Source organism: Sipha flava, unplaced genomic scaffold (genome assembly GCF_003268045.1).
Source record: "Sipha flava isolate LNK unplaced genomic scaffold, YSA_version1 47_pilon_pilon, whole genome shotgun sequence".
In the NCBI taxonomy this organism is placed as follows: Eukaryota; Metazoa; Arthropoda; class Insecta; order Hemiptera; family Aphididae; genus Sipha; species Sipha flava.
This window is the reverse complement of record NW_020273276.1, coordinates 28,419-100,507: the sequence shown is the minus strand read 5'-3', so window position 1 is coordinate 100,507 and position 72,089 is coordinate 28,419. Positions and strand designations below refer to the sequence as shown.

Sequence of the window (72,089 nt, the reverse complement as noted above, 5' to 3'; positions counted from 1 at the left end):
GCTTCTACGAGCTGACCGAAAACCATGAAACGGCTAATAAGTTGATATCGTTGTATGGAGATGTCGACAACGTAGAGCTGTTGACTGGAATGTTGACGGAAAAGAAAAGTGACAATGTAGTTCCCACGTTCACGGTCATGATCAATAGTTTTATAGTTAATTCGATCATCACAAATCCTCTGGGTAGTAAAGAATTATGGAATGCAGATACGTTCGGGGGGGAATACGGTTTTGACTTAGTAAAATCTGCCAACATTAAAACATTAATTTGTAACAACCTGATCGATAAATGCGACAGTAATTTTACTGTCGATATTTATGCAAAATAGGTTTCAACATTTTTTAAGTATTTTGTATAGGTCTTATTATTTTTTTGACATATACAAATTAATTTATAATTGCAAATTCATTGATCTTCATTCAGTTATGTATTTAAGCTTAGTCCAAATAGCCATTTTTTTTAAATACAATACCTAACGTATTTTAATATTAGAATATACTGAGTAATCGGAGTAGTCCAGCATGTTTTACAGATGGAAATATATCCGTATATAAATATTAATCAGTGTTATTGATGACTGTGTATGAGACTCTTGATAGATAATAGAAATATGATCATATTAATTTAACGCAAGAATTAAAAAAAAATATAATTAGATTATACGATCGTGGCATACAAAGAACAAAACGTTATAAGTTACAACCATTGAACCAAAAAACGGCTGGTAAGGTATCATACCGATATTGGATATTTTACCGTTTACGTATTGTAATAGAAAATACATACATTTAAATAAACGAGGACACTGATACTAATGTGCTAATTTTCGTTAAAATTATAGGTTTACAAGTTGAAAAGTAAACCAGAATAAAACAAATGTGATGAGTCTGATGAAGTAAAAATTATCTAAAAGTATTTTATTACAGAAGGTTGCATAAGTTGTACGATATCATTCAACTAGAATAGTAACATCTGATATGACTAATTTACATGGATTAACTCGTTTAAAATTAGAACAGTAACTTATATATTATAAAAAACATTGTAGAAAAATAGAGGTAACCATGTAATAAATATAATAAACATTATTAATATTTTTTTCAGATTCAGCAAAACTATTTTTGAATTATAGTTATGAACACTATGAATAAATTGAATAATATGATTGAAATTAAAACAAGCAAACACGTCCATTACCCTTCCCCCCATTTAGAAATGTGTGATTTTTTTCATGTTTATAATTAGTATGTAATTTTCATGAATTTGTACGACTATTTTCAGAATTTGTACGGAGTTCGTTCACCGAGAAAAATTCGTTTTTCGTGGGAGGGACTGGAATAACGTTATTCGTACAAATTCATACAAATTACATACTAATTATTCGCAAAATAAATTTTTGTAAAACGTGTATTTTTATTGGTGGGAAGGGCTGAAATAACGTATGTTAAATATTTCAAAAGTGAATAAATCAAATAATTTGTTTATTTCGACTGGAATGATTATTTTTTGAATTTAATGAAAAACGCTTGGTATCATATGAAGCTGAAATGGCCATCATTTGAAAAATTACACAAATGTAAAATAAAATCATAGATACACACAACCACACGATTTATTAAAATAAAAACAATACATGACGATATCCACGTATTGTATTATCACTTCATGTGCGCTGCTCGACTCTAAACGTATGGTATGTTAACAGTAATACTACGTACATGGTGTATCATTTGTTTTTCTATTTTCTCTGCCTACCACGTATACATCCGATTATTTTTTAACTTCCTGACGCTAACATGCTGTGTTTGTTCGGCCCTAACCGCCGCCACCATGTGTTCCCAGTACACGCGTTTGCTTAAGGTCCATTAGAATTCAAACCGAGACGATCGCGTTATGTTATAGCTAATGTATGGCGAGAGCACCGCGTGTACGCGCCGCCAGTGGCGTATCAAGGATATGGCGAGCTGTGCCTACGCCAGGGGCGCGAAATGCAAAGGGGTAAAAATTGTGCAAAAGTCTTATTTTTATCCTACAGTAAAATCGAAAATTTTCATTTATACATTTTGAAATACGTAGATGTTGTCTATTTGTACACACTAAATGTGAATTTAATGATGAAATTATGAAAATAGCACAAGGGCATTTAAATTAAAAATTTTCATATAAAGAAATTATCGATGAATTTGCCAGTCATAAAGCGATAAAAGCAAATTTTCAAAATTTAAAATTAACACTGTAATAATAACTTATATATATTAATTGTATTCTTAAAAAAAGTATTGTAACATCAAATTTAAATTGGTTAAAAAGCATTTTTTTTCTATGTTTTCCAGGGGTGCTGTAAGTCTTCCTACGCCACTACGCACCACGATGATGACACGTCCGCCAAACCAGTCAGAAACGTCCGCCAAACCAGTCAGAAACGTTGATGAAATCCGTATATTATTGCGTTACTATTTCGTTACCATTACCATCGAGCTCTACAGGGATAATGTTGATCGTATTATTTCTACGAGATCGTTTTTTCCCCCGTCCAATCTCAAAATTGTATGGCTTACGTGCGCTAAATAAAAACTTTTTTATATTAAAAATGTTGATGTTTTTATACTAAGTTTGGTTTGTATGGTCAACAGCTTAATGTAGGCAAATGGTTATGGTCCCAACGTGTCCACATTTTCGTTTTCTATTTCCATTTCCATCCAAAGAATCCGGTGTATCTTTATAAAATAGTTTATCCATACCGCTGTAGATTAAATTTTCTTAATTGAATTACAGAAATCAACTAATATACTAATTAATTCAATACTTATATATAAAACTGGGATAAAATGTTTCGGAAAGTATAAATTATTGTCAACACAGATTAACTAACTTTGAATTATTCATAACAATAAGATTTAAAAATAATGCTTGATTCAACGTAAAAAGAAAGCACAAACGTTACTTTGAATTATTATTACTTGCAATTTTTTTATGTTGTATATACTTTTATTGTTTATTAATAATCTTAAATTATGTTTAATAATATGATGTAATATATTTAATTATTTTAATGTTTATTAATTGATTTTGTTAATTTTTTATAATTTTTCCGTTATAACGTTGTAAACGTTTTGAATACCTGATCATGTATGTTTTCAGTACGTTGTAGATTTTTCCTAAAACGCCTAACATAAATATAATTAAATATAATGAATGTAGTTTCTCATACTATTACTATTATTTTTTCTTTTTATACTTAAATATAAGTTTTAATATTTAAAAAATCATTATTTTTTTTATAATTCGTTCAAAATATATATTGATATCTCGATCAAATGACGTTTGTAAAAATAAGGAACATTTGGAGTGACTCGTCCAAATCAATTAAGCCTGTAATAATTCAATAAATTATAATATATTAGATTTATATAATAAGGACTACAAGGGTTGATAAATTAATACCCTGGAATCACAGTGGTTATTTTTGTTAAGTATTATTCTTAATTTTATTACGATATTATTAAACTTAAAATATTAAAATTATTAATGAATGATAATTATAAATAATTATAACTAAATTGCACGTATAAATATCACGGCAATAAAATACTTACTATTTAGGCGTATTTAAAATATTTTTTTTTTAGATAATTACAAAAATATTTTATTTTAAGAGAAATATTTAAAAATATTTAAAGACACTAAATAACTTGATTATATTTGTAGTTATTTAATATATATATATATAAATATTAAAGAAAAAGATACCACGATGGCAGCAACGGTTGGATTTCATTTCAATTACCCTTAGATCCTTAGTTGATTATTTATATAGTGGAATAATTCTAGGAAGGTAAAGAAGGTATTTTATCTTTCGGGATTTCATTAATGGGGATATAGAGTTATAGCTTTTTAAATTATTAGAATGTAAATATTTAACAAATGAATAAACATGTTATTAATAATATACTTTATTCTACAATTTAAAAAGTTATTTATAACGTTTTTAACAGAATTTTTTTTTTTATACTAATTCAATATAAATTATAAACATATTAAAACAAAATAGATTATTAATAAATATAGTCCTATCAAAAACGTAATACACATAACATTAATAAAATTTTAGTAGTCTATAATTTTATAAAGTACATATCCTGTGTTTTTAATATTCATTTGGTTAGTGGCCAACATATTTGAGAACATTAAATTCTAAATTTTATTGATTAATAATACGTTAAATAAAAAATCTGACAATTTACAACATATCAGAGAACTTTTAAAAACCCAAAAAACTTTGAAAATGTTTTGATTTACAACCCAGCAGGGTTAATAAAATTAATTTTAATGTAAATTAATGATGAGAAAATGTATAGTACAAAATGTTAAAGAATAATTCAATATTGAAAACATTTATGTTCAATAATTTCAAACGCGTTAAAACTGAATACCTAACATTAAACAATTGTTAAATATATATTAATATAAATAATAAATATAAATATAAAAATATAAAATATAAATATGTTAAATATATTAAGTATATATCTAATACTTAATGTACTAATTTTATAATTATTTATTTTTATATTGAGAACATAGGCAATGAATACAATAGTTGATGATCTTTATCAAGATATCAATATTTATACGCAGGAGAAATAAATAAAGTGACTTTACATATAAATTCATGTTGATTCTTTTTTCTATATAATTAAAAAAAATTGTGAAATTATTAATGAATACGAAATATAATTTTTATTTTTCCCCTTTAGTTATATATACAATATATAAAATGATTTTGGTTATTACTTATCACAAAAATCTGTCATTTGTGAAACTATTTTTCAATAAAAATTGTTCATTCTATAGAAAGAGAAGACATTTCAATAATAAAATCATTGGAGTCATTGAATGGTTATAGTATTAGATTTAAATTGATTTTGAGTAATAATAATAATGACGATAAAACTTTTTTTTTAAAATTGTAGGAATATTTTTTTTATTAAAAAAGTAAAAAAAAGGGCTCCATGGGCACTAATTAATTTCTTAGTTATCGAGGAGAAACACTGGTGCAGTTAATCGAATTGTGCAATGAATCGTGCGTTATTTTCACCGAATGCCAATCTAATTTACAACTCGGACCTACTGATAACGTTTGGTTATTTCGACTTCATTGCTCGGTTGATATTTTCACAAAATTATATGAAATAAAAATTTGTCATGACAAGGTAAAAAGACTACAGTTTTCACAGCAAACGACAAAATCCAAGTTTCTAAAAAAAAAAATTGAATTGAAAATTGAGTGGGGTAGTTAATGTTGCATATATTTTTTTCGGGAACATGAATGCTCCGAGAACAAAAAACTGTTGAGCAACAACACAACGCAAATCCGTCGACAAAGGGGACTTTAAAGGGGTGTGTAACGCACGCGCGAACCCGGTGACACGGCGCGCATGGGACCCTGTTAGCCATCGGTAAATCCGACCGTACACTCCGCGGTTGCCGGTTAATCCCGGTGCCCGGGGTCGGCGCCCGATCTCGGCGACCCGACAGAGCGGGCCCGATTAACCGAGCCGGCAGCGTTCGGGTTTGGGCTGCGGGTTAAGTCGACCTGCCGCCTACCAGGGGCCCATGCGGAGTGAACGGTCGTCGTCTCCGTTGCCGTCGCGTCAGTAGCACGTCGTTGTACGCACGGGAAATCGGCCATCGGCGCCATGTCGACGGTGTTCGAACTGTCGTGCACGATCGGGTCATTCGGCCTGGGCTGATTTTCGTTAAATTCGCTACTCTTCAATTATAGGAATTACTCAATGGCGGTTTTACGGGAGGGGTGTCTGACCCCTCTCCCCTCCCGCTGGTCACGAGTTTAAGCTTTGATATATGTTATTCGATCGGGCGTAAAATGCTACGTTGTATTTGGTTTTTTTTTTTTTTTTGGTTTATCTAAAAATTAAATTTCGAATAATAAATTATTAATGGGTTAAATATTCTTGTGTCTTAATATATTATAAGATAATATCAAAAAATACCCAGAGAAAAATGTCTAAAAACCGCCACTGGGATTATTTGTAGCTTTATACCAGCTCTTATAAAACAGATACATTCTTTTCGAAATTATAAATATTATGATAGTTAAAATGCTTTTGTCTGACAAGGTAAATAAACGGTTTTTGAATTCTTCCATCGTTATGCACTCAATGCTTATATTTTCAAATATATTATAGGGCACAAATAATACTTGTATTTTGTGCTTCAAAACAACTGAGTATTTTTTATTACTTAAGTATCCACCAATAATTCTTGTTTCGTGTAAATTGGTTACAATAATCAATTTTAAGTCGTACAATATAATTTTTCAAATTATATTTTTAATTTCTATTTAACAATCGAACAATATCGATGGCAATCGATAGCAGGGGAGTATTTTAGGGGGGCAATCACCCCCTCTGCATCCGTATTTAAGAAATCGATCATATGTGAAATACACATTTCAAATTTTTTTAATGTGGATTATTTTATAACGATTCTTAGTGTCCATACTGAGTGAAAAATCAAATAAAACACAAGCGTAACTTTCAAAACAAAGATAGGTGTTAAAAAAGAACTACACAAAAGTCGATTCTAAATGGATCCAGCATTAGTTTAAAAAAAAAAAACCACAAATATTAACGATTAGCCTGATTAAAATTTTACCAAAAATTTTACTTGTAAATGTTGAGACTGAATTAAAGAAAAAAATTGAGTTGCCCCCCTCCCCTCCTAGAAGAAAGTCTAAATACGCTTCTGATCGATAGTTAAACTCTACAATATCAAAAAATGTCATCAATACCTATTAAAATGAAATAATAATAATAATATACATGAGTTGAGATTAATCAATAAATGTGGAATCAGCAATTTTATAATTTTGTCTAACGTTTTTTTTAGTTTGTTCAATCATAACTCAATATTTGATTACATAATTGTTGTTGATGTATTATAATTATAATGTATTATTTTGTAGCATTAAAAAAACTCTAAGACCTGCATCTGACACAAGCAATATCCGACACTATCTTGGTATTATAGGTAGTTATATAGACTGCCGACATGTTTCACACAGATTGTATTTTCCTAATAACGTTTTTGTTCTTATCCATTCCATAATCAACGGTTCTACAATCCCAGTGCGTGCCGTTCGATTCGAACAAAAAAGTACCTATTTAAATACCCGGCCAACGGTACCGACACCATGATTTAGGAGACCTACAAGCAACACAGCTGTATATAATATATTATCATACAAAATAATGTAATAATATATAATACATGTATTATAATACAAACTATTACAATTTTTCGTTTAAACGAATTCTCTCAAATATACGTCTAGACTAGACTTTACGTAAATGCATTTTCAGAAATGTTCTAATCGTTTCGGAATATGTTTGCGTATTACGTACAGCCTCATTTACGTGCGAGTAACGTAACGGTACTAAACTCAGTATACTGATAGTGATAACGTTTTTAAAATGTCTATTTCCATTTCATAATACAATAAGGCAAGCGGCGTACCCAAGGAGGGTTTTAGAGGTTTAAACCCCTCCTGAAATACAGGAAAATTATTAAATATATTTATATATAGTAAAAGTGGTATATACGAGTAGATTATACAATTATGAAAATGTACAACCTAAAACCCCTTCTAAAATATTTTTTTGTGTAAGCACCTGCAACAAGGCTACCTTAACGACCATCCGTAGAAACACGTCAACAATGTCCACCACGAATTACGTAAGCAGTTTTGTTTTTTCATTCGTTGGTTCGCACACTCATGAGTCATTTTTTTTTTCTTTTAAAAATTGTACAAAGATTTTCATTGTCAAGAAAATAACGATTAGTCAGAGTATAATTTTTTACTGCAGTATAAGAATACCATGTATTATGTACCTAAAAACGCATTGTTCATACAAGCGAAATAACGGCGGGAGCATACTAGACCCTGAGTTAGCCTAATGCCCAAGTTAAAATCTACACATTTTATAACTTACCGTACACATTGATGTAAAAATCTTCGGCGAATGTTAAAATTGACGATGCGATAGCAGTTCTGTTTTTATGATGAAACTATGAATGACTTTTTGATCGAAAAGATAAAAAAAAAAAAATGAGTAACTGTAAGACTAAAAATATGTGTTTTAGTGTTTAATAACGAACATTTTACGGATCTTTTACATTAATATAAATGCAATTACCGGGTATCACCATTTTTTTTCGAAATTCGTGTTATTGTATTTTCTGATTAAGAATAATTTTGTGAACATTTAGGTCCAATAACCGGGTATATCGGTTCATTAGATAATGTACTATCATACAGTTAGAGATGCCTAGTAACAGTGTTCGGTGCATTAACAAGGTATCTCCAGAGATACCCAGTTACTGCACCGAGATAAGTGCAATACTTTTCATATAAAGTTTTCAAGTTACACTTTTTTGTTTTATTGGTGATTATATTTTCACCATATATGGTTATTACGTCAACATATAGAAAAAAAAATTTCATTTCGATGCAATAACTAGGTACCTCCATGTTTTTTTATTTGTACTTATAAAATAATGTACTTAAGATAATCTAAAATGTAAATATATATACATGTACCTACAGTTAGATCTTCATTTGAAGAATTCAAATATGTTTTTACAATATGTATACCTCTATCAGAAATTAAATTATTTGGTTATTTGTTTCTCCTGAACAATTTCAAAAATTGGAGATCCCTGATTCTGGCACCGGACCCTTCAATTTATATATTTAATAATTGTTATCACTATTATACTGTAATTAGGTATCTGTTATTTAAATACATTATTAAATTATACATTTTAGATATTGATAAATAATTTAAGATATTTATATCCAAAATAAAATTTTTTCATGAACTAGTGAAAATTTAACAAAATAATAAACTTTTAGCCGTCCAATTGAAATGTCCAGTTTCGTATGTTTGTATAGGTACATGTAATATATTATACATTATGAGAGCACAAATATTTCATTAATATTTAAATAACTGCATAAATCGATTATCCGCATCACGTTCAAGACTCGGGCATTAGACGTAACTAATACTTGGATAACACATGGTAGATTATGCAATACCAAAAAATCAAGAACATAAGTACATTTTAATTGTTTGATTTTCTATTAATTGTTAATATTATGAAAATTGAAGATTCAAAATGAACAAATTTAAAAAAAAAAATACTTTTCAACAAAAGTAACGCCAACATTCGAAACAAATTTAAAGTCAACTATACGACTAGGTATTATAATAATATTAGGTATACACTATACTCCGTATAAATAAGATTTGGTAACCGAATTTTTAGCTTATTTTTTATACCTTTTGAATGATAAAAATTACACCAAACTGGGGGAATACTTTTCCCTTCATAGTTCAACATAACATACTTAAATCTAAACTACTTTGTTTTTTATGCCATGTACTTCATTAATATTAAGACATTTTAAACACAACTTTTTTATTAAATTTAACAGCAATTTTTTACAAAAATAAATAAGACTCAAAAGTTTTTAAGCTCTACCATCAATCAAAAAGTACATAAACATTTTTATTACATAATAAATATTTTAAACTAAGTAATGAAATATTTCATAGGGATAATTTTTTTATACTCGTTATAAATTCATTATACAGAGTAATAGTTGATAAAAAAAAACTTTTTGAGAAAAAAATAGTTCTTCTTTCTTAGCGCAAAAATATAATTTAATATACTTTTTACAAGCAAACGTACCCAATGACATGAAAAGCATCACACATAGTAAGCGTGACTTTACCAGTCAGATTTGGACTGTAAATAAGCCTTATGCCGATTGCTAGACCTTTAAAATAATAATTTTAAAGGCTAAGAAAAGCCTTTCAGATATTTGATTTCACTAACGTATTATAATACATACTGAAAATATTTCTTTGTGATATAATGTAATGTTGATTTAGTATAAATATTGTACACACATTTTACAATTTCCATGGATTTGTTACTGTGGCGATAAAAACATAAAAAATAAATAGTTTCTTTATAATTGATTATATATATTCTTATCCTGAGTAAAAAGAATAAATTAAGTTAGTTTTAAATTACGTTTACAATACAATTTACAAAGATATAATGTTTAGTTTTAAACATCATGTAAATATTAAATACATTATTATCACTTTTTGGAAAGAACAAGTGCTTCAAAAGTTTCATAAAAACCTATATTTTCATTAAAATATCAGAAAATATGCAAAAGAAATAATAACATCATCAAATCTGATAGTAAATTGGATTGACTAGAATGTCTGTAATAAAGTACAAGGCTAAGAGTCGTATTGTATATTTATTTAATACATTTATAGTCTGTTGTCTAATTTGACAATGAATCAGTCTCGGTCATTTTTTTTCGATAGTGCGATATAATATACCACGCTCTATAATCGAAATTTTATAATTCAAATAATTCATACAGGCACTTAAACATTATATTTTTTCATGCATGAATATATTGATGATACGCCATTACATTATTCTATCCATTAAACTTTACTTCATTTTCCTTTGACTTTCACTTGCACTATATTTTTTAGTCTAATAAACTTTATCAGAAATTATTGTATTCAATATTGTATAGAGTAATATAATTACATTTATCTTAGCGTTTAATATTTATAATAGTTTTGATATTTTCTGAACATCCAAACCGATGATTGAGAACAATGTCCGTTGTGCAAAGAGTTTGTCGCGTCCGTCGTTAAAGATACGGTACTCCCGAGGGATTCGCACAGCGTAAATCACCGGAAAAGTCATAAAATAGGTACCTACTACTTGACGGATCGACCGTCATTTCATTTTCGAATCGATCGAGTTAATTTAGTTCGACCCTCAAAGTCACCACGCGCTAAACCATAAACGACGTCCGGGTGAAGCTACTCTTTACGACGCCCCACGGATGCTTTATGTATTATTAACATTATCTGTGTGCCCCACACACAAGTTACATACCAACACTTTGCTCTCCGTTTTTTATGTGTATTTTCATCGTAAAAAAAAAAAAAAAGCAGAAACCGTTTGCACAATGACGAAACCACGATCCGGCCAAGCGATTCCGTAAAAAATTCAGCAAAATACAAAACACATTTAATCGTACGACGAAATCACAATGTTTATGTGCGTGTGAATATTCGTGTGTTACGTTGCACGTGCGTTACACGTACACATGTGTTTATGTACGTTGGACGATCGCAGTGTACACCATAGGCGGACATTTGGTTGAATTTTTTTTTTTTTTTTTTGGGGGGTTAATAATTTAATGTAAAATAACCCGCAGGGGCTTCGCCCCTCCCTACCCCCTTCCCATACACAAGTAAAACTTATTATTATTAAAAATATAGATATGTTTAAATTGTATTAAAAAAAAAAAAACACCGAATAACGTATATTTAAAAATAATTAATATTTTATTTTAATGACAAATATCTATTTGTATCAGCAAAGATATTCAAAATATCATCGCTTTTTATATACTTGAAATATCTTTTTCAATGTATAGTATTGAAAGATCGCTGAACCCATCTTGAACAAACGATGTCCTTAGCCAAGTTTTTCATTTTTTTCGTTGCACTGAAACTTCTTTCGCAAACAGCCGAACTAATTGGTATTGCTAATGCTATTGTAAATAGTTTTTTTTTTTTATCATATCTTATTTTACGATTTTCAAAAACACCAACAGATAATTATAAAAACATGACGGATAAACATAACATTTCTAACAAAGTTTAGATTTTGGATGGGCTGAGCGTCCCCCCTCACCGATATCCGATTACGGTCTGTACGGGCAGAACGGAATATGTGCCGTCGCCCGAAACAAGGGCAGAGATATGTACGTACTCCGCTTCGATACGGATGCGGACCGTGCATTTGCGACGGTACGAGAGGAAGGAAACATGTACGATATTCAGATCCTTCGATTCGTCGGGCACGGCGTCGTAAAATATTATAAAACGCGACCGTGTGCAGTCGACGCGCGCTAAATGCATTACCGCTGCCGCCGAGCGAATCGAATCGGAAATGGAAAACCCCGTACGCGCACACGTACGCGGCCCGTACACGGTTTCAACGCGGATTCTATGGGTTGACTTCCCGTGCGTGCGTGCGTGCGTGTGAACAATACATAATGGACATAATGATTTCGGGTTCTTTATCGAAGGCCTTCTTCTTCTCGTCGTCGAAACGGATACGTAACACGTACGCGGTGTATACGTAAACACGACATTATTTTTTTTTTTTTTTTTGTCGTTGATTGGAAACCCGTCTGAACGGCCACCGAAGATTCAGGCGCCACGGGATTCGGCGCCAGAGCATTCCGACGCGATGATATTCGATAAAAACCGATGTGCGTGTTGAAGAATCTTTGTTGTGCAGTCCCGCTCGGTTTCGAAGCGCGTGCAGTTCATGGCGCGTTGGAAACATTTCAGTATCGTATAGGTGTGCAGTACCCACATAAATTTCGTTACCCGAAAGGTCTGCACTTTTTTTTTTTTACTTGAAAACCGGAGGATAACATTCTTACGTGATTCTCGTGAAATAGGTATTTTCTATTTTCACCGTACGTTTTGAATCAGATCGAACAGTACAACAATCATATAGTTTTTTTTTTTTTTTTTTTTTTTTTAATTCCGTTATCAAAATAATAATAATCTTTATGAAAATCACAATAAAAATCAATCAAAAAAATATCCCGTGTATATTTACCATTTAAAATGACGCAGATACTTGGCGTTTATCATAGAGCGTTACGGAGGGTTATGACGTTGAAAACCGTATAGGTCAGTGGCGTATACAGAAAATATTTTCGGGAGGGACTACTATGGACAGAGTTGAATTACCACTGCTATCCAAAAATTACTAACAAGACACAGTAGGTATTTATATACATTTCATTTACAGAATGTCCCAAAACGATTTGACGTTGAACACAAATTCTAAATAAGCATCAAGCACCGTTAAAATACGTTTAAAATAATTTTTTATTTTTTTAAAACATATCAGGGGGGCTGTAACCCACTAACCTTCCTCTATATGCGCCACTGACATAGGTTACAACGTTAACTATAAATTATTAGATTTGGATATTTGGATATATGTATTAGTATCTATCTATCTTTACTACAGTTACAATTAGTAAAAGAGTGCTTCGAATATGTATCATATTATATAAGTGTTGAATCCGACGTTCTATAAAATGTCGAACCTCATGTAGGCAATGTACAAAAATGATTCAAAATTATATCTGACTACTGTAATGTATCTTAGTGAGTTAGACAATTTTATTATTTTATTATATTATTAAAAATATCGGAACATTTTTATGCTGAATAAAACAGAAATCAAAAAAAAAAAAATCGAAAAATACATTTTTTTTTTTTATCTAGTGATAAAAATGAACAAATATTAAGTAAGAAGAATTATTTGACTGTAAATTTAAAGTCAGACTTAGTACTTTAAATGTACCCAAAGCAGTAATAGACAATTTAGAAAATAAAGAACAATTATTAAAAATATTTGAAAGAAATGTACTTAAAAATGGTAATTTAATATTTTCTGAAAATTATAGTACTAATATTTCCATAGAAAAGTTAGAAGTTCCTATACCAACTATTCGACCATCTAATAATGCAAATGCAATAGATAATCGAAGAAAGGCTAAACTAAATCTTGAAAATCAAGCAGTTAAAATGAAAAGGTGGTCAGATAAAAAAAACCATCAGAAGTGGGTGTTGCAGTTCGAGTTCCAATACCCGATGTGGAAAAAGTTCGTGGTAATGCTCGATATATTTTAGCTGTTGTTATAGATAGTGGCGTAGACAGAGGGGTTGGGTATTTAACCCCTCCTTGCCTTTCTACATCTAATAAATATATGATTTATATTATAAACTAGCAACATTTGTATTAGCAAAAATATTTAGTATTGCCATTAAGTAAACATCTCCAAACTAAAAATATAAATTTGATTGATACTATTGAGAATGCGAATAGTGTTAGATGTATTATTGAAAATATAAGAAAAAATGCAAAAAGTGAATTTAAAAGTATATTTGATGAAATTAAAACTAAATGTGATGCATTAAATATTGAAATTTCTTTGCCTCGTAGGACAAATGTTCAAAAAAATCGTTGCAATGTACAAGGAAATTCTCCTGAAGATTACTTTATGATTTCTCTATTTATTCTATTTATTTATAGTTTTATAAATGAACTAAATGAGCGATTTTTATCTCATAAAACTATGTTTAAAAACTGTACATGTCTTCTACCTTCCTCAAATGGCAAATTTGATGAAGAGAATATAAAACAACTTATCGAAATGTACCAAGGTGATTTGGATTGTGGTAAATTAGCTGCAGTCGTAGAAATAAAAACATGGCAACAAAAATTTCTACTGACACAAGTTTTTCCAAAAAATGCCCAAGACGTTCTTCAAGAATGTAATGAAACGATTTTCCCATCAACTTTTAAATTGCTTTAAATCTTAGCAACCCTTCCAGTTACTACTGCTAGTAGTGAAAAGTCTTTTTCTACATTGAAACAATTGAAGACTTATTTGCGGAACACGACTTGCAAAAATAGATTAAATGGTTTGGCACTTTTGAATATTTATAGAGAAAAAATATTACAGCCGGAAGACAATTTGAAGAAATTAGCCATAAGAACAAGAAGAATACGTTTGATTTAGATAAATAGTTAATATTATAGTCGTGTTCATAATATTATTAGAATTTGATTTGTTATGTATAATTTTATAACAAATAAAAAATTATTAATTTTCATATTGAGGTATTTATAATGTATAATTATAATATTGTACATTCACAAGTTCACAACTGAACTTTGTTTTTGAATAGTTTAATTGGGCAACAAATATAACGAAAACAGTGAAAAACTAAGTTTAATTTATACTTAACCCCCCCCCCCCCTTGAAAAATCCTGGCTACGCCACTGGTTATAGAGATAAAAATAAAATACATGGTTATTAATTCATTAATATTTTATTATTTATGATAATTTTAATATTATTTCAGCTAACTGTTGATAGGTATTACCGTTTAAAGACTAGGAAAAGGCTTTTAAAATCTTTATACTCAAAGTCTCAATTTACAATATCCCAAAAAAAATTTAATAACGATTGGCGAAGTTTCAGTGAAAAGTACATTTGCTTTACTGACAATATCAACCCAACAGTTCACAAAAACTGGATAAGATTTTGTAAAATGCACGTCCAAATCAAAATGTCAAACCAAATAATGTTTATGTAAAAAAACAATATTTTATGCAATTTAGAATGTCATGTGTCAACTATATGCTACAATAAATAAATAATAAACATATTTTGATTAAATAATATTATAAACTTCATACTTTACCTATCATGGCATTGATATTTTATAGAAATCCTAGGAATTACCTAAGATTACTTAAGCATAATATAAAATAACATTAATATGTAATACATTGCCAAATTGTACCAGAGATTCTATAGAATGCCGAAATTCAATACTTTGGTGGTAACATATATATGTATGTGTGTATGTATGTATGTAGTGTGTGTGTATTATATATAATAGTGCGTCTGTATTATTTTAAATAGTTATATTACTGTAAATATTATTTACTATTTTTGTAGCATTTCGTCTAAGCCCTTTAATTTATTTTAAGCTCAATATTTTTATAATCCATAATGGTAATTACCACATCTGGTAAACGAACAAATATGTAGGTTTTGATAACTTCTACTCTTGCTTAACAGCGCAATACACCATCTGGGTTAAAATATACACGATAAAATGTTAAGGGTGCACCCCTATCCACTTACACAATGCGGGTCGTAAACGTCAGCTTGGGGTATTATCCAGAACTGTCGTAAATTAGGGGAGGAACTAAGGGGAAGTACGCAACAAAAAAGGTCGTAAAAATATACGTTCACTGAGCACACACAAGGAACTTCCTGCTTCGTCAATGCGTCGACGACGGTACTTTAATCCATGGCTGATTGGGGAGAAGGATAAAAAGATACTTTTAGATTTCAAAATTGCTTTTTTCCTATACTGCCGAAATAATAATATATAGGTTCTGTTAGAAATGCCTTATCCAAAAATTAATCTATTGATAATCTAAAAATACATCAGATACAAAATTATATAGTTATAAGTAATTTATCCATATTATTGATTTCGTAATATAGTGAATTATAGTGCATAATAAGGTGTATATACTATAAATATTTTAAATCGTGTATTTGTTGTTGTTTCATCTAAAATTCGCTCACTATATGCATAAAAAAAAAAATTAAATTTACTGAATAGCTAAAATAATCACTGTTTGTTAACAACAAAATACTACAGCAAAATATTGATTTATCTTATTACCTATTCGTCTTATTTTCAAATTAAATAATTAATTAAATTAAATTAACATGGATATCAAATAAGATGATGCTAAGCGTATACCTTTATGCTTTATACGTATACATTATACTTTTAAATAAAAATGAAAATTCAAACTTCAAAGCTTTTGAGCTTTTGTGATTTTATTTTTTTTTTAATAAACTTAAAACGAAGACAATCAAGAAGTGTATCTAAATTAAAAATATAATACTTACATTTAACCAATGCTCTTCTAAATATGTTAAAAAATATATTTACCTAAATACCAATTAATGTACAATAATAAATTAATCTCAATACTATATTATATATACTATACTAAATTATATTTTATTTATGATCTCAAATTACAAGTATTAAGAATAATTCATATTAGTCAGACACGTACCAATCTGACAGAATCCGTCCGGCATTCCTCGTGAGAATAAACGCGAAGTTAGAATACTAAGAAAATGCAAAGCTTAGATCAGCCCCTCTGATCCCCGACCTCGTTTTACAAATGCGGTCAAGCCGCAGCCTGACCTAAGCATAGGGTTCGGCGTCACTGTTTATACTTATATTTACCTAATTCAATGTTGATACGTATATACTATTTATGTTTTTAATTTAACACAATAGGAATTGTACATGATGAATGTATAAATTCAATATTAAATTTATCTGCGTTTCTTCAATTTCCATTTAATCATTTTTTTATCTTCATTATCATTAACAACAGTGATAAAGACAACCCGCTCACTTCGAGTCGGTGGCGCTGAATATATATGAGAATGTCTACTTATATCTCCAGGATCAATACAAGGATATGCAATCTAAAAGAAAAAAGTTTAATGTAAAATTTGTGTACATTACAAGTTTAATCTAAATTAGCTTAAATTTACCTTTAATAGTCGAAAAGTTGCATCAAGGTTGCAACTTGATATAGAGCTAATTGCTATCTCATCTGAATATTTTTTATATATTGTTTTTGATACTTGCTTTAATAAATCGTCAACTATTCCATAAATTAAATTATAATCATTGTTATCCATATTAAGTCTATAAATATAAACAACAGATTAGGTTGAAAATATTATTAATGAGTTTCTACCGAATCAAAAGTCATATATGATAACAGAAACATGAAATCTGTTTTATATTATTATATAATAAATTACAGAACCATAAGTTCATTAACAGAAAAAATATTTTTATTTTTTAATCTTCAATAAATTATTATAATAACTAATGAATGAATCCCGCATAGATACCTTAACTAAAAGTGGTCCTTGTCATTAAGCTTGTATTTCTAAATCGATTAAAACCGCCTTCGACCTTTGTAGTCAATAATATAAAAATGACAAGCAGATACAGCGAACAAATTACTAAAGTGAAGTGTGCGATAGAAAAAAAAAACTACTTTCAATTTATTCCACTGAATTTGATATTTTTTAGCTTCACACTTTTAAATAATTTTTCTAGCAGTGAAATAGGACCGATGATACGGCCCCTATAATCAGAGACCGGGTACGCACCCAGGGCCGGATTAAGCACGGAGCCTAGGAGCCCGGGATCCATGTCATAAAATATTTAAGACCCCAAAGGGGCCTTCTATCATAAACCCTCTTCAAAATCTTTTAGGTTTAAATTTTATTTTGATTATATATTTTTTTAATTTTCGTAATTGTATTATTTGTATCTGTAATTGAGATCTCTACTAAAAGAAATAAATACAGATGAAATTATTGTGGAGTTCCAAAAAGAGAAGAGAAAATAAGAGAATAAAGTTAGTTTTAAAATATTATAATTTTATTTTTACATTTAAAGAATAATATTGTATATTTGCATGTAACGAAAATTGATAAATATTAAAAAAGGTTAAAGATATTTCTGTATAATCAATTACTTTGTATAATTTTTTTAAAGAAATAAAATTCAGCTATCGGTAATATTATAAGGATTAAGAGCCCTTTGTACTACTAGGCTCCAGGCCCGATAAACTTTTAATCCGGTCCTATACGCACCCTTCACACATCACTTCAACCGATACTAGTCACAATATGCAAATTTAAGACAATACAATACGCATACATCATATCCGTATAATTATACTTCATATATTTTGTAAATTGTAATAAAACCAATGTAAGGTATATCAATTAAAACGTATTTAATAACGGTGTATAATATGTAATTTACAAGATCTTGATGATTAATTATGTTTCGAAATCGGTTCTTAAAATACAAAAGTAAAAGTTTTACCGAGTGCCGGTATTTAATGGTACAAGTTTTTTACAAAATCTAAAAGTAATTGAGTTGAAAAAACAATCAAGTATTTTTTGTCATGAACAAAGAATGCAATCGCTTATACTGCTCTGTCTTATTGTTTCCCGAAAAATATACGGTATAGTCGTAAATATTGTAGACGGAATTCCGTCTAAACGTATTAATACAAATTTAATACAAATGTATAATACAAATAGGTACTAAATAAATTAATACATTTTCAAATTTGACGATGCATCAATGATAAAAATACAGTATTACAACTGATGAGTATTAAGAAGAATCGAACAATCCTTATGTTATTACATTTCGGTACCAGTTCTATTTGGGTTCCCAAGTAAAATCGATCAGATTTCACAATTTAAAAAAATGATTCCGGTTCCAATACCGGTATTTTTTTATCTTTATCTGAATAACGAAAAAAATATTTCAATGATGTGGATTAGAATGAAAGCCCACACCGTTTTTCCTCACAAATCCACTACAGCTAAACGATCAAAACTGTCACATTATGCAAATATTTTACAGATCGTGTACAAGACTAGGGCTGAAAAGAATGATATAGAATTCAAATATGACATCAGATTCTTTGACGAACATGAAACAGTTCATCTTACGAAACTATAAACGTTTTTCTTGGGTAAACATTATTCAGAAATTGAATAAAAAAAACTTTAATTAAATTTATTTAATATATATAAATATAAAAACTTTATTTAAACTTTATTTTGAATTTTGGCAGTATTAAGCAACAATCTCTTTGGAATTTTTTCAGTTGATAATGGATTTAGGTCGTTGTTATCAATTATCTTTACAATTTCTAACGATCTCACTTACCTCTTTTTAAAATTCAATTTTAACGGATCGATAATAAAATTGAAAAATAATTTAGGTCCAATAAAAATTAGTAAAAGTAATAATTGTAGCTTTAATTGGTCAAAGCTTAGCACGGTGTTATTATATTTAGAGATTTTTATCTTCGAAAAAAAAAAAATCAAATAACCAGACTTTTTTTTATAACAATGAGTTCAATCAGAGATTTTTTTCCTATTTCATATAGTAAGTTTCTTTGCAGTTATTAATTATTCATCTAGAAAACTGACTGAATAATAAAAATTGTATTAATACAGCAGTTGGTGGAACAAAACCCCAGAAGAATTTTGTTCTACAGAATAAAAAGTATGTGACGAAACTAGCTAAAAACACTCAAGCATTAAAAGAAAATGAAAATCCATTAAACAAATTGTCTAGTGACAATATTCAGGTAATACTATTTAAATATTATTTATGAATATGTTTTAAACATATTGGCATTGTTTTTCAGTTCCAACAAATTTATTTTTATTTTTTCAAGGGAATATTTTTGTTTGATAGTATTATTTATTTATTTGCAAAATGTATATCATAAAGTATTACAATATAGATTAAATTAATAATGAATGATACAGACTTACTATTGTACTGATATTATACTTAAACTAATTGTAATTAATAAGCTAATTCTAATTTTAAATACATTTAGAATTTATTAATATTATCTAAACATAATTTATTAACAAATATAATTAAAATAATATCACAAACCATCTATTCATAACATAAGTAAATAGGTCATAAAATTTAAAATAGAATATAGAAGAAATAGAAATATTGAGGATAATTAAGATAAAACTTTCTACGCGCATCATACTTCTAACCCTGCTTCTGACCAATATTCTTACTTGTATGTGGAACACAATACAAAAACCCAAGAACATAAGGAAAAACTGCTCATTTTAGATGAAAAATATATGACCGACAAATGCAAAAATGAAAGAAGAAAACCCTAATAGTAGATTTTCCTACAATAAAAAGGTAAATTAAAAAAACAAATTAAGAATGGTTAAATATCAATGAAAGAATTTCATTGGAAATAATACCAAAATGGCTATAAACGTATAACTATTTGTATATTTATAACCCACCTATATAAGTAACGAAATATTATTAGCTAAATGTTAATAATAAACTAATTTGCCTAAATAATTTAAATAAATAACCTGATTAGGTAGGTATGTTATTGACATTTGTGTTCACAATAATTCCAACTTATTTCATTTACCTGTACTTGGAAGTTATAAAGATTATTAAATTTGAAAAATTATTACATTAATTAGTTGTCTATTATTTGTTTATGTATAATAGTAAGTATCCTGGCAACTAGAAAGCCATACTATACTTGTTATTTATTATATGATCTATTACTATTTAGTATTCTTATCATTTTTAATAAATACTATATAAACTGGTTATAGATTTTGTGTTATAAGTGAGATTAACTCAAAAACCTTTAAGATTAAATTAAAACACATGTACAAAATGATCGATTTATCAAAAAAAAAAAAAAAAAGAAAACTTGATTATTAAAAATATAATTATCTTTAAAAAAAAAGAGATATATTTACTATGATTTAAATTTCATTAAGGTTTTAATTTATTTAATACATTTTCAATATTACTACATTTTGAGCATTTTTATTTGTTCAATTTTTTAAAAAAATTGATTCATAATTTTTTGATAAAATATATTTTATTTATTCATGATATGTATTTAATGTTTAAAATTTCAATATAATTTTATACAAACAGTTGAATATGATATGGTTTTGTATCCTTCATAAAAGATTTTATATTTTTTCCTTCCTCAGTTTATTGTAATGGGCCATTAAAAATAATTAGTATTATAATAATGAATTTGTTTGTTTTACATTTGCAGAAATTAAAATCGAGACGTGGGTCAAATAATGACTTAGCTAAAAAACCTGTAAAATCTATAGATTTGGATAAAATTGATGCTAGTTTAAAATCTATTCGCTCTGCAATTGCTCATACTAAGATAACTCAAGAAAAATTATGTATCAACTGCACAAATGAAAAATATTTAGATTTTAAAAATCAAGGTAATCCTAATATTTGTTCAATAATATATATATATATATTTACATCTTATAAGAACTCTTATAAAACATAATAACATAAAACTTAATTATTTTAATACAATAACTATTTACATTGATTATACATTTATTATGTATAAAAGAAATGCTATTTATTTAAAACGAGTAGCGTAGTTCAGTTTCAGAGGACAATATTTTGTTTAAATTTAAAATGTAAAGTTAAACAATGATAAAATTATGTTTTTTCAATTATTAATATTACTAATATATCCTGTAAAATAATATTAATCTTAAATTATCCACCAGCTTACCATTCAGTGCTTATTAGTTATTACTTACTTCATGACCTTTAATATTTTATCACAGGTACACAAACAATTAATCCGTATAATGAAGAAGATGTTTTAAAAGATAGTATTGTCAGGTATCCTAAATCAGAAAAATTGGATACAGCTACAATTCAAATGAATCATAAAAACACTGCTGCTGTACAAACTGAACGTTCTGAATCGGACTGTTCTAACTATGTATCTAAAAATAGTTTGAAACCTTTAAAAAAAGATGAAATAAATTTAAAGACAAAACATTCAGTTGGATTTAAAGAAAATGCAACAAGTTATCATCAACCTGGAGAAATACCCAAGTTTGTTTAATCAAGTTTTTTTTTTTTTTTTTTTTTAATTCATTTCTGTAATATTTTAATATTGTTGTTAGATATTTAAAAGATCGTAAAGTGTTAAAAGAAAAAAATGAAAAGGAAACACAAAAGAAATTAGCTATTAGACGTGAATTAGGTCTTGATGATCCTGCCTGTCCTCCTGGACATTTATTACTACCTGAACCAGAACGTTTGGAACATTTATCTAAAATAAAAAAAGGTAAAATTTCTATTTCAGTACTTCATAAGAAACACTATGTATAATAAGATTTGTTGATATAGATTATAACCATCTGCTAACGCAGTTGAATATGTTACCTGTAAGCTCAGATTCGTATAAGATGAAAGAAAAACGTAAAAATCTTGAAAATGAATTAGATAAACTACAACTTGGTATTAAACTATTTTCTAGGAAAAAACTTTATGTTAAGATGAGCCCTAAAAATTAAATTTTTAAAAATGTATCTAATAAAGCTAATTGTGATGTATCTATACTCTACAAATTTTAACATTTCAAAAATAATTTATTTCTATTATAAACAATTATTTTTAAGAATAGTGCATAACTTTTATTAACTATTAATTAATTTTAATTTTAATTGTTATTATATCACTTGAATATTTTGCTGTGACATATTTTTATTTTACTTTATGTAATTACTAGATTTAAAAATGTATAATGTAATGTAATTTTTTTTTCAATAGTTGTTTGTATCAAATCTCTTGTAAATTAAATTAATTGTTAGTTTTGATTGATTTCTTTTTTTTTATGTTACTTTAAATTTCAGAAATGTCAAACAAATGCTCATCAAATTGAACTTAAATAAGCCCATTTTTTATGGGATGAAGTAAGTTATATTTGTATTTTATAATTCAATACAATACTGGTTTTATTTAACGGATACCCGTGATTTTGTATTCTTTGTCTTTACCCATTTTGATTATATACATATTATATTCCCTGGTAAATTACATTTATTTTAGAAATTCATAATTCACTCATAAATATATTTTAAAACATATCACAAATTTCAATCATATAGATATTTGAACTTAGAAACAAGCCCTAACAAAAAATTTTAAATATGAAAAATAATACAGTATTTTTTCAATTTGGAATGCAATGGGAATGGCTGATCAACTGATCTTATAAAACATAATTTTTTATAGATTGGATAATTTTTTAATTAGAGAAAACCAAGTTATAAGTTGACTTAAATTTATTATAACTTCAAATTTCATACTTTTCCAATGAGCAATAATTTAAATATGTTTTCTAATAAGTCTTATACTAATAGTATATTTAAAAAGATTTTATTTCTACTAATAATACAATTGTAAATAATATGAATCACTTGCATTTGGACAAAATGTATCTTAATTTATACTCATGAGGGTTTATTTCATATATTAATGGAAAAAAAAAATAGAAAAAAAGAAACAAAAATTAATATTGTCCATTTATTTTCTAATAAAAATAGCAATGTCAAATCAAACTAGTTTTCTTTAAAAAATTGCCTAATTCAATGAATATGCATGTCATTCAACCATAATTTATTATTTTTAAGGATAATACTCAAACATAATAAAACATAATTATTTCCAACATTTTTCTATAGATCATGCACAAATCAATATATGTGAAATAATTTAACAATTTCCTTTCAATATTTAGAATAGTATCAAAATACAGATTTTGAAAGCATTTGCTTTCTTTTTCTATACGAAGCTGCCAACCAAAAATTAAATTTATACTACTTAAAATAAAATGCACATTTTGTATATTTTGTACTTTAATGCTTTTTTGAGTATTTTTGGATACTTTTTTATTCAAAATGTGTTATAAATAAATGTAATTGAAATGTTAATATTTATTTTTATATTATGTGTCCCAAATTTTGTTCAACCATTTCTTATCAACCTTTCAGTGTGTTCGCTGTTATATACCGTATGATGTATAGTAGACTAATTTATCTTGAAACGCCAATTTACACAAAAATATGCTCTTGCTCTGAAAATTATCTACTTAAAATTACAATTTAGTTTTTGTAGTAACACCACAGAGTAATTTATAAATTGTTAAAAAATATAAATTTATTATTTAAAAATGGATTTTTTAAGTTTTTTTGGAAAATTTATATATCTTTATTGCTTTTTATTCCTTTAAAATCCATACTCTAGTGATTACTATAGACATAATAAAGTATTTAATTTAACTGTTATTTATAATTCATCATTTAATCTTTAATTTAGTCTAATTTTACTGCAAATTTTCTATTTAAGTAACTTCACGGCAACAAGTCTATATAGTTATAATTCTAGTCTATAAAGCTATAAAAGCTAAATGGTTTTTTTATAAAAAAGAAAACATAATATGTTTATAGGCTGATATTATTACACAGAATATATTATACAAGTGTACATTAAAAATATTTCTTTATGATCAAATAATTTATTAGCTGAAGAATATGATTTTAAGATTATATTGATCAATTGCAATTTATTGTGTAATTGCAGATGATACTTTTACAAAAAATTAGTACATTAAGTATACAGATTATGCAGAATATAGTTAAAGAATCATATAGGAATTTAAATAATAAAAGACATCTTACATGTAATAAAATTAATTATATTTTATATAAACGTCAATTCACAGTAACCCTATTATTTTTTCTCCTTATCATCAGCGTTCATTTTTTTACATTTGATCTCCTTTACTTGAAGACCTATAACAGACATTTATATAAATATTAATACTTTTTAAACTATAAAATATTAGAACCTAATATCTTACCAGGTGGTAACGATTGTTTAAGTTTCTCTGCCTTTTCCTTATCTGTGATTACTAAGGTATAAAGGAATCGAGAACAGCGTACCTTGAATTTGACATTTTCAATGTTTTTCTTAATCTTGACAGCTATTAAAACAATACAATAATAAATATAAATGATTTATAATAGAAAAAATACTCTTGCATAAAGGTAAAAACCAAACCATTTATTTTGAAATTTATATTTTAAAAATAGTTTGCACTTAGTGAATGTTATATGCTGCTTGGTAATTTTTATTCAATTCACATACAAAATATTACAATAAAATGTTTAAATAAAATTGCAATTCTATAGAAAACTTCGTTTTTATGTACAAAAATAGTAGTTTTTCTTTTAAATACAAATAGATTAATAAACCGTACAATTTTATATTTTCTACTATATAACTTAGATTTAAACAATAATTACTATAGCCTAAAATATTTAAGTTATATAACTTAGATGACTTATTGCTTTAACAAAAAAAAAAACAATGGAAGACATTTTAATAAAAAAAAAAAAGCAATAAGAAATTAGTCAGGAAAAATACTTACATTTAGCATCCTTCCTTCTGGCTTTCAGAAGGAAATCCTTGATTTCTTTAATTTCTTGGGGCTAAAATATAAAATGCTATTAATACTTTATTTAATACAAACTGAAGAATATTTATAAAAAATTTAGATAAAATCAATTAAATATTTAACTAAAATAATTCACAATTAATAAAGCAATATAAAATAATTTCAGGAGCACATTCCGTAACATACTTTTATAATTATCAGTAGATAGTGTTCGTTATTAAATATAATAAAAAACACACATGTACAGTTTATACTTCTTCAGAATTACGTCCCTTAATATCCATTCATAAAAGATATCAGTTTGTAAGATTCATCATTATTTAAAGAAAAATATACAATTGCTTTTTCTTCAGAATTACGTCCCTTAATATTCAGTCATTAAAAAGATCAATGCGTAAGATTCATCATTATTTAAAGAAAAATATATTATTAATTCTTCAGAATTACGTCCCTTAATAAACATTCATTAAAAATATCAGTACGTAAGATTCATCATTAGTTTAATTAAAATTAAATACAATTTATAACATTTTTCTATGATTAAAATCGTATTCTAAGAAAAAAGTAAAATTTACAATTTCGTTTTAAACAGTTTTCAATACAAATTGTTCAGTTTGTCATTTAAAGGTAGGAATAAATATTAATAGAATAAAAACCTTTAACAATATCAAAATAAAAAAAAACCTAAATAATAATTTGTAGCGTACATGAAAAAATTTAGATTAAAGATAAATTGTTTAATTAGTTGTAAGATATTCATTCCGGTTACTGTAAACAATATAATTACAGCTACTTTTTAGTCTGTATTTTCAATCAACATGTAAATATAAAATTCTGGTCTAAAAAGAAACCATGTGGCCTTAAAGGATGGAGGTTAGAAGTAGAAGTACGCCATTAGAGTGATGCTTAATGCATTTATTTAACATGTAAATTAATTTATTGAATTAAACATGGTTAATAAATCAAATTAATCTTACCATGATCTGTTTGGTAATAGAATTCCGAAATAAAACTTAGTTTAATAAGTTTCAACAATTAACACTCAGAAATATTTCTCAAAAGATTCTATCGAGGTGGAAGGAAAACAAAATGCAACGCGGATTTCGGTGATATTAACAAACAATCGATCAATGTGATAAGATATCGATGTTTGTCAGTATTAAATATTTTATTTTAAAGCTTTTTCTTACCGTAAATATTATTAATCACCAATCAATAAGGCAAATAACCTATTCTAAATTTAATTTAAGTTCAAAAATAATTTATTATATGGTTTTATTCATACATTTTTCGTTTATTTAAAAAATATCGTATAAAATATTAAATTCTAACCTCAAAATCCGATCAGTGCTAACCCATTGAACTATGTGCTAACCATAGACAATACTATTATAATTCATATCCACTTTATCAAAACTAACTATCAATTATCAAATTTTCAATGTTGGTGAAAATAAAAATTTCAAATGATGGAGAAACACTTGGTAGATTTTGACTGGAAATTAAAGGTAAATTTCTAATTCATATTTCTATGTGTATAGTGTAAAAAATGTACTTTATTAATTTTCTTATTAATAGAGAGAATTAATTGTATTCTATCAATGAAATGAAGTGTTTGTTTCGACGATATTTATTGCATCCGTGTCGAATTCCATACTTAAGCCGTTTTCAAAGTTTTATTAATCCAATTATTAATTATAATCTAAAATCTCGATCAAATGCAGCAATCATGAAGCTCGAACCTTCGCAATATGGTTTTATATTCTCTCCACAACTCACAACAGTACTACAAGTTTTTGATAAGTACAAATATGAAATCAGACTTTGTGGAGGAGCTGTACGTGATATTCTTTTGGGAATTACTCCTACTGATTTAGATTTTGCAACCACAGCGACTCCTGAAGAAATGGTTCAAATGTTGACGAAAGAAAATATTAAACTAGTAAATAAAGGTGGCTTGAAACATGGAACAGTAACTTCTCATGTTGATGGTGTTAATTTTGAAGTCACTACACTGAGAATTGATGTTGTCACTGATGGCAGACGTGCTGTTGTTGAATTCACTAAAGATTGGAAATTAGATGCAGGACGAAGAGATTTAACTGTTAACTCTTTGTTCTTAGGAATGGATGGTACTGTTTATGATTATTTCAATGGTTATGAAGATCTGAAGAAACGTCAAATAAAATTTGTTGGTGATGCCAAACAACGTATTTCTGAAGATTTTTTAAGAATTTTACGCTATTTTAGATTTTATGGACGTTTAGCTAGTGCACCTGATCAACATGATACATACATCCTTGAAGCAATACGAGAAAAAGGAAATGGGTTGAAACAGGTATCTGGTGAAAGGATATGGTCAGAACTCAGTAAAATTTTGGAAGGAAACTATGGACCAGAACTTATGAAAACTATTTTAAATTTAGGCCTTGGTCCACATATAGGCTTACCTAATCAACCTAATATTGATGAATTTGATAAAGTTATCTATCAAAGCAAAGGTCTTAAATTGCTACCAATTACCATGTTAACAACCTTATTAAAAGAACAACAAGATTTGATTGAACTTAACAATAGATTAAAGTTTCGCGTGTTTGAAAGAGAAATAGGTTTATTTTTAATTGAAAATAGAAATGAACATTGGACGTTGGATACATTAAAAAAATATAAAATCAAAGTTATTCAAAATCCATCCAAGCAAGGGGTAATGAAGTTATATATCGAACAACTGTTAATGTATAAAAATGAAAGAATCATTCTTGATGAATTTGAAAAATGGACTCCATTAAAATTTCCTATATCTGGGAACATGATTAGAACACATGGAATTAATGATGGAAAAAAAGTAGGAATTATTATGAGAAAACTTGTTGAATATTGGGCAGATGATGATTTCAAAACCAGTACTGAAGAATTATTAAATTTAATACCTAAAGTAGAAAATGAACTAAGCAGTAATGCAATGATACAAACAAAAAATTAACATAAAATCAATGTTCTATCATTATCTTAAAATTGTAAAAATAATAGAATAAATTCTTCTTATTCATATGAAATATAATTATCAAAGTTGTTTATATATATTTCAAAATCATTATTTTACTTAAAAATCTTATTTATTCTATGTAACTAATTTATTTACTCCTTTTTAATTAAATGTATCAATAAATGTTATCTGATGTTGAAATTAACTGAAACTATAAAACTTCATTAAACAAAATGCAGATTAATTCTGTATACTTCTAAATTAGTTTTTAGTAAATTTAAAATATTTTTTGTTAAAAACTATATTTAAATATTTAATTGAATAATACTTACTCTAAATGATTCAAAAAACTTAAGAGTAAATAAAATAAATTTAATAAATAACATATTTTTAAATGTGTATTTGTGGATATATTTATAATTATCACTACATTTTTTTAAGCTATTTATTACATTTCTGCAATTAAGCTGTATGATGTATCAATTTATTGATCTAACATCTAATTTAAAATAATCAGTTCAAATGAACATTTTAAATTTTTATTTTTTAGTATGTAATGGGCAGCAGTACATTGAGCACCTTGGAAGAGCCATTGTTGCAAGTCATATTACATTTGAAGGATGGACTTAGGTCAAAAAACATAGAAAATCCAAAAATATCAGAAAATGTTTTTTTGGAATTTTCCCAAGAAGAACTTTCATTATTTATAGACAAACTCAAACAATGTTTATAAATAAAATGCTATATGTTAACATTATATACATGTTATTTATATAATTAAAATCACATGATTTTGATATGGGTCATACAAATTCTATTCCTTCATATTTATGATTAGCTACTTTGATTTCTGGTAGTATAATTGTTCCATCAATATTGAATGCAGTAATATAACTAGCAGTCTCTGATCCAACTTCTTCAGACTTGAGTGCTACAATTATTCTATCATTTGTGCCAGGCAGAAATTTAAAACTAGAATATCCATGAGTAGGTATAATTTCACCTACATGCACAACCTATATTAACGTACAATTAAATTAGAATCAAACTATAATACTATCTATTTTCTATATGTTAAATTAATAACCTTAATATCTTTGAAATTATCACTTGCTGATATTAACAAGTTTGTTGCCATATATTCATCAGCGTCTTCATTATACTGTTTTGATGAACTCCTCCGAGGTAAAAAAAACCAACGTTTATGTACCTGACTCCATACACATGATTCATGAATCATATATCCAGGGAAATTTATGTTAGCTGCTTTACGGATTGCAATATAATTATTTACCCAATTAACATGAGTAATATGACCAAACTTATTTATTATTTTTATCCACATAGGATTATTATTAACATATTCCCCTGTTGATGAGGTCCATTCTTTCCCCATGCTTCCAACATATAGATCAGAATTATGTACAGTTGCCCATTCACTTTTATATCCTAAAATAAAAATATACATAAAAGGTATTAATTAATTTTTAAAACTAAATAGTAGGGATAGCAATTCAAAATTACTAGAAGGCTAATGTTTAAAACTTTAAAATTTATCAGTACAAAGCATAAAAATCAAAAAAATTTCATAATACATTTTATTAATAGTCATTTATTTATTAATTATTAGATAATAAATTGATACCTATATACTAGTATTCCATAAACAAGGTAATTTATAAATATAGATAAATTTGAGATAGAAGTTGTAAAAATTAATTTTAATTTTAAACTTTTTAAATATAGCATAGACCATATATTGCTCACAAACAGCCAATTGAACATCCAAGCTCCATAGAAAAATAAGAAATATTATATCATTAAAATATTTCGGATTATGATAACAATTAGGACTACTAATTTACCAATTATTAATAATTATAAAATAGATTAGAATTAATAATTATTGGGGAATGATATTTAAATTATACTTGTCAAGTCAAATAAAAAATTTTTTACTGAATTAATTATTTTTATTATTATATATTAATATTATTAATAATAACTATTTATTAATGATTCAGCTTAATATTAAATATAGTAAGTTTTATAAAATTTTAAATATATTTATAATTATTTTCTAAGAAAAAAAACCTTAAAAATAATTAGAGATATAGATAAAAATTACTATGACAAGTATACTAGTGAGATATAAAAAATATGCATTTTACCTTTAAAACTAGTTCCATTTCCATCCATGAGTATAATCCACGGCAAAACAGTATCATCTTCGCCAATACTATAAACAATACCAGTCCTATCATCAAATGAATATATTTTGTCATTAAATGTAACAAGTTCTGAAAGTTCCATTCCTCGACCGCCCATTGATATTGAGGATTTTAATACTTTAGGTCCTACATGGTCCCATAATATGTCTATAGTATTATTGCTAGCATACCAAGTAAGATATCCTTTTTTGTAATAACTGTACCAAATGTTCTTTTCAGTCAGACTTTTAGATGCTTTATCTAAATCACTAATAATTGCAATTCGAAACTTTACACCCAAATTCTTTAAATAAATAGGTTGAGACAATGGATATTTTGATGTGACTGATTTGTACATAAGTTGATCATGTGGATGATTGAGACCATAACTGACAAGTTTTGGTGTTGGTGTATATGCCATGTTGTACAAAATAACTAAGAATAGAATACCAATCAACGAAACTAAAATAACAAAATGAGTTTGAAAACGTATAGTAGAATTTGAAATGCGGTACGCTTGAGACGAACTCAAGCTCTGACGAAGTTCTTTCAACATGCTTGAACTATAATCAGCATTTTTTATATCATGTAAATTAAGTGCAACCTATAAAATGAACAAAAAAAAAGTTCGTAAACGGCTGGTATAATAATAAGACAAGCTAGCGAAATCAGTACTTACATAACTGTTTTCAGTGTTCATAATGAGTTATATCATAGTGTAAAAATCCGGCATTGTCTATGAAATAAGTTTAGACATCAAACATTTAAAGTGATACATCATTTCAGATACGGATGAGTGTACCTAAATATTAGAAGCCATAAATCTAAAAAGAACATAAGATACTTCATTCTAAAAACTAGACAACTGACTAGGGAATTATTTAATATTTTAGTTGTTATCTATTTCTTATCCTGTTTAGTGATATGATTAGGTGATAAAAATGTTAAAAATGATATCGACTTCAGTGCCGCCAAATGAGACGTTTAAACCACCCACTTGGCTTTAATTTTTATCTTCACGTATTTGTTATCATCTAATGTCATCCGAAATATTTTCCTATCGTGTTCACTTAAGAGGCAGCAGGACAATTATAGAGACTGTCAACTATTTTCAAGTTATTCGACAGCCGACTTCGAATCTCTAGACATCTTCCCATGTGTGTTAGCAACTTACTAGTCATATAAAAATGTCCAACAATGACAGTAACGGAAGTTCGTCATCTGGTAAGTAATACTATATAATGTTATGTATCACATTATTTTCGAATTGTACGCCTTCAAGTATCCTAATAAATCACGACGTGGTGTAATTTTGTAGCATATTACCTTAACATTTTTAGGTGCTGCTAGACCTTCTCTTCCGCAGTTAGATATGTGTCAAGATGCTGTGGGAACAGGTACTGGTTTTGTAGTGTTAAATATGAAAATTGTATTTAATCAATATTTACATTCATGTTTTAATTTTTAGAAAAAAGAAGACAACTGAAACTAGCTATTCGAGGAACATCTGGTTCTACTTTTGGATTCAATTCTCCAATACCTAGCTTACAGTCATTAAAGTAAGACTATATTTATAATTACCAATTTGTTTTTATATAGTTATTGTTATTATTACAAAGTTATTTACTTCAATATATAACCACCAACGTAAATAATTACTCATGAATCATAGATATTTTATTATTTTTCTTTTTTTTTCTTTTGAGGTATATGAATTATAAAATCTAAATCTTAATAATAAATAAAGGTGATGAGTAAGTTTTATGTAGAAAAAAGTCTTATTTATAGGACTATCCAGTCTTAAAATGTTATGGTCAATAAAGCACTTAATTTTAAAGTCAAATACTTATATCATTTAGATACTTCAAATATAAATAATACTATCTAAAAGTTATTCTATTATAAAATGATTTATTTCTAATATACTATTTAAAAATTAAATTCATTAGTTTTAAATTATTTAATTTTATTGTATAAAATCTATTATTATTATTATTTTTTTTTTTTTAAAGTCAAAATATGATTTAATAAGTTTAAAATAAAATAAAAGTGAATTCCTTTATATATTTAATCCAAAATATTTTCCATTACTTTCTACTACTTAATTGTTAAATTTAATCTCTCTCATTTAACTTTGATAATTAAAATAATAGTTATTCTGATAATGTTCAAAACAGTTACATATACATTTTTTTTTTTTTATTGTTAACAAATATAAAATTATTTTAGTTTGACTAGATATTGAAAAATAACAGTTAAACAATATTGAATACTTAAGCAGATTTACAGTTGATGCTAATTTTTTGCAACTATTTCATTTACACATTTGCTAAAGTAAAATATTAAAATATCTTTATTAGCTTTATATAATATATACTATATATATATTTATTTATTTTTTGTAAATACTTATATAACATTTATTTTAATATTGATTAACTTTGTTAATTTTTATATATTATGTTGATATATGTACATATAATTAATCCTATTTGCATATTTATTTAATAAATAATTTGAGGAGAAATGGAATGGGAAAGGGTAAAAATTAGAAATTGTTTTGAAAAAAAAAATTCACCAGAGTCACATATTTTATTTATTAATTAAACCCTGCCATTTTTTCTTATTATTAAATTACTTATACTTACTATACATTAGATTCAACACTTAACATAACATTTCTATTTTTATGAGGAAAAAGTCAATCTACTATCTACTTGTTTTTGTGAATTTCTCTGTACTAACTATTCATTATATTCATTATTATTCATTATGAAATCTTATTTTATAAATGAATATATTAGTATAATCTTTCTTAATATAGGGATCCTTTAAACCAGTGGTGGCCAAACTTTTTTTTCCTCGGGCCATAAAAAACAACTTTTTTTTATCACAGGCCATAAAAACAACTTTTTTTTTATCACAGGCCATAAAAAAATGCATTCTAAATTTTTTTTTACGTAAATGCAAAATATTACAGTTATACAAATAAGTGCTGTAATATAGAAGACTTTTGCGGGCCAGATATTAAATGATTGCAGGCCGTAGTTTGGCCATCACTGCTTTAAACAATAAAATCTAAGACAACCTAGGTATTTCAGTGGGTATGTATTCGCTGAATTATCTTGGATCCTAGCTCATTAATATATATAATTAAATCCATAATTCAATATATGTACATAACACAAGTTATGATAAATTATTCTATTACCTCTATTCATTTAAAATTTATCCATGATACAATGCCAAAACTACCTGTTAATTTTCCAAAAATACTTTTACCATCCTGTTTTAGAGAAGACCGTCTTACATATATTTATATTCCTAACTATTGAATTATACTACTGAATGTTACCCTAAATATGTTATATTATCATTTATAATTATTATTTTATAATAGATTTTTGTTATATCAATCATAATTATTTAGAACTACACAAAAATCGCCTGATACTACATTCCATTCAATAGCAATTCGCTCTCAATAACTGTATAAAATTAATCGATTTTGATCCTCTTAAGTATAAAAATATTATTTTTACTACTGTAAGACTAAAAAATTGTAGAGTACATTTATATAGTGATTGTGTGCATTCATAACAAATCATATGTCATTAATATTTTGGACACAATTTATTATTTAGTATTATTAATATTATTAATTATTTGAGAAAGGTGATCATAAAAAATGTAAAATTTCCAATGAATTCAATATCCCATTAAATACAATACCATAAATTATTTAACAGAATTATAAAATGTAATGGTTTTATATTATCCAATATAGAAGATATGAAAGGCAGCAGTAATAAAAAAAAAATGAATATATTAAATATTGTAATAAGTAATTGTAAATATTAGTAAGTGTAAGTATTTAAAGTATTCAAATTGTATATTACTAATTTTTTAAATTTTAATAAATATTGATCTCAAACTATTTTTCCCTTGAGATTAGATATAATGAAAATTTACTGTACTATCATAATAATTCAAACATTTTATACTAAATTCAATAGTAATATTTTTTAACAAAAAAATAAAAATACAACTATTTATTTTGATAATTATTTAATTTATGATAAAATTAATTCACTCTTTTTACAGTGAACATGTATTTTATTAAAAACTATTTACAGTAATTTTGAAGAATATAACAGTTAATCATTTTAATTTGTAACAAAAGGAATAAGGTAATCTAAATTGTTTCAATATCTTTGAAGCTAAATATATTTATACTTACAAACTATGATGATTACTCATTTCAAGAATTTGTTTAATTAATTTTAATATTTTTAGCTCTCTTTACCTCCTAGTTTTTTAATCTTGCAGGTCACTTAAAACAAAATATGTTTTGCCTCATAGATCTCCTCAACTAATATTGAGTTGCCTCTTGGCAACATAACAATGAATGGATAAATGGCAGATATTTTTAATATAATTTTATGATTTTAGTTACACTACATTTTAATAACAATATCTACGTATAATAAACCTTAGTTTTCTTCCTAATTTAAATATATCTTATTTATTTCGAATTATTTTTTTATGATTAAATTACTGCTATATATTTAAAAAAAAAATCAAAAATAGTAATATAGTTAATTATTTTACAGATGTGAAGAAAATAATAAATTGTTAAGCAATGGATTAACATCAAAACAACAAAATTTACCAAGAGTAAGGCTGGCTAACACTACTGAAACAATGAGTGAAAAATCTAAGTAAGTTAATAAGTTAATTTTATATTATATAAAAATATTAACTAAAAATAAAATACTTTATCATACATTATGTTTTAGTTGTCAAATTATATTTAATTTGAGATTAGGAAATTTTATTTTTATTTTACTAAATTAGTTGAATTTTAATAGTTTAATTATTTATCTTTTCTAAAACTATGGAAAAATGTATTCTTAATAAATAATCTTTTATTGACACAATAATTTAAAACAATTATAGATTTATCGGTTTCTTAATAAAATAGTATTTTCGTATGATTTTTATAATTTGTTTATTTGTTTTGATATTGTAAGTAAATATCTGATATTAGCTAACTGCTTCATAAAAAAACTGTCACAACTAAGTTGCAACTGTTCTTTATTGGCAGTTTATCCAAATTGCAATCTATTTTATTATTCTAATATTCTCATAAGTTTAAATTTATTATTTTATTAAATTTTAAAAATACATTTTTTATTATAATAATGATAGTTGCTATTTATATTGTTATTATAATGATTAATTTTTTTAAATTTATGGATGTTAATAATATTTTTTGACAACTTAACTTTTTATCAAACAACTCTTCCTTTGTAGGGTTTAATACAAGTACATATCTTTATTTCTCAATAAATTGATTCTATTTATTGATTAAAATATTAATTAATAAAGTTTGTTGAACAAAAACTTTTTATTGATGTGTGCTTTACATATGTTTGCCATTGTCAAACCTATAAAATTATTATTATTAAATTCTGCCAAAAATTATATTTTGGATTGATAAACAACGCTAATATTAGATATATAGATTTCTCCTTAAAAATTTGCTTTTAAATCTAATAAAGATAATTCTAAAAGTATTTTCTTTATGTATACAGATACAAATCAGTAGAACGTAGTAAATTACGGTAAGTTGGTAAAGCAACAAAAATAAAAATAATGTTTTTTTGTTTTGTAATATCCTAATATATATTATGTAAATTAAATCTTCATAAATTTGATTAAAAATGTTATTTCAATGATTGATTGTGTATAATCAATAGTTAAATGCATTTATATTTAATAATTTCAAAACCTTTAAAATTGTTTTATAGTCACAAATCTTCAATTTATATTTGGTCTTTTACAAATTGATATTTTATTATTATCTTATTTCAAATAAAATAAAACTTGATTTGTATGGCACTTAATTATAAAGAAAACAGTTTACATAATATTAAGTATAACTAAAAACATAATGCTAACCATACTAATTATTGGTTGACAAATTTTTTATTTTATAAATTCAAAAAATTATAAAGTAACTGTATGTATGTTTAATTTTTTTTTTTTTTCCATAATATTAAAATCAAATAAAATTTTAATAATTCTATTATTTATCCTGATAAAAATAATCTTTACAAATACAATTTTTCAACCTATTTATTTAAACGTTATTTATCAACTAAATTATGTTTTATTTAATATTTAACATACTATGTATTTATCTGTATTTTAGATAACTAATTGTTATTTCATTGCAAACTGAAACTTGTTTATATATAATTCATTGATGTATTATAAATATGTAAATAACTTAAAAAAATTTTAAGTTGTGTCTTATCACTAATAAATAAAAATAGATTAGGTGTGTATAATGTGTACTAAAATTATTTTTAAAAATCTAATAACATGCTAAAATTATAGACATTAGATGATGTGTATATATATATATGCATTATATGAATAATTGATTGATTTTTTTTTAAATTTAGAAACTAAAACATATGAAAATATAATTTATTAATTTTATTTATTTTCCAATATTGGATAGCTCTTTCATTGCTGACTTGAGAAATAATTGTATTCATGTAAAATAATACATTAAATAATACTTAACTGATACTAATCTAAACTTATTACTTAGTACTTGTTAAAAATATTGCCATTTACATAAAAATACCCTATTTTTTTTTTTTAGAGAAAGACTTAAAATATGTCAAACAATACAATCTACTGGAAAATTACAACTTTCTGAAAATAAGGTTTAAATTAAAATATATTTTTTTTTTATAAAATATATAATATATAATCAATATATAATTTTTTTTTTAGGTATATGATTTTACGTCAGATGACCTACAAGATTTAGGAGAAATTGGTCGAGGAGGTTTTGGAACTGTAAACAAAATGTTGCATCGCAGTAGTGATACCGTGATGGCTGTTAAGGTATTTTAGTTTATCCAGTTATTGCATACATAATATAAATTATTATTTTATTAATTTCTGTAACTGTTGTTCAGAGGATAAGATCTACTATTGATGAAAATGAACAAAAACAATTATTAATGGATTTAGATGTTGTAATGAAGTCAAATGAATGCCCTTATATTGTTCAATTTTATGGAGCTCTTTTTAAAGAGGTATTATAATTTTTTCTTTAAACTAAATAAATTATTTTAATTTTTATTGTAAATAGGGTGATTGTTGGATTTGTATGGAACTAATGGATACATCATTGGATAAATTCTATAAGTATATCTATGAAAAACTAGACCAACGAATACCAGAAAGTATCTTAGGAAAAATAACAGTAGCGGTAAATATTTATCAATTATCATGTGTAATATATTAAAGAAAAAATTTAAAAATATTTTTATTTATTTTAGACTGTGAAAGCATTAAATTATCTTAAAGAAAAATTAAAAATCATACATCGTGATGTAAAACCTAGCAATATTCTATTGGATTCTCGAGGCAATATTAAACTATGTGATTTTGGTATCTCTGGACAGTTAGTTGATTCTATAGCCAAGACTAGAGATGCTGGTTGTCGCCCTTATATGGCTGTATGTTTTACTATAATTACTTATGTTTAAACCGCCTGTAACATTGTTCAATTTATTTTAGCCCGAAAGAATTGATCCGGTTCGTGGCCGAGGAGGTTATGATGTACGATCAGATGTGTGGTCCTTAGGCATAACTCTAGTAGAAGTTGCCACTGGTCGATTTCCTTATCCTAGATGGAGTTCTGTTTTTGAACAGCTATGTCAAGTTGTTCAAGGAGATCCACCTCGACTTCAAACCTCCAACAATTTTTCCCCTCATTTTGTGAATTTTGTAAATACTTGGTAATTAAACATTGTTTATTAATTAGTATTTTTATCTTAAATAGTCAAACTGCAATTCTTTATGTGTGCAATTATTTTTCTTAGTTTGATTAAAGAAGAAAATCAAAGGCCTAAATACAACAAACTACTAGAACATCCATTCATAAAACGCAGTGATGCTGAAAGCTTAGATGTAGCTTCTTATATTAGTGAAATAATGGCTGCTATGGAAAATGATGGTGCATTCATGTACACAATGAATGACCCTTGAAAATATTTTTCATTTCCTTACATTGTACATGGTCCATAGGTATTTCTTCAAAGTTAATTCAGTTTCAGTCAATTGCCTAAGTCAGTAACATTATTTTTTTCCATTTACTTCAAGGATTTATTTTTCTAATAGTTATGACTAACTTCTATCATTTTATTTAATAGTTATTAGTTTTTGATTCTTTGGAGTTTTTACATACCAGTAATTAAATAACTAAGTGACATATTATTATTTATTATTAAATAGTAATATTATTTTTACTATTAAACGAACTGAATAACATAATTTTCACAATAAAAAAAAAAAAAAGACATAAATAAGTATTTTGGGTCCATAAAAATGATACAGCTATTAACTGTTTAGGATTTCATTTTTTATTTTTCTTTCGTTTAATTAATTAACGTTGTGAATTGTAAAAAAAAAAGATTTAAAATAAGTTACATACATATCTAGTACAAATACTAAAATAAAAATAAAAAAAAGATATAATTGAACATTGTCAGTTAGTTTTGGCTATTAATCATATTTTTATCAACCTAAAACTTTAGTAAATTTACAGAAAAACTATAAGTAAAAGTTAAAATTATTAGTGGTAAATGATAATAGAAGTGTGTAACAAAAACTCCTACTGAACATATATATTTAATTAGAGATAATTAAAAATTGATATATTTGATTATACAAATTTTTTTATAAAATAATTTATACATGTATTTTTACATAGTTTCGCTTTTAGTAAACTTGTAATAGATCGAACTTAATTTAATTTGATACGAGTCCACATAGTGCCTTTTCAGACACATTTTTACACGAGTTTTACCCAAATTGGGCATAAATTAATTTTAAACTACACAATGTAGTTTAATATTGATCCTAGTTTTGTACTTAATACTGTGATAATTCATGTTTTTCACCAAATTTTCTCCTTGTGCGTATTAAAAAAAAAAAAAAAAAATTGTGTATTATTTTAAATTAATTATTTATCAACTATTTTAACTCACATACGTAAAATTATTATAGACCTTGATGTATTATGTTCCATCTTTATGTTTAATTATTGATATTCTGGTTACTGTTTGAAAACATTGACTTGTATTAAAACTTTATGTTTTCATTAATGATTTCTCTCATTAAATAAAAAATATTTTTTTAATCAATATTTATAAAAAATAATAATTTTTGCTTTATTCGTAAGAAAAAGAGAAAATATCTAGTCAATGTTGTTAAACAGTTACAAATAATACAAGTACAATGTATGCAATATTAGTGTTACTAAGTTATATTATAAAATGTAGCTTATTATATTTATTTCATTAAGTTTATATTATACCTAATACCTATCACAAAACCTATAGAAGTTAATTAATTTACTATAGCCATAATTTATTTTCCAGATAACTTGTTGTTTATTAAAATTAACTTAATTCAAGCTGTTTTTTTTTCTATTGTTTTTTATAGTAGTAATATTCTATTATAAAGTTATAGAAAAAATACTAGATACTAAAAAATAAATTGACTTGATAGTATTTGTTATAACAGTACATTTGATGCTTTTTAGTGTCAATCAAGACCGAACAATTAAAAAAAAAAACTATTACCTTATTGCTAATCCAGGTCAATTAAAAAGCAATGTAAAACATACAGTCTAGTTGTGATAATTCAACTTTAAATAGGGTTACCAACAGTTTTGAAATTATCAATACTCATTAATGTAATCATATATTTCAAGGGATTTTATGTAAATGATTAAATATCTTGAAGCTATCACCACTTAACTGTATATTACTTATGGGTCAAGTTAGTGTATGTTTACTATTGATTTTATTATATAAATTCAATGATAATAATAAATGATTTAAAATAAAATAATAATGCTTTGAAATTATTACTTTATTATCCAAATAGTATTTTTCTGATTTATATTTGTACATGTCAATTCAACTATTGTATTATTATAACAAATAAAATAATAAAATATACTCTTTGTTTAAAATTTAAAGCTGGCATTAGTTTGATTGCGTTTACTACAATCATATACCTCTTAAATAAATGTTATTTTTGCATACATTTATTGAAAATTGGAATTGTGATAACTTACTTTGATTGATGCATTACAAAATTATTGTTTTTGTAGTTAATTTAAATTAATAATTTTATTATTAGATATATATATATATATTGATTATTTATTATTTTAGAAAAAAAATTATTTTTACTACTTAGCATTGTTTTGTATTGTAAACCTTATTAATTGGATTAATCTATTATTATTATATTTTATTTTATAACCTTCATTCTACAAACACATAGAAAATATAATGTAAACTATAAACCATTAAAATTAATTATTAATTATTTATAGAATCATTGTTTATAAATATAATTTATAACCAATGATATATGTAAGTATATATGTATTTATAATATATGAATATATATTATACACATATAATATATGAATAATTTCTATATTTATTTCCATACTAATAGAATTAATAGATTCCAGTGGCGAAGCACGAGTATTTAAGTTGGGAAGACATTAAAATAATACTTTTACAGCCCCCTCCCCCATTTATAACTTTTTATGATAAAAGGGACACGGTCTTTTACTTTTTATTTCATATTTTTTTTCGTATGAGTAATTTACTATTACATCATTCAAAATTTCATTAATTAAACCATCAGGCATAGTGGCGAATGACAATAGTATAATATTTTAATATTTAGGTACGAATATCACGCCAGAAATAAATAAATCGTAAAATAAAAACCAACCAATAACTACGATAACAAAATTGCGTTGAACGATAACGCATCACCGCGAAAAGCAATGACGGTTACAATAATGTATATTATATATGAAATAATAAATACGAACACAAGACATGTCTCATTGCGCACTGATAATCCCCACTCAATAACCTATTCCCCCTGCACACCGTGCCTTGAAAAACGAAACGCTGCAACGAGTGGTCTCATAATATTAATTTTTATATCTGTATTTGGGTATTTATTGAATTAACCACTACGCCACGACGGACGACTGTTCGCGTGCACGGTCCGCAACTAATCTATTTTAAGAACACTTATACGGTTTGGCACAAAAGTAAAACTAAGATAGATATTAAAGTATATATTATATAAAAATAAATAAAATATAATAAAACCAAATTATGTATCCGTAGATAAATGGGTAGGCATTGTCTCCTATGACGCTTCGCCACTGAAAGATTCATTTGTGCATTTCTTGATACCTACATACATTGAAAAAATATCTTACAAGACTGAGTTAATTAATGATTTAAGTATTAGGTAATAAATTATTAATTAATTTTAATGATGAAATATTAATTTCTCATAGATATTCTTAAAATATTTTAATTGATAGATTGTAAAATCAATCGATTAAAATGAATGGAAATGATGTAGAAAATCGAGACGAATAGAGGTTCAGGACAAAGATGACCGATGTCAAATAGTTGGGAGAAAAATTGATTGATTATATACTAGATACCAAACTTAATATGATATTAAAATCATAGTTATGTATTTTAAAGAGTTTTTCAGATCATATTGAATGACTTTATGCTCAAATGGAAATATAAAAATAAGTATATCATTTTCTGACTTAAATATTTATTAGCTAATACAAGATAAAATATAATGATATAGTATAAAATATTATTCTATGTTTTATAATAAAATAATGTAATATTAAATGTTATTTTCACCCAAATTTTACCAAGACAAAATCTGAATGACTAACAGAGACTGTCTTGGTACGAATGGCAAGTCTATTTAAAATGAATAGAAAATATCAAGATTTTATTATTAAATTTCTTAATATTATTATTATATTATTCTAAGTTTAGATTGAATCGGAATAAGGATTAAATCAATAATTCAATTTCAAGGTATACTAAAAACAACAAATTATATTTTACTTTTAATACTGTGTGTAATCTGAATTCTGTGAACTAAATATCGACAAAATAATGTGTCTACATTTTTTACTTTCTAATAGAAATCTACAGAAATACACTACCTATAATTATATAAAGGAAAATAATGCAGTTAAGAGGAGTTTTTAAAATATTTATAGGAGACTAAATCCTACTCTATATCCTATCCACCTGCACTGCTTATATTTATAACTCTTGAATAATAATATAATAAATTGTATTGCTTTTCTGTAGTATAGATGTATAATATTATCAATGCTCACAGTCATAATTAAATGTAGATTAACACTAATCAAATAGGTAACGGTTGATAAATTAAAATGTATGACATTTAGAAGTAAATTATTTTGGTGAATAATGAAGAATGATTTATGTACAACATACTTTTAAGACATTTTATGATAGTATGAAAATGTATGTATAAAGCATACTCAGATAAATAGAGAAACACAGAGAAATACTCAAAACCACCAAAGTAGGACAATAGAACATGATTGGTCACATTTTGAAATACGAAAATAAACTAATTTATAAATTAATAGAAGGGGAAACTAAAGGAAAAAGAGACCGAGGATGACCAAGAACTTCATTTGTGAAACAAATGATTTCCGATGCAAAACTATCAAGCTACACTAAATTGAAAAGGTTAGCTGGAAACAAGGAAGAATGTAGGGCATATATCCAACTGCAAAACCAACCATGAGGTTGAATACAAAAAGAAGAAAAATGTACATATTCAAATTATCTTAAAAATAATAATGAACTCATTCCTATAGTTAAATACTTCATTTGTGAAAAATTTAATTTTTTTTTTCCTTTAGTATGAATTATACATTATATTAAAAAATATTTGTCTAAAAATATATGCAGTTTGACACATTAACAATAATAGGGATAGGAATAAAATCATAACAAAATATAATAATAATAATAATAATATAATTTATAGCTGGTTTAAATGCTTTATTTTGAAATTGGTTTTCTATATTTACATTGAATCCAAACACGATACATTTTTAACTGTTTACCTCTATTTACTTGCATACGACGATCAATTAAATTTTGAACTTCTTCAAAGCCGGCATCAACAAATAAATTTTTTAAATCGTCTAAGGAAAAATTTAAATTAGATTACTGCATAACATATTACTATAAGATAGATAATATAGGTAAACAAATAATATTATAACTATTTAAATAATCAATTATTAACTAAACTAAATTATTCATTTAAAATAAAATATTTTGAGGAAAAAAAACATAATTAAAAATTGATGGCACAATCTTAATTTGATATTTTTTAATGAAATTGAATTGGCTTTAATAAATTTTATAACTTCAGAAACAGTATACTATGTTCATATTACAAACTGTATGCTTAGATTGATAATTTAATCTAATAAGAAATATTAGTTATTTAATGAGAGACATAATTAAACAAGACAATATTAAAATTAAAACTATTAACCAAATAAATGGTATATCTAAAAAAATTTACCTTGGGTAAAGAAGTAGACTAATGTTCCATCACCTCTACTATAATAATTCTCTGATATGCACCTTCCTTCTTTAAATCTAAGCTGTGCCATGTCATATCTACCATAATCACGGAACAATATTATGCCACCAGGTTTCAAATATTCATAAAACTTACGTACAACATGTTTCAATCTGTAACATGATTAATTTAGAATAATGTATATTTTTAAATTACTATATATTATACTTTTCGGGTTTCACAGCAGAAAGAACAAAAACTAATAAAATAATATCCAAACTCTCTAAGGCAAATGGTGGATTCCAGTCATCATTAGTTATATCACATACAAATGCCGTACAATGTTCTTCATTATATTCAGAATTTTCTTTTAATATTTTAATAGCATTTGAAGAAAAATCACAACAATAAACATGAACATTTGTACCAGAACAATGAGACAATATAGGAAAGACTGAATTTCCAACACCACAGCCTACTTCTAGTATACAGCTTGATTTTTCATCTTTTAATGATTTTATTTCAGGAAATTCGGTAAACAACCAACATCTATTTTTAAAAAATCTGTAAATAAAACATTTAATAATATAAAATAAATGTATAAAATCAATCCATTAATTAAATTTTTAAGAACACATTGTACTTGCTTCAGCAGTACAAATACTAAAATACACATTGGACCAATTCAGTTATTTTACATATATGAATAAAAACGTATTATTATTAAGAGATTGTTAAATTACAGTCAATTTTAAGTAAGTAAATTATCATAAGTTGAGAAACAAAAATTGAATAAAAAAATCAAATAAAAATTTTGGTAAATACATAATGAATATTAATTAATTTGGTGATATATAGTTAAAAATGATACGAGAAAAATTCAAAAACTAAAGTTAATTATAGTGACAATAATTCTAAATAATTCAATAAAACATTATTTTTATCTCATATAACACTTAATAGATTTTTGTTTCAATAAATTAGTTAGTTTTATACTCAAAAAAATTATAATAAAAAAATTTTATCACAAAATTAAACATTTCAAACTAGTAAAGTTAATTCTAAAATTTAAAATTGGTTAAAAAAATAATATTTGTTTTATAAATTATGGTACTACAAAAATAACACATACTTTTCTTGGTGAACTGAGTAAAAATTATCCCAATGTTGATCAGCATTATTTTCTAAATCAATGGATTTTTCTAATGTCATTTTTGTTTTGACATGTTCACATACTTGTGACAAGGCTTGATTTTCTTGATCCTCATCCCATTCTACATTATCCCTAGGCAAAAAATATTATCCTTAATTCTACATAACAAAAATTAGGTTTTAGACTAAAAAATTCATTATTACCATGCATTATGTTTAAAAACATCATCTTCGTTTTTTAAAAATCTGTTACCAAATTGTTTTCTTTTAAATCTTTCTCCGGAATCCGCCATAATCAACAGAAAATTCAAATAACAAGCGAATATGATCTAATATCATAGAAAAATATGATAATTTATTACACAAAAATATAATTATATAAGTAATTCATCAATTAATTCAGTTCTGTTTTGTGATTGTTGAGAAGTATTGATACCGCAAGATAAGAATAATTTAATATACATATCTGTGAAGATAGCTCTCGTTGAATTTGTATTTTATTAAGTTTTGATAAAGAAGTAACCCCTAACACGTATAATAAATGAGTGGCCCATGTATGATTTAATATTATCAATCTACAATATTATCTACTGTGGAGCACAGTGGTGACTTGAACTTCATTTTTCTTGATTCACATTTAATACATTTACACCGTCCACCCTAAAAAATAAGTACCGTCAAATGGTTATACTTAGGGCAGCGGTACAACTTGGACCAAAATTATATGTTTTTATTTTTCGCGCCATAAGGCCATGGTATCAAGTTATAGCGTTATCGCACTATTTTCAATATTTCTTTTGAAAATTTTTCTTCAGAAAGAACTTAAATTGAAGATCAGAAATTATTAGTAAGTATATTTAATATGTATAATAAAGTAAGTGTAATTTGTTAAGCATTTGACATACCTTAATAGTATTGTATAAACAAGAAAAAGTATTTTTTGAGTGATGTGATAAATAAAAATAAGTTTCCAATTTATGTAATTGTTATATTTTACTATTTATTACATTTATAAGTATAATATTTATTAAGTTATTTAAGTTTTAGTGATGTATGTGTAAGTTGGGGCAAGGTGGTCCATGTTACACAAGAATAAAACTTAGTAGATTGTACATACCTAGTAAAATTAGTTTAAAATACATCTTTACCTATTTGTTTTTACTAGTGTTTAATTTTAATTATATAGGTATAATATAATATGGTTGACTTGATTATATTAAGTTATCTACTTATTGATTTTTTTTTTTTTTTTTTATAAAATAATGTATTATAATTTTTCTTTTAAAGAAATAGTTGGACAAAAAAAGAAAATTGGAGCAAGACCATACAAAACATATAATGAAGAAACACTTCAAAGAGCAGTACTTCTTGTAAAATCTCATAAATTGACTGAACGTTAAGCATCTGAAGAGTTTGGCATTTCTAAATCCACAATTCACCGCAAATGCCATGATCAAAATTTATCACCAGTTGGAAGACCCTGTGTTTTGAACTATGACGAAGAACAGGATTTAGTCAAAGGTCTTATTGTAGCTAGTAAATGGGGATTTCCATTAATTTCACATGACATTTCTCATAATTTATGTGAAATTTAAAATTTTAAAAATGTTGTTAATGGGAATTACATCTGAAAATATTATAAAATCAAGACTGATTATGTATTGCTATTCTCATTGTTAAAATACGTATTCTGATTTAATAGTAGACTGATATAACATAAGTCATAATGTATTACCTACATACCTAGGGTTTTTAATTTGTATAAATATTGTTTTGTTTTCAACTATAAAAATATAATTAATGTGAAATATATAAATCTATAATTCAATTGTTTTTTTTTAAATTTCTTTTTAATTAGTGTACATTGTTTCAAAAATAAATGCAAAATGTTTTTCTTATTTAAAAAAATTCAAGGAATCTTTTAAAAATATTATTTTTTTGCCCCAAATAAGTCTTAGTAAAGGAAACTTGGTTTTTGTATGACAATTATATGTTTGCCCCAAGTTAAACTTATATGGTACAACTTGGGACAAGCATAAAAAATAAAAAAATAAATATATAGGAGTTTAAGGAAAAACTCAAATCAATAATATTTTCATAAAACAAAGTAAGACCCAGATTTTTTGTAATCACATGAAATTCCCTAACTTAAATAGTTTTTAAGTTACCTACAATCATAATTTTATAGTGCCCCAAGTAACACCATTTGACGGTAATAATAAGATAAGTAATGTCTACCTATTTAATTAGTATATACAACAAATATATAATTCTGTATCACCTCTAAACCAATTAAACTTATATGACAAATCAACTTATCCATTAATATTTCAGTGAATCACGCATAAGCGCAACTAGAGGGGCGTAGCCCCACCCCAAATAATTCCCATAGCCCTCAAAATAAATTAGGCAATTGTTTTATAGAATTCAAATAAATTACTATACTTTTATTTCCAGAAAAAAAAAATCAAAAGAAAAAATTATTGTTCTTTATTTATTATTTGTTTTATGGTGATTGGTGTTTGTCGATTTGTATTTGGTTAGTATAACAATTTTATTTATTAGCCAACAGCTGTATCTGTGCAGCTAATTTATTTTTTACCTATTACTTAAATCAAGGGCGTATTTAAAGGGTGGGCCCATGGGGCCCGTATCCCTCAGGGGCGTCATTTGGGGGATTCAGACTATACATTGGCAGCCCTATTTTTTTAAATGTTTGGTTGGCCCGTATAAAATGTTATAATTGCGCCGTCGTCGATAAAATGTAAGATGCAAACGCGCTGTAATGGTGCGAGTTTTTCATAAGAACCTATTGTCCTATTGAAGTATTGAAGAATTTTTTTAAGTTCCGCTAAATAAACAGGATATATAAATGGCCTGGTGGAGGGAACAATTGGTCTGATTCAAATGTTTGCATCCCTATCGAAAAGTTGAAATGACGCCCCTGGTATCCCCCCCATTCACCGTATTTTATACTTGATTTATTATTGTAGGCCCTCTTATTTTTCACGCATGGGCACACGGTGAAATACTGGAATATCAATACATTATGATAATATCATATCATCGATTAAACGGATTAGTATTGCTTAATATACACCCTGAAATAATTATAAAACCTGAAGAAGTAGTTGATGGATATGCTAATAAACACCCCAGACGTCTTCAGTTATTTTAATTACAAAAATTATATTTAAAAATATGTTTTATTATAAATTTGTGTAATAAAATGTAGTGTTTCTATCAAACAATTGTATTTTGATTATTTGGTTATGAATAACGATAGTTTTTTGAGATGGAAAAGTTATAACTATGTATACTTTGAACTTTTTGTTTGTGTCCCCCCCCCCCCAATAAGACATTTCTAAATACACCCCTGACTTAAATTGATGTAAGATATCATTAATATAATGCCAGCAACATACGGGCGTTAACTTTACCGCCCGATATTTTTACTGCATAAACAAAATTTACTACAATAATTTTCGCATAAATTACATTTCTTAATAACAATTGACCAAACACACACAAGTTAAAATATGAAATTTTGTTTTAATGTATTTTCATACATTTTTATGTAGGTAAGTATCGCAAATTATTTATACTAACTTATTCCTTTTCTCGCAAGAGAAAGAATATTAATTGTACATTTTACTATTTTACCTAATTTTTAAATTAATACCTACCAAATGGACTCGTTTTCATCGTAATTGTCGTCGTCGGATGGCGACGACGCGACAAAAATAACCAAAAGTTAAACCAAAGTAAAAACCCATAATATAAAATTAATATTCTCTTTCTCGGTACCTACGTACCAAGTTTTTTTGGCTTTTTAAATTTTTTTCTGTGGGGGGTCGAGACCCGGGACCCCCCCCCCCCCCCGTAAATACGCCACTGGTTTTACATATGAATCGACGTAATATGTATAAATGATATCAATAGTTTTTAATTTTAATAATAATAATAATAAAATTTGAAAAAATTATCAAAATATGCAAAATAAGCATAACAATTTTAAAATATACATCCTACTGAAAAATTTATCAAATTTGCAAAAATATACACATTCAAATTTTAGATCTGATATCATGGCACCGAGAAACGAATTTATTTCGCACTCTGCTATATTTAACAATAATTAAAAAAAGTATGCAAATTCTAGAAGTCCCTAAGCCTAGACATTACCAATCGGAAGTGCTGAACGTGCAATGAGTGTGCTACGAAGATTGAAAAACTATTTACGGTAAACCATGATAAAAAACCGTACGAGTTATTTAGCTTTTCTCTGCATAGAGTATTACGATGCACTTAATCTGAATATGGATGAAATTATCGCGAGGATCGCGATTGTTATAAAAATCAAAAAATAAAAGAACAGATTTTTTTTAGTGTTGTTTACTTATTATATATGGAAAAACTTTTATTATATAAATATAAAAATACTAAAATATTGTATTAAACATGTATATAAACTTATTTTTTATATATTATATTTATGATCAATTAGATTAAAAAAAATAATTTATGAATTTGTGTTTTTTTTCGATTCTTGTGCATATCAAAAATATATTACTTACATAAAGATACTAGCGCCTCAGCATTTAGTAAAAAAATTGGGGGCTAAAAAATATATTATTGTGAGAGTCTATTTTTATCAGATACATAAACATTTTACATATATTCGGAGGAACTTATTATGGTTTTAAGCCCTCTGCCCCTAGCCCTCCTAGTGTGTCAATGAATAAAAGTTAAAATTTAACAGTTAAAGTCCTCAAGATCGGGGCCTTTCGTATCAGTTTGCCGACCAATATTTTACACTTAAATCCGCCACTGGTTCCAACGCTGTTAATAAAACCAAGTGTCAAACGTCAGAATGATCAAGAACAGAGAGTTCACGTTTTATTTTTTTAGAAAAATCCTTTAGAAAATCCATAAAATCCTTAAAGTCTTGAAAGTGAAAATTTATTTTTATTTTGTTTGATTTTTTAGTTAGAATTTTATAATTTTTATTTTTTTTGTTTAAATATTTTTGCTTATTTTTAAATTTTTCAAATGCTTATTTTAGTGCTTATAATGATGTTTTAAGCGCTTATTTTAATGATTATAAGTGCTATAAGTTCCGAGCCCTGTTCATTACTAATCCTTACATGTTTTGTTCCGAAAAAATATTTTTTTGGTAGTCTATGGTTCATAAATATTTAAATGTGTAGGTAACCATAATATTGTAAATATTATGACGTCGGAAAATTTAAACAGTTGCCCCATCCTTTCAAAAGTTGAAATTGCGCCCCTGGGATGCCTCATGGGCGTATTTTAGGGGGGTCGAAGGGGCGGTCGCCTCTCCCGAATCCGTATTTAAGGAATTAATTAAATGTGAGATATAAATTTTAAATTTTTTCAACGTGGATCATTTTATAACGAAACCAAATTACTCGTGACTGTGAATACTGAATTGGGCTTTTTGTCGGGTCCATACTTAGTAAAAAATCAAATAGGACACAAGCGTAACTTTCAAAACATAGACAGGTGTTAAAAAAAAAACGTTAAAAAAGTTTATTCTAAATGGATCCGGCATAAGATTAAAAAAAAAAAAAAATCACAAATATTAAGGATTCACCTGATTTAAATAATAATAAAAATAATAATTTATTGGCCATAATATGTAATTACAATACAGTTATAATAAAAAAATATCGAGTTTAACGGCCCAACTCACCATTGAGGAAAAACCTCTTATTAGTGAAATTGGAGTACTAATAAAAAACCTAAGTAATTAAATTAGTATAAACATTAAAAATTAAAAATGGAAACATTAAAAGACAAAATATAAAAAAATAAATAAGTAAAATAAATTAATAGGCAATAATAATATATTAAAGTTAATCAGATTCTCATCATATATTTTATATATACACTAAACACTATGACTCAGATACTTGGGCTATGGTTTAGCCAAATTTTAATATTTTTTATGTAGGAGTATTGTTCCTAGGATTTGCTATTTATGATATGCGATGGTGCTTTATTCAGTAGCTTAAGACCTACCTGTGAAAAACATAGGCTTGATTTAATCAACTGGGTAATAAGGATCTCTGTGTTATTTTCCTGCCATGTATTATAGTATGTTGGTTTTAAATATTAAATTAATTTTATATACGAAATAGAGGGAATTTCTTTGAAATAATTTTTGTACAGTGAAAACATTAAATTCCTTGTATAGTTGTGTAGTAGGATATGTTTTTGGTTTGTTTAGTATTATTTTTATTATACTTTTTTTGGGCTCTCAGTATTTTATTGCTAGCAACGATATCTAATCCACCCCATACGAAAAAAAAATATTACCGAATAATTTTTCTTGTCAATTTTGAGTCTGAATTAAAGATAAAATTTGAGCCCCCTCCCTAGAAGTAAGTCTAAATATGCTTCTGGGATGCCAAATAATAAACTAAATAGATTAATTGTTTAATTTTGATTATAATTTATTGTATTCCAGATTATTTTAATTGTATACTTATATTGGTATTTTGTATATATGTTAACAATGTTTTACATCGTATCAAAACGTGGATAAAATCTATAATGGGTAACATTATAGCGTATGCAGGGCCGCATTTAGGGGGGGGGGCACTGGCTACAACTGCCCCGGGTGCCAGTTTTTTAGGGACCCCAAAATTGTTTAGTCTGAAATTTGCTCACTTGTGAATTATTGAACTTTTAAAATTATTTTTTTTTTGTTTTTAATAACAGTATCATAAATTAATGTTAATGTATTTAATTTATTAATATATATTATTAATGTATTTATAGCAATATAGCTATCAGCGATCCAGAATGTAAGTCGGGTCCACATCAAATGCGCAAAACGTTTTGCAACGTTGCTACCATGTTCGATGCGTTTGGTGTGGACCTACTCCGCGCACGAACAAGCAGGTTCGTGCATGTTGCTCGTTTATTCGGGTTAATATGGGAAATGCGCGGTGTTCGGCGCGTTTTGCTTATCTGGTTTTGACGAAAAATAGTGTTGTATTGTTGCTGCTACGATGAATGCGTAATTGTGTATTATTTTAATAATAATTATAACAAAAAAATTGAAATAATTAATAATTAAAAAAAAAGTTTATTAATTAATCGTGAGATGCAATTTAGAAAATACTTGGGATCAAGACAGAGTTATCCAACTAATCGAGTCCTATCGTGAAAATGCCTACAGTACAAAAATAGTATTGATTTTAGAATATCTAAAAGGTTTATGAGCTTCTATTTCCTATATTTTCCGTGGACAGGCCCCTTAGAAGGGTACCAATTTTATTTTGCGCTAGGGCACAAAATGTCTAAATACGGCACTGACTGTATGTACGAGATATATGAACTACGTGAACGCGTCAAAAGCGAATTTGCGGCCATACTCTGATTTTGTTTGTTTGCTGACGTACAGATTGTTATGAAGTATATTTTGCGGAAGGTATTTTAATTATATTTATTTTATTTTGCGGTATATTTTACACGTTTATGTTCAGCTCTTTTATAAATTTTCTTACTTAATTTTTGCTGAAACAAAGTCAAATAAAAATTTCATTGAGTTTATAAAAACAATTACTTATTAATATTTGAAGGTACTGCGGTAAAATATTTATTATTAAAATATTTTATAAAAAGAGATCAGCTGTAAATTAAATTATATATAAGAAGTGCCGGATCTTGGGGAGACAAGTGGGTATGTTTGCCTTTGATGCTGTTGGTATAAGGGCACTCTTAAATTAACGAAAATATAAATAGTAATAATCATAACTAGTGTTCGGGACTTAATGTACAAAAATTGTAGGAAATATACACTTAAAATAATCGAAATATGTGCAAAAACATGCAACTGAATATTTTTTTTATGACAATTAAAAAATTTGATTTATTCATTTAAAAGTAGACAATTTTTTTTAATTAGTATTTGTTTTCAACAATAACACTATAAACATTATATTACTGTGTATGTTCAATTTCATTTTTTTCATTTCCTCCTACAATGAAAAATACAAACTGAATACTTATTTTTCCTTTTACATTCTCTAAACGATATACGGTAACCAATAGAATACGCAGGAACAAGTAGGTATTTTCTTTGTTGCCCTATCCTGACTCATTCTATGATTAGGTATATTGACCGATGCATGAAAATAAAAAAAAAAAATAATGTTAACCTTTAAAATAAATCTACTTAACATCAAACGAAAAATGCGTGAATATGCTGTAAAGAACAATTAAATTGCTAAAATTGGTCAAATGTACGTTTCGCTCAGAAACGGCGAAATATGCGAAAATATGTAATTCAAATGTTTGTATTTCAATCCGTTATAACTTTAAACAAATGTATATCTTATTTAGACTATTCTACAATCATTATTAAGAAATATGCAAATGCGACAAGTCCCGAACCCTAATCATAACTCAAACTGCCAAAAATGCAGCATCCTTTCATAAGGGTGCTACATTTTTATTAGTCCCGTGCGTCAAATTTCCTAGATCCAGCATTGTATGTGACAGTGATGTCCAACCTTTTTTCCTCGGTAGGCCACTTTGCTAAACAATTATCTTAGAACGGGTTACCGAATATAAAAGTACGAATAATATCAATATTAGTCTAATAATATTATTTTGTTACACATAGTAGGTAGGTATACAATATACATGTATAGGTACTTATTGCATTTGTATTGACTAGGTACTTAATATATTTGATAATTAATTAATTAATTAGTTAATTAATTTGATTGGTACGCTCTTTTAAGTGCACGGGTTATATTGTGACATGTCTATTTGAAAATGATGGAAAACAAAATTAATGAATTAACAAAAAAAAAAACATATTTTTAATAATTTTACTTTTTGTTTTATTTTAAAAAAAAATTTGTTACGAGCCACATTGAATACCTTCACGGGCCACGGATTGGGCACCACTGGTATATAAGGATAAAGTTGTTTTTAGTGGATTCCATCCCACTATCCCACACGCGTCTAATAAGTCCATTCGCGACCAAAACCAAAACGATTTGATTCTCAAACCGTGTGGCGAACGTGAACGGACGAATTTCGTTTGCACCGGCGATTTATCGCGTACAATGGACGATCTAATAAACGTTTATATGTTCGATAATTTTATTTGCCTCATCGCACCGCGCTTATCGCGTTCACCGCGTTTACGTAGGACACAGCGTAATACGAGGTTAAACCGTTTGACATACACATAGATAAATGTGGAGATTCAACATTTTCTGAAAAACAAAAAACCCATGTTATAAATTATATTTGACTAAATGTCACGCGTTTATCACTGTTATTTGATTCATAATTCGTACAGTAAAATTGATAATTTGTTTACGATAGTAATTATAATAATTTATAGTAATACCATTGAACATTATAAATATCTATTAGGTACCCTATAGTATTTATAATCAACGGATTACGTCTAGCATTAGTATCGTTGTTTTGTTTTTTGGTACTTTTCTCGTTGCCCAAAGTTTACAACAGCATTTTTTCTTTGCATTACCTACTTTTGAAGTTACGAGTATCAGTGGCGTATCCAGGGGGGGTTAGGGGGTTATAACCCCCCCCCCCCCCACCTGCATCGGGGTGGGTTTGTTTTTATTGTTATAAATAAAAACACACAAATTCAAAAAAAAATTTAATGTTCCATTTTTTATAACCCCCCCCCCAAAAAAAAATTCTGGATACGCCACTGACGAGTATGATTATTATGTGAATATAATAATGTAAATATGTATAACACAAATTTAATTTTATACCCACTGATCTAATTTTCCACGGGCGTCCCTAAACGTTGCTCATAATTCAAATGCGCAATCATAAATTGCGACCACATTGAGCAGGTAGTAGAACTAGTACAGTAAATTTCGCCCGATATTTTTTGGATTCTAAAATGGGTCTAATAAATTGCGAATCATTGCACTTTGTTCCACATTCAGAAGTATTGTGTGGAACAAAAATGCAGTGGGACAAATATTTTGTGAAACATAACACAGTCGAATCGTGTAACTTAAACCTCAACAACTTGACAACTCGAATTGTTTTTGATTCCCCAAGAAATAACACTCGTCACATTCAATGTATTGTAACGTCTTGTTAATTCGAATGTAAAATCGTGATAAATAACTCAGTTGAAGTATATTTTAGAGGACAGCGATAGCCAGCCGCCTTCTCGTGGTGTCCTCGGCGGATTGCTGAACGGCTATCGTTAAAATTAATATATTTGTTGGGCGCAATTCACGTTTGTCTCCATTTAAATAATCGTATTCGTGGTGTCGGAAGGAATGTTCATTGGAAAATTTAAACGGCACTGTATGGTCGATTATTATTATTAATGCCGCGTGGACGAGCCGGTCGTGTTTCAGTTTTTGCGCCGTTTGCAGCACAGTCGTGTATATAGAGTTTGCGGCCTCCTTGCCGTGCGTGTGTGCGTGTGTGTTTTGTGTGTTTACTCTGCCATCACTGATAACGGGTTTGGTAAGCATTGAAATGTTATTATCAATTGTCGACAGTCATACAAAAGTTTATCTTGATGAAGTGTTCGGACGAGACGATGAACGCCGTACCGAGTGGTGGACAACTTACCGTAGTGTGCTGTTAGACGTGAATATTGTTCTGAGCAATCTAATTTAATTCTGAATTCTAAAGATTACGATTATATTGTAGCTGTTTGCATTTTAATATGCCATGATTTGAAGAATTGCACTCACGAACACATTTCAATGCCAGGAAGTATGACATTTTGTTCATTTTTGTTAAATGTATACTTTTGTAAATGTAATTGTTTATATCTGAAAAATAGCTTCGTTTGATCATGTCAGATTGCCAATATTTTATAATCTGTTTGATTTTCCGCTGCCTTTAATCATTTTTCTATCATGTTATAATTTCTGATAGTAATGTACCAAATAATTGTTTGTATGTTATTTTAATTAATCATATCATGAGTAATAGCAATGTTATCTAGGCATTGGACAATTTCAAATAAGTAAACATTATTTTTTTAAACCTTCCATAGCTAAAATTATTTATTAATTTATTGATTAGACATTTAATAAAGTATTTTTTGAGAGTTATAAATTTAATATTTTATTTAAATTAATAATATTGAATGTCAATCTTAGATAAATATAATTTAAAAATATTATTAAATCACAACAAATTGAAATATAATTGTTGTTGAAAATATTTCTCTGGCATACATAAATCTCTAAAATGTAGATTTACTAATCAAAACATTAATAATTAGGTATTAAATGATGATTGTTTCATAATGCAGTTAGTATAGTTACCCTATTAAATAGTTAAATAAATGAATTATAAATATTAAATTTTTTTTGTAGTAAAACTAACATGACTTAATTGTTTTAAATACATTATGTATTATTTAACATCTAATTTCCTGTAATCAAAAGTGTAAACATAATAGGATGTAATTTATAAATATAATTTTTGAATAAGTACACCTTTAATTACTAAATTTAAAGTATCTGTTTATTGTTAAATTAAATTTTAATGTATTAAAAAAAAAAAAAAAAACATTAAAAAGCTTAGGTTACATGCTGAGAATTTATTTTAATACAGAATGTAACAATTAAGAATTTAATTTTAATGTAATTTGTATAAGTAAAAAAAGCTTAAGATCATAAAAATATTTAAAGTATTCTATAACTTAGTAATTAGAAATACAAAATGTAAAAATTTATTTTTTTCTAAAAAATATTAATGACTTGTACAAATTGATCACCCTATATTTATATAAACTAGATAATTGTTTTCTGTTTATTACAATGGTGTTGTCTGTTTTAGATGATAATATGATACCCATTCCAAATAACACAGATGTTGTGTGTTACTATGTAACAAAACACTCTTGGAGGGGCAAGTATGTAATAATAATAATATTCTGATATATTTTCTTTTTTAATTCCACTTAAAATGGTTTATCTTTTTCAGATATAAAAGAATATTTGGTGTTGGTACTCATGGTATCACAACATACAACCCAAATAGTTTAGAAGTAACTAATCGGTATTCATATAATCAAATAATAAATATACAAGTAGATCCTCAAAATGCAGGTGGTTTTATGTTATCAGTTAAAGATAAAAATAAGGTTGACAGATTTAAATTTTCAACCGATTTTCGTTCAAATTTATTAACTGATGCTCTCATGTTCAGATACCAATTTGCTGAACGTGGTCAAGAAGAAATATATGTATGCCTTAATTAGAATTAGAATTTATATTAGGGTGTAAAACATTAATATTTTTAAACTTCATTACATTATTTTAGAATTATGAAGCTCTAAAATATCATTGGTCAGATACTCGACTCCCAGTAACCATAAAAGTCACTCTTATTTCAATTGATCAATTAGACACTGCCACTGCTCAAGTTCTTGCTAGCTATCGTTACAAAGATATAGAAGCCATACAAAATGTTGAAGATATTCCTGGTGGTTTTGTTATTATATCAAGGCCTTATGGAAGAATGGTAAAAATACCTATATTCGGTATTCATAATTGTTATTTAATTGTTTATAATTTTTGTAGCATTTATTTATCAGTTCAAATCGAGATGAAATTTTCCTTAGAGTCAAAGAAAGAGCTATGATATATTTACAAATACCTATAGAATTTTTTCGACATAATATAACACATGACGATTTCTTAACTAAAAGATTAGGACGTTATAGTTCAGATGAACATGTTACTTCTGTTTGTGAGTTTCAAGTTAAAAAAATTGGTGTTCCTAGACATCAAGAATGCCCACAGCGAAGATTACTTTGTTTGAGTGAAGTATGTTTACTGGAGAGAGATCCTCAAACATATACAGTAGTTACGTTAAGACCATTGTCATCTGTGTTCGCATTAATAAGAGATTCAGTTGATGCACAACAGTTTTGTATTGAATATGCAGATTCATCATGTCGTTCCTATACAGCTACTAATAGGTGATTGGTTAAATAACTTTTAAATTAATTATGTATTATTAAAACATGTATTTCATTTACAGAGATTCCCTCCTAGCTACTCTATTAGATAGTGTTAGGTCATCTGGAAATCATCATGTGCACGTAAAACTATCTGCAACTCCTCGAGATAAAAGACTTATACCTTTCAATGTATCACCAGACCAAGAAGTAAAATATCTCATTTGGTTATCTTGTAATATTTTACAGTGTAAATATATTTTATTTTATAGATCGAATCCAACCATTTAAAGTGTATAAAAGAACCGCCTCCTCGAAAGACATTTGCAGAAGTTTTAGATAGGTTTAATGCTAATATTGAATATAGTGGACTAATACATTCTGTTTCTGAAGATGTAAGTTATAAATAACATTTAAAATATATTTTTTAAATCCTATACTAAACCTGGATTTGAAATACTACCAGAAATAAAAATTTTGTTCTTATTAAATCTGAATATTATAGCACAAATTTCTAAATAAAGTAGTAACATCTTAGTAAGAATATGACATATTTGTATTATTCTATCATTTTATATTTACAAATTTTTTTTATTTAGAACATTAAAAAGTATGTTTTATTCATTGAGAATTATAAAAATCATAATAAACCTTGCTTACACTCATGAAAGTAGTAGTACCAATGCAATAATTATTAACTAAATGCCTCATGCATGGTATTCTTTTGGTATGTCTATTTAATAGTTATATGCAATAATTGGTTGTTAACTTCAGGGAATAAATCTAAATGTGTATTTGTTTAAAAATCTTTTAATTCAATCAATGACGATTGGTGAATAATGTTATTATTCAGTAGGAGAGCAATTTCCTTTGTAACAAAATATTTTGGAAATTATTTTATATTATCATTGAAGAAAAAAAAGAGCTTAATCCCTAAAGTTTCCCTTAAATATGTCATTATTGTTAAGTATTTACTATATATTATTTAGTCTAGTTTTACTGAATACCTTAATTCATATAAATTTTAGTTGTAAGTTTATGTAGTTGGTATAACAGATTACATACATATTAACTTCAGTTTATTATAATTTAGCATCTTGACTAGCAATATTATTGTACTTGTCATAGAGTTAAATAATATTAAACTAATGTTAGGTTATAATTTTGAAGACAAATAATACAATTTTTTATTATTATTCATAGAAATTATTTACTGAAAATAAGGAGAAACTAATAGTTATGGCACTGACATCAATTATTGCTCATCAAGGTGATCAAAATGAGATTGCTGTTCAAGAACTAGAGGCACAGTTTCATGCTTTAAGAAGATTATTTGCTACTAAAGCAGGATTTTCTACTTTTATAATGTTACCAGAGTATGTAATTTGTTGCGTTTTAAATTATATCACTTATACAAATTGTATGTATTTTTATAGTTTCAATAAATTGACAAACATAATTCTATTTCATTAATGTACAATGTATATATTATATAATATTTATATGTATATATAATTTCTGAACTCTTACTATTAGAAATGAAGTCCTGGAATTAGTATTCATACTGTTAAATATCTTTGATTTACATAAATCATCTCCAAGCTGTCTGGAGAATAGGTACATTATTTTTTATATTGCATTGTTAACTGTAATTTTTTGATTAGATTTGTAAATGGAATAAAAATTACTAAATTTCGCATAAAATACATATTAGTTTTTACACCAATCATATTTAATTATTAAATTTTCATTGTTTATATGTATAAATAATATTTAATTAGTGTGTTGATAAATTTTTTTTTTTTGCATTTTATATACTGAACATTTCATTTTGACAGTTAACATACATAGGAAAATATTAAAATCATAATATAATATATTTGATACTGTGAAAAAGTGTGAATAATTTTTATTTATAATAATTCCTCTAGAGGAAATTACTGTAAGATATATTCTAATTTATTCATTAAATTATTTTTAATATTACATTTTTAGACTTAAAGACAAACTTGGAAGAAAAGTAACTAGAGCATTAAAACGAGACCATGAAGCTATAACCCATGCCGCTTTAGATATGATTTGTACTCTTATGCAGCCAATGCATCGTGATAGTGATATAAGACAAGAACAGCTCAATAAATCATCTCTTTTGGCTACCCCTAGTTTTTTAGAATCATTGCTTGATATGTGGGTTGAGCATATTGTAAGTTTCTTTCCAATATAACATTTTAAATCTAAATTTAACTGTACTTAATTTTGATATAACTATTTTTATTTAGAAACGTGGAACAGGAGCGTTAGTGGTATCTGCAATGTTAGATATACTTACTTTTGCGCTTTGTGTTCCTTATAGTGAAACAACTGATGGAACACATTTTGATACACTATTGTCATTGGTGGCAAAGCGGGGAAGATATTTATTTCAGCTTTTTCAGGTAATTATTTTGAATTTCTATATTATGTTTTTTGAAATCACAGTAAATGTACATAGTTATTTACAATGGTATGTGATAAAGTTTTAATGAGAAAAACATTGGAAGAGTAGAATATTAAATCAAAACATTTAAAGTTTTTTAAAGTAAACTACTAAACACTAGAATATTATCAATAAAAATATATTTTATTATTTTTACTATCTAATTATTTATGTTATTATTTAGAAAAATATTATTTACAGTAAAAATTAATTATAATTACAGCAATATTAATAAGTGAATCAAATTATTTTATTTGTTTTTATAGCATCCATCATTGACTGTAGTAAAAGGTGCTGGATTAGTTATGAGAGCAATTATTGAAGAAGGTGATGCTGAAATATCTGGACGAATGCAAGAACTAGCATTGGCAGAGGCAGCTTTACCTAGCCATTTATTGACAGCATTATTTACTCGCGATGATAATAGACGTATGCTTGTACACAGACAACTTTCAAGGCACTTAGTTGGATTATGGGTCACTAATAATGCTATTGCCATGGATTTATTAGCACGACTGATGGTAAAATTATTATAATACTCAAAACATAAAAGTCCATATGTATTTATAATTTTCTTATTTTCATTCAGCCATCAGGTTTATTAGGGTTTTTGGAATCAAATGAATCTGTAGAAATCATTGAAAATGAAGATCATTTAATCACTAGAGATAATTTGAAACTTGCTCAAGATCATGCAGCTAAAAATCAACGAAATCCTCATTTGGCAGCCTTAGAAAGAAAGTTTCGCACATTGGAGAAAGAAGTTGAAATTGCATTGGGTCATTGGGGAGCATCATTGGGATTAGAAAGAAAAGAAGATAAATTACAAGCCCGCCCAATTGTACTAAGGAGGCGTAGAGAAAGAATTAAAAGTTATGCTAATTGGAAATTATTTTATTATAAGTTCAATAAAAACCATACTTCTCCCAGTTTATTATGGAATCACCAGGTAATTTTTAAATTTATAATTCTAAGTAGTGATGGGTCGAACTGTTTGAATCTCGAACCGAACCGAACCAAACCCTTGATGTTCGGTTCGGTTGAAAATTCGAATTAGGCATGAAAAAAATCGAACCGAACTATCAAGCATCTTTTACTGTTCGAAAATCGAACTTGAAAATATTTGTCGAACCAGGCTTACTAGGCCACGATAGTTCGAAAACCAAATATTTGTACAATTCTTCATAAGTTATATTTGAAAAATAAAAATTGATAGTGATTATTTAGAAATTATTAGACTATTGGCGATAGAATATAGAATACAGATTATCATCTGTAGCGGGCACGTTATGCATTATTTATAATAATAATGTTATTTTTCCAGTCGCCTGTTACACATCTACCCTCTGCCGACCAAAACATTAATAAGAGGTTTATCGCCAATAGAGACAGTGTATCTATATTCATAATATAGCTATTTTTGTTTTTATCATATTTATTGCAAAGGTTATTTTGGGTAAATCCATGGTAATATTCCGCACCGCGACTGCGCTGTTAATAAAAACATGTTTACAACATACGTCTTATATTATAAATTCTACTAATAATTTTATATTTTTGAATTATAGTTATTATTATTTATTTTTTTTATATATATTATTAAAATGTACTGATTGTATTGTCATATTATACTCAATACTCAAATAATATTTTATAAGCTACAAAACAACACGAGAGAGCACAATACTGGTTTTGAAAAATAATAATAATAATAAGAAATTATCTAAAATTTAAATGTATTGTAAATAGTACAATTAATTAGACTTAAAAGTTAAAATTTAGAATAGGTAATATGAAAACTTAAAATATATTAGTAATTAATAATTATGGTTGATTTAATTTGTAGGTAGGTACAATGTACATGATAAAAAGTATTGAGTTCGAGTCCGAGTTCGATTTAAAATCATAATACGTTCGGTTCGGTTCGATTCGGTTCGGTAGAAGATATGAAGATTCGGTTAAGTTCGAGTTCGAAAAAATAATTTAAAGTTCGGTTCAAGTTCGGTTCGATCAGGGTTCGACCCATCACTAATTCAAAGTTTTATAAAATACTTTTGATTGGTGTGAAACATAATATAGTTTAAAATACTGATGCATTTGAATATGTAATATATTTCATAGTTGTGATGTATAATAAATTATGCTATTTTCTAACCAATTGAAAAAACTAAAACATATTGATGTATTGATAAATCAGATAAACATTTAGAAATAGTCTGTAAACATAATTATTTCAATTATAATTATTTTTGTTAAATTATTTTTTTAATAGACTCGGGAAGAACTTCATGATGCTCTAAAAAAAGAAATCCAAGCATTTAATTCTGATCGACAACTTACTACAAATAGTTTAATAGCTTGGAATCATGATGAATTTGAGGTGATATATCCTAGTTTACAAGATGAAGTTTGTGTAGATGGTTACTATTTGAGATTACTTTTAGATGGAAATATAGATTTTGCAGTAAAAAATCCGTAAGAAATTTTATATATCTAAGCATATTAACTGTGTTTTAATAATAAATAATTTTTTTAGATTCAGATTTTTCAATGATCTTTACCATAGATTTTTATTAGCTTTAAAAATAGAAATGAAATGCTTATGTCTACAAGCAATGACTGTGATTTATGGACAATATTTTGAAGAAATTGGACCATTTACTGACACAAAATATATTCTAGTAAAGTTAGAAAAGGTAAGTTATGGTTTATACCATAATAAATATTAACTATGGTTTAAATCTTTAATTTTAAGTGAATTTAAATCACAAAATAATAACAATTTTCTTAATTAAAAATTATCGAAAGAAAATTATTAAATATTAAATTGATACTGATTGTTTAACAATTATTAATAGTTTTATTATTATTATTTTAGACTGTTGAAAAACTTGAAAGAGATAGATTGGTTTTATTCCTAAGCAAACTTATATTAAACAAGCAAAATGTTAAAGATATAATTGAATCCAAAGGTGTAACTGTTCTTGTGGACTTACTAACATTAGCACATTTACATACAACAAGAGCTGTCGTTCCTACACAAACTAATGTAATAGAGGCTGGACATGATATGTTACTTGACAATGAAAAACAGTGGTATTATGGGCTTGGTAATGGTGATAAATCCAATGGTCCAATAACTTTTCAAGAGGTATAAAAAAATCTATTATAATTATTTTATTCTTATTATATAATATTAAAATATCATTTGTATTGAAATGTATTTTTATTAGATGAAAGATTTATACAAAGAGGGTACTTTAAAACCTATGTCCAAATGTTGGACACCTGGACTAGAAGGATGGAAACCTCTTTTTAAATTAAGTCAATTCAAATGGACAGTAATAGCCAAGGATCAAGGCTATATGAATGAAAGTGACTTAGCTTCTCTTATACTGACCATACTGATAAAAATGTGTCAATATTATCCTAGCAGGTAGTAATTTTTTAAATAATTTATCAAATATTTAGTCAAGTCTTATTTCTATCATAATTTTATTTTATATTGAATAAATTTTGAAGAGCTTTCAACATAAGTTATAGTATTTTGACTATTATTTTTTAAGACTCAAATATATTAGGTGTATAAATGTAAAATGGTAAATCACTTAAAACTTGGATGCTCTCTCACTCAAGTACAAGTCACCGGAAGAATGACTTAATCTGAACTCACTGGCTGGCAAATGATAAATCACTCCCACATTTTACCTCTATATTCAAAATAATTAATACATATTTTATATGTATACATTAATTAATTATAATAATTGTTATTGGTCATTATTTTAGTTTTTAATTTATAATTTTTTTTTTTTTTTTAGAGACAATGATGGTGCAATAATTTGGCCAATTGCACGTATAAGGAGAACTTTAACTGATTCTCTGCATCTACCTCATGTAGTCCAACTTTTATTAACATTTGATCCTATTCTTGTTGAAAAAGTAGCACATTTACTGTGTGAAGTAGCATCTGACAATCCAAATGCTGCTAAGTTGTATATGACTGGAGTATTTTTCTTTTTGCTCATGTATACCGGTTCAAACATTTTGCCAATTGCTAAATTTTTAAGGCTTACACATACTTGTCAAGCTTTTAGAAATGAAGAAGTAAGCTATAAAATAAAGCTCTAATAAAAATGTTAACTTGTTAATAATTAAATGATTTTTTCTAGGTACAAAGTGGAGAATTAATGCAAAGAAGTGTACTTGGACCTTTACTACCTGAGGCAATGGTATATTATTTGGAAAATCATGGTCCTGAGAAATTTGCTCAAATATTTTTAGGGGAATTTGATACTCCAGAAGCCATTTGGAATGCTGAAATGAGAAGAATGTTAATTGAAAAGATCGCCTGTCATATAGCTGATTTTACACCTAAACTTCGTGGAAATAATAGAGCATATTACCAATATTGTGCTATTCCAGTTGTGCGTTATCCACAGCTGCAATCAGAATTATTTTGCAATATATTTTATCTGCGACATTTATGTGATGTACAACGATTTCCAGATTGGCCAATTAATGATCCTGTTAGATTATATACATTTTAATTTTTAATCAAATTATAATAAATATTTATTCATATTTTTTCTTTAGATTACGCTTTTGAAAGATGTATTGGAAGCATGGAAAAATGAAGTAGAGAAAAAACCACCTGCTATGTCTATAGATGATGCTTATGTATCTTTGGGCCTAGAGCGTGGACATCATTATGATGAAGCAACTACTAGAAAAGCATATTATAAACTTGCTCAAGCAAATCATCCTGATAAAAATCCTAAAGGACGTGTAAGTTACTTCTTATCTTTTATAGGTATTTATGTTTATTATTTAATACTACTGATTCCTTCTCAAAATTTTAATATCTTAGTTCTTCAGAAAATTAAGACATATTTTAACTTACTAATTGTTTCCATGTTATACTTATAAATATAAATATAAATATAAATATATAAAATATATGTGAAATAATATATAAATATTAATAACTACATAAAATAATTTAATTTAATTTTTGACTATTGTTATTAGTCCAATAAGACTTTATCTCCAAAAATCAGTTGAAAAGAAATAAAATAGGTTTTACTTGTTCATAAATATCTTATGGCAGAGTATTTAATATTTGTTTTATATATTAAATGATAATTAATATTTTTATATTTTAAGTATTATTTAACATTTTATACTAGAAAGAAAAAAAAACATTTAAAGGATTTTTACCCCAGTACCTATATAGTAATATATTATTAGTATTATTATCAAGTTTAAATTAAAAATGCTCTTTTTCAATAGAAATTAAACATGTTATGAATTATTAATGTTTCATTACTATGTGTATTTTTCCAAGTTTTCATAAAAAATATTGAAAATATTAAGCAATTTAAGCTAATTTTATATTTGATTTTAAATGAGTTGATAGAATAAGGAACAAATATGTGAGAGGTAGTATTGGTGTAGCATCTATAGTGAAAAATTTGAGAGAAAATAGACGTGAGATGTTTGGGCATGTGATACAATGAGAGGGTATAAATGCAGTAAGAATTGTTATGAAAGTGAACGTTGAAGGGAAAAGAGGAGAGGTAGACCTAAATTGAGACGGTTGAATACAATTGAAAATGATATGAGGGCCATTGGTGTGTGTGTTGGGGATATAGAAAATCGAGATGAGTAGAGGTTTAGGACAAAGATGGCCAACCCTAAATAGTTGAAAGAAAGATGAAAGAAAAAAAGAAGATATTTAAATTTACTAACCATTATTGTTACATGGTATATTTTATATTATATTTATCTTTATGTTTAATTCTTATCTACAATTTTAAAACAGTTTTTATATTAAAATGTTTGTTTCTATGTCTAGGAAGTATTTGTCGCAGCAAATAGAGCATATGATTTTTTATGTAGTAGAAGTTTATGGGTTCATGATGGTCCCAATCCAAATAATATTCTTTTAATACTTCAGACTCAAAGTATTTTATTTTATCGTTACTCTAAAGGTTTGTATTATCAATAATATTTTCATCCAATTTTATAAAAGTCATTAAAATGTTTAATGATTTTATAGATCTTGAACCTTATAAGTATGCTGGTTACAAACAATTAGTGAAGACCATAAGGTTGGAAGCAAGTGATGAACAATTATTTTCTAAAGGTAACATGTTACTTGCAGCTGCTAGTGAGCTGACATATCACACAGTAAACTGTTCGGCATTGAATGCAGAAGAGCTTAACCGAGAACAAGGATTTATTGTTAGTAAAAAATGTATTGTTTTATTAATATGTTATAATTTCTGCAGATTTTAAATTCAAATCTTGATGAATTTAAACCTAATCGGTATACATTTTTATTGTAGTACTTTAAATTCTCAAATTCATAAATTTTTATTGTTGTCAATTATATTAATGTTAAGATGTAATGGTACCATTGATGTTTAATAACATTATAATTCATATAAAATGTACTAATATATTAAATAATTACAAATTTTTGTTTTAGGATTTACTTGGGGCTTATTCTAGATGTGTCTCTGTCTTAAATAAATCATCAGAACAAACAGAAATGTCAGTATCAGTTTGTACATATTGTACTCGCTGTTTCAAAGTTGCTTCTCAATTTCCAATGTGTCGTGATACATTTTCTCAATTGCCTCAGCTAGTGAATGATATCACCAGAATATTGTACTTCAAGGTATTTTATTTAATATATATATATATATATATAATTTTAAATTAAAATAAAATTTGAAAGTTTTTATTTATTTAGACAATTTACTAATATTCTGTACTTTATTTATTTGATATAATAAATAAATAAACCCTATTTAATTATAATTTAAATTTATTTATAGAACTTACCAAAATTATGTTGTGATGCTGTGGATTGTATTTCTGAAATGGCTTCTGATTCTAATCTCCAAAATAGTTTCTTACAAAAAGGTGCTATTTGGCATTTATTAACCTTTATGTTTTCATATGATTACACATTAGAAGAATGTGGAGTTGAACGATCAGAAGAAGCTAATAACCAAGTAAACTATATTAAATATATTTTTTTAAATTTAAATATTAAATTTAAAATAATTTTTCAGGAAGTGCTCAATAGATTAGCCAAATTATCAGTTAAAGCATGTGCTAGATTAGGTGGTTATTATGAAGGGGATTTGTCCACTCCCGAAAATACTGCTGCAAAATGTCTATTTGTAAAACTTCTTACACCATATGTTGCTGAACAGTTATCTGAAGAAGCCCCACATCAAGTAATTATTATTATTATTATTTTTTTATTATTTTATTTAATTTATATTTAATACTTTTATAATAAAATATAAACAATAATAATAATATAATAAACTTTTAGCTACTTAAAACGCTTGGCAGCAATTGTGAGACACCTTATATGGTTTGGGATAATAGTACAAGAGCTGAATTGAGTGATTTCCTGGATACTATGTGTAATCATAAAGAATCTGTTAACTTAGAAACAATTGGTTTGACATTTTCTAGTCATAGAAATGAATTAATAGTTGGAAATATTTTTATTAGAGTATTTAATGAACAACCTCATTACACAATCAAAGTAAAATTAGATTTCAGTTTATTTTAGTGTGTATATTTGAATAAACTAACAATATTTTTCAGAATCCTAAAGGATTTTTATCAGATCTCTTAGAATACATAAAAACCAACAATCCACTAAGCAATATATTAGATGAGAAAAATGTTAACAGTTTTTTAATGGTATTGGACGCATTAAATAATTTAATTTTAAACAATCCTGGTAAGCATTAAAAAATAACATTTTTTAAAAATATTCTTACAAGCATTTTTATATTTTGTAGGGCTTGAAGTACATTGTATTGGTCACTTTGATTTACTATTCAGTTTATTACGTGTTGAAACTATTCGATTAGTACAACATAGTGCTTTGAACACAATTTTAACTGTAACTAAAAATAATGAATGTGTCACAGATATTGCTAATTCAGGCGTTGTTGTTTATGTATTACTTTGTTTTTATTCAACACCATCAGATCGAATGATGATTTTAGATATTCTTATCACATTATCAACATCCTCAACAATTGTAAAGGATATATTAAATAAAGGAGGTCATTTATTTGCTGTTGATTTATTATGTAATGGTGATAATGAATCTGGTGTTAGAGATAAAAGTGCAATATTTTTGAGTCGTTTAATGACAGAAAAATTAAGTGGTCCTAGATTACGTTTAGCATTGGCACAAATTTTACCATTAGCCATTATAGATACTATGAGAGATCTACCCTCATCTACAGTTCGATTATTAGACAATGACCAAGAAAATCCAGAGCTTGTTTGGAATGAAAAGTCAAGAAAATATATTTTTGGAAATATCAACAAAATATCTAGAGAGTAAGAATAAATTTTAAATATCTAAAGCAACATTAATATTAATATTACTATTTATATTGTTTTATTTTTTTATTTTTAGGCATTATTTTGCACTTCGACAAAATCCTAAAGGTGTTATAAAATTACCAGATACCAGCTTACTTTTATCTTCACCTTCCAATGAAACTGTTGTTGCTGGGGTCTATTTAAGATTATTCAATAATAACCCTGGTTGGAATGTTAGAAGACCTAAAGAATTTTTATCTGAACTTTTGGATACGTGTATTAGTTCTATGACTAAAGAAAAGGTGATTTGCTTGTTAAATCTTTTAAATTAAGGTTATCCTATATTTTAATTTTTTATGTTAGTAAAATATATATATATATTTTTTTTACTAATTTCAGAATGATAAATTGGAAATTGTTACTATGTCAATTGTTAAGTTGTTAGAAGCTCAGCCTCATCTGTGTGATCAAGTCCCAGCATTAGGTCATATTCCTAGACTTTGTTTTCAATTATCATTATTATCTAATCCTGATGTACCAAAATCTGTTCTCATGATAATGCATCAGTTGTCACTTAATGAAGTAATTATTGTGGCTCACATATATTTGTGCACTTTTAAATATTACTTATTATAATGTTAATTAGTCTATCAACTATAAAATTATTATTATTATTCTAAATCTAACAATATATCATTGAATATGGTATTTTATACTTAATTAAATGTATTATATTTATTATTAGATATGTGTCGGTTGTATATCTCAAACTGAATGCATTGGTCCAATTAAAAAAGCAATGCAAGCCAATTCCAGTTTAATTTGTGTTTCATCGGAAACTCTCAGTCGAATGTTTGCAGCTAAGAAAGATTACCTTGTAAAACAGGTATGTTATATTCTGCACAAAAATTAATAAATTATATATTAACAATTTTACTTTAATTTAGGCGTTAGACGTAGATTTAATATCATATTTAGTTGGATTACTGGATGGTCGATTAGATGGAGTTGAAGGTAGTGCCAGGGCTAAAGCACAAATTGTTAAAGCATTAAAGACAATGTCTTCAAGTTTATCATATGGTAGTTTGGTCCAATCACAGCTGGATAAGCTTCCAACATGGTCTTCTTACAAGGATCAAAATCATGATCTATTCATATCAAGTGCACCTTCAATGCCTTATTTGATGGGTGTGTTATTTATTATATCTTTATCATTACAATGCTGAATATACTATTTAATCTTTAAACACTTGTCTAAATTTGTATAATTTTATATTTAGGTGTTCAAAGTACTGGTGGTTATTTAACAGAAGGCCGTTCAAACTCTGCAACAAGTAATATACCTCCACCATTAATTAAAAAAGAGTTTTCTCCATATTAATCACATCTAAAACAATAGTATTCCCTTATTTGCTTTTCGAATATGCAATATTATTATATGAAATAGTATAAAATTTTATATAAATTATGAACAACTATACTATACAAATATTATTATTGTTCTCTTTCTTATTAATAATATTATGTGTTTCACATTCTAATAACTCTACTACTGTGTATAATTCTATTTTATATTTATATTGTCATTAAATAGTTAACCTGAATAGTCAATAATCCTTAGAATTAATTTTTTTTTTTTTTTAAAAAAAAAACTGTGATAATTTTATTTTTATAATACCACAATAAATTAGTTTTATAAGGTAATAAAATATTCCACTGTTTTAGTTTGCATTATTTTATTCAATGCAATACCAACTATTATAATTTATATTATTTACTATTATGGTGTTAATATATATTATGTATATAAACTATAAAAAAAGTATATAAATGATATTACATTGTATTGTAATATGTTACAATTAAACAAATTAGTTCTTATATTCATATATGTATGTTATAACAATATGTGTACATCCTTTGAATAAAAACTTTTTAAAATATATTTTAATATTTTATAGTGTTATACAATTCAATAATATTTGTTGATTATAATTGAAAATCGTGTTATTTATTTATAATTTGTTTTAAACATCAAATAAATTTAAAAAGTAATATCAATCACTATTTAAATCTAAATTATATTTCTAGTAAAACAAACATTTATAGTTTCTTTGTATTACTTTGCCAGGAGTTTTTTTTTTAAATATGTTGGAATTCCATGGCGATATTTTTTAATCCAATTTCTTTCACTGTTATTTCAATTTTGCTGAAGTTCATAACAAAGAGACTTCATTTGTTTATGTTGGTAATTTATCAAGTCCGAATTTATACAAAGATTTTTATATTTTTTCTGTAATTTGTAATTTTGATTTTGATTTGAAATAGTAGTTACATCTGATGCTTCATTGAATGTAATTTGTAGTGATCAATTTTTAGTTGATGAATTACCTATTCTTTGGATTTTAGCAATAAATACATATATTTTCATGTTAGACATTAAATCATTATTAATTTTAGTAATATCACATTGAGAATCAAAATACAGTAATGCGTGAATCTATTTCCACTAAAAAGCGTATATGTATATATAACAGTGATGCCCAACCTTTTTTCCTCGGTGAGTTACTTTGGTAAACAATTATTATTTAGCGGGCCACCGCAAATGTAAAAATCCGACTAATGTAACCATACTTTTGGTGATGGGGGCAAACAACAAA

At 26.4% G+C, this 72,089-nt stretch overlaps 9 protein-coding genes and 1 pseudogene across 13 annotated transcripts in view; 6 read left to right on the top strand and 4 right to left on the bottom strand.

Moving 5' to 3' along the window:
* LOC112689901 (prostaglandin G/H synthase 2-like) overlaps positions 1–2,783 on the top strand; it is an 8,315-nt gene extending 5,532 nt beyond the window's left edge. Inside the window, exons 8-11 of the mRNA XM_025563777.1 lie at positions 1–725; positions 843–1,019; positions 1,106–1,999; positions 2,335–2,783. The exon at positions 1–725 is cut by the window's left edge and continues 191 nt beyond it. Of these exons, the coding sequence (XP_025419562.1) occupies positions 1–329 (329 nt within the window). The 3' untranslated portion in view covers positions 330–725; positions 843–1,019; positions 1,106–1,999; positions 2,335–2,783. The remainder of the gene's footprint in view (positions 726–842; positions 1,020–1,105; positions 2,000–2,334) is intronic.
* Positions 2,784–13,289: 10,506 nt separating this feature from the next.
* Positions 13,290–15,399, top strand: LOC112689876 (annotated as a pseudogene).
* A 1,419-nt stretch (positions 15,400–16,818) lies between these two features.
* On the bottom strand, positions 16,819–20,879 carry LOC112689884. Its single transcript, XM_025563760.1, has 3 exons — positions 20,772–20,879; positions 17,349–17,505; positions 16,819–17,279 (listed from the first exon to the last, which is right to left on the bottom strand). Exons 2-3 carry the CDS (start codon positions 17,496–17,498, stop codon positions 17,124–17,126), a joined length of 306 nt encoding a protein of 101 aa, XP_025419545.1. The 5' UTR covers positions 17,499–17,505; positions 20,772–20,879; the 3' UTR covers positions 16,819–17,123.
* Positions 19,588–22,884, top strand: LOC112689883. 2 transcript variants are annotated; one of them, XM_025563757.1, is made up of 6 exons: positions 19,588–19,791; positions 19,863–19,996; positions 21,488–21,671; positions 22,035–22,311; positions 22,383–22,546; positions 22,609–22,884. In XM_025563757.1, the coding sequence occupies exons 1-6, from the start codon at positions 19,755–19,757 to the stop codon at positions 22,773–22,775; spliced, it is 963 nt and encodes a 320-aa protein (XP_025419542.1). In that variant the 5' UTR covers positions 19,588–19,754; the 3' UTR covers positions 22,776–22,884. The 2 variants fall into 2 exon arrangements, with proteins under 2 accessions (XP_025419542.1, XP_025419543.1); XM_025563758.1 differs by lacking the exons at positions 19,588–19,791; positions 19,863–19,996 and adding an exon at positions 20,299–20,586.
* A 2,059-nt stretch (positions 22,885–24,943) lies between these two features.
* Positions 24,944–26,815, bottom strand: LOC112689871 (60S ribosomal protein L38). The gene is made up of 4 exons (XM_025563744.1): positions 26,698–26,815; positions 25,694–25,754; positions 25,124–25,246; positions 24,944–25,055 (listed from the first exon to the last, which is right to left on the bottom strand). The coding sequence occupies exons 1-4, from the start codon at positions 26,698–26,700 to the stop codon at positions 24,994–24,996; spliced, it is 249 nt and encodes an 82-aa protein (XP_025419529.1). The 5' UTR covers positions 26,701–26,815; the 3' UTR covers positions 24,944–24,993.
* Positions 26,816–27,116: 301 nt separating this feature from the next.
* Positions 27,117–28,730, top strand: LOC112689868 (CCA tRNA nucleotidyltransferase 1, mitochondrial). Its single transcript, XM_025563740.1, has 2 exons — positions 27,117–27,228; positions 27,299–28,730. Exon 2 carries the CDS (start codon positions 27,327–27,329, stop codon positions 28,701–28,703), a length of 1,377 nt encoding a protein of 458 aa, XP_025419525.1. The 5' UTR covers positions 27,117–27,228; positions 27,299–27,326; the 3' UTR covers positions 28,704–28,730.
* A 700-nt stretch (positions 28,731–29,430) lies between these two features.
* On the bottom strand, positions 29,431–31,791 carry LOC112689870 (soluble calcium-activated nucleotidase 1-like). Its single transcript, XM_025563743.1, has 4 exons — positions 31,596–31,791; positions 30,878–31,520; positions 29,794–30,155; positions 29,431–29,722 (listed from the first exon to the last, which is right to left on the bottom strand). Exons 1-4 carry the CDS (start codon positions 31,614–31,616, stop codon positions 29,510–29,512), a joined length of 1,239 nt encoding a protein of 412 aa, XP_025419528.1. The 5' UTR covers positions 31,617–31,791; the 3' UTR covers positions 29,431–29,509.
* Positions 31,792–31,931: 140 nt separating this feature from the next.
* Positions 31,932–39,232, top strand: LOC112689869 (dual specificity mitogen-activated protein kinase kinase 4). Of its 2 annotated transcripts, XM_025563741.1 has the most exons (12): positions 31,932–32,140; positions 32,257–32,313; positions 32,385–32,475; positions 35,530–35,637; positions 36,514–36,543; positions 37,596–37,659; positions 37,730–37,843; positions 37,918–38,037; positions 38,094–38,213; positions 38,284–38,463; positions 38,525–38,745; positions 38,830–39,232. In XM_025563741.1, the coding sequence occupies exons 1-12, from the start codon at positions 32,104–32,106 to the stop codon at positions 38,993–38,995; spliced, it is 1,308 nt and encodes a 435-aa protein (XP_025419526.1). In that variant the 5' UTR covers positions 31,932–32,103; the 3' UTR covers positions 38,996–39,232. The 2 variants fall into 2 exon arrangements, with proteins under 2 accessions (XP_025419526.1, XP_025419527.1); XM_025563742.1 differs by lacking the exon at positions 36,514–36,543.
* Positions 39,233–42,112: 2,880 nt separating this feature from the next.
* LOC112689907 (methyltransferase-like protein 2) lies at positions 42,113–46,002 on the bottom strand. 3 transcript variants are annotated; one of them, XM_025563785.1, is made up of 6 exons: positions 45,812–46,002; positions 45,588–45,740; positions 44,684–45,019; positions 44,456–44,628; positions 43,986–44,066; positions 42,113–42,249 (listed from the first exon to the last, which is right to left on the bottom strand). In XM_025563785.1, the coding sequence occupies exons 1-6, from the start codon at positions 45,898–45,900 to the stop codon at positions 42,203–42,205; spliced, it is 879 nt and encodes a 292-aa protein (XP_025419570.1). In that variant the 5' UTR covers positions 45,901–46,002; the 3' UTR covers positions 42,113–42,202. The 3 variants fall into 3 exon arrangements, with proteins under 3 accessions (XP_025419570.1, XP_025419569.1, XP_025419571.1); XM_025563784.1 differs by lacking the exon at positions 42,113–42,249 and having other exon boundaries at positions 43,897–44,066; positions 45,812–46,001; XM_025563786.1 differs by lacking the exon at positions 42,113–42,249 and having other exon boundaries at positions 43,897–44,066; positions 45,588–45,729; positions 45,812–45,904.
* A 10,365-nt stretch (positions 46,003–56,367) lies between these two features.
* LOC112689873 (dnaJ homolog subfamily C member 13) lies at positions 56,368–71,043 on the top strand. The gene is made up of 32 exons (XM_025563745.1): positions 56,368–56,377; positions 57,455–57,530; positions 57,602–57,863; positions 57,941–58,141; positions 58,201–58,601; positions 58,664–58,790; positions 58,853–58,975; positions 59,784–59,956; positions 60,576–60,783; positions 60,860–61,015; positions 61,323–61,577; positions 61,646–62,005; positions 63,329–63,531; positions 63,593–63,752; positions 63,935–64,207; positions 64,290–64,492; positions 64,878–65,163; positions 65,229–65,585; positions 65,653–65,844; positions 66,914–67,049; positions 67,118–67,302; positions 67,550–67,741; positions 67,902–68,081; positions 68,142–68,309; positions 68,411–68,629; positions 68,692–68,830; positions 68,892–69,444; positions 69,524–69,731; positions 69,829–70,011; positions 70,175–70,315; positions 70,377–70,617; positions 70,710–71,043. The coding sequence occupies exons 1-32, from the start codon at positions 56,368–56,370 to the stop codon at positions 70,808–70,810; spliced, it is 6,672 nt and encodes a 2,223-aa protein (XP_025419530.1). The 3' UTR covers positions 70,811–71,043.
* Positions 71,044–72,089: the final 1,046 nt, after the last annotated feature.

Coding starts and splice junctions, on each gene's coding strand:
- LOC112689871 (XM_025563744.1), bottom strand. Junction 25,247..25,693: donor CAGAAGGAAGGATGCTAAAT/GTAAGTATTTTT, acceptor TTGTTTTAATAG/CTGTCAAGATTAAGAAAAAC. Junction 25,056..25,123: donor TAAACAATCGTTACCACCTG/GTAAGATATTAG, acceptor TGTCTGTTATAG/GTCTTCAAGTAAAGGAGATC.
- LOC112689883 (XM_025563757.1), top strand. CDS start 19,755: ATGAGTTCAATCAGAGATTTTTTTCCTATTTCATATA. Junction 21,672..22,034: donor TTTAGATTTTAAAAATCAAG/GTAATCCTAATA, acceptor ATTTTATCACAG/GTACACAAACAATTAATCCG. Junction 22,547..22,608: donor TTTATCTAAAATAAAAAAAG/GTAAAATTTCTA, acceptor TTGTTGATATAG/ATTATAACCATCTGCTAACG.
- LOC112689907 (XM_025563784.1), bottom strand. CDS start 45,900: ATGGCGGATTCCGGAGAAAGATTTAAAAGAAAACAATTTGGTAACAGA. Junction 45,020..45,587: donor TACTCAGTTCACCAAGAAAA/GTATGTGTTATT, acceptor TTTTATTTACAG/ATTTTTTAAAAATAGATGTT. Junction 44,067..44,455: donor AGTCTACTTCTTTACCCAAG/GTAAATTTTTTT, acceptor ATTTTTCCTTAG/ACGATTTAAAAAATTTATTT.
- LOC112689870 (XM_025563743.1), bottom strand. CDS start 31,616: ATGAACACTGAAAACAGTTAT. Junction 30,156..30,877: donor AAATGGAACTAGTTTTAAAG/GTAAAATGCATA, acceptor TTTTTATTTTAG/GATATAAAAGTGAATGGGCA. Junction 29,723..29,793: donor ATAATTTCAAAGATATTAAG/GTTATTAATTTA, acceptor ACGTTAATATAG/GTTGTGCATGTAGGTGAAAT.
- LOC112689868 (XM_025563740.1), top strand. CDS start 27,327: ATGAAGTGTTTGTTTCGACGATATTTATTGCATCCGTGTCGAATTCCA.
- LOC112689884 (XM_025563760.1), bottom strand. CDS start 17,498: ATGGATAACAATGATTATAATTTAATTTATGGAATAGTTGACGATTTA. Junction 17,280..17,348: donor CAACTTTTCGACTATTAAAG/GTAAATTTAAGC, acceptor TTTTTCTTTTAG/ATTGCATATCCTTGTATTGA.
- LOC112689873 (XM_025563745.1), top strand. Junction 61,578..61,645: donor ATTTATTAGCACGACTGATG/GTAAAATTATTA, acceptor ATTTTCATTCAG/CCATCAGGTTTATTAGGGTT. Junction 63,532..63,592: donor GATTTTGCAGTAAAAAATCC/GTAAGAAATTTT, acceptor TAATTTTTTTAG/ATTCAGATTTTTCAATGATC.
- LOC112689869 (XM_025563741.1), top strand. CDS start 32,104: ATGTCCAACAATGACAGTAACGGAAGTTCGTCATCTG. Junction 32,314..32,384: donor TCAAGATGCTGTGGGAACAG/GTACTGGTTTTG, acceptor TTTAATTTTTAG/AAAAAAGAAGACAACTGAAA. Junction 38,214..38,283: donor TAGGAAAAATAACAGTAGCG/GTAAATATTTAT, acceptor TATTTATTTTAG/ACTGTGAAAGCATTAAATTA.